This window comes from Saccoglossus kowalevskii, chromosome 13 (assembly GCF_978046115.1).
Source record: "Saccoglossus kowalevskii chromosome 13, keSacKowa6.1, whole genome shotgun sequence".
NCBI lineage: Eukaryota > Metazoa > Hemichordata > Enteropneusta > Harrimaniidae > Saccoglossus > Saccoglossus kowalevskii.
Window position 1 is genome coordinate 11392841 of NC_140653.1, and position 72089 is coordinate 11464929.

General features: G+C 37.0%; 6 protein-coding genes across 7 annotated transcripts; 1 reads left to right on the plus strand and 5 right to left on the minus strand.

Annotated features, from left to right (window-relative positions):
* Positions 1-2865: 2865 nt before the first annotated feature.
* Positions 2866-5958, minus strand: LOC100372078 (putative ammonium transporter 2). Its single transcript, XM_078011079.2, has 6 exons — positions 5276-5958; positions 4973-5044; positions 4808-4867; positions 4442-4518; positions 3757-3969; positions 2866-3623 (listed from the first exon to the last, which is right to left on the minus strand). Exons 1-6 carry the CDS (start codon positions 5956-5958, stop codon positions 2866-2868), a joined length of 1863 nt encoding a protein of 620 aa, XP_077867205.2.
* Positions 5959-10877: 4919 nt separating this feature from the next.
* Positions 10878-14444, minus strand: LOC100371926 (putative ammonium transporter 2). Its single transcript, XM_002736937.1, has 6 exons — positions 13708-14444; positions 13428-13499; positions 13257-13316; positions 12682-12758; positions 12125-12337; positions 10878-11503 (listed from the first exon to the last, which is right to left on the minus strand). The coding sequence occupies exons 1-6, from the start codon at positions 14442-14444 to the stop codon at positions 10878-10880; spliced, it is 1785 nt and encodes a 594-aa protein (XP_002736983.1).
* Positions 14445-17859: 3415 nt separating this feature from the next.
* On the minus strand, positions 17860-23868 carry LOC100371778 (putative ammonium transporter 3). The gene is made up of 6 exons (XM_002736936.2): positions 23147-23868; positions 22925-22996; positions 20049-20108; positions 19835-19911; positions 19223-19435; positions 17860-18643 (listed from the first exon to the last, which is right to left on the minus strand). Exons 1-6 carry the CDS (start codon positions 23866-23868, stop codon positions 18270-18272), a joined length of 1518 nt encoding a protein of 505 aa, XP_002736982.1. The 3' UTR covers positions 17860-18269.
* Positions 23869-29017: 5149 nt separating this feature from the next.
* Positions 29018-38887, minus strand: LOC102802866 (uncharacterized). Of its 2 annotated transcripts, none has more exons than XM_085506923.1 (8): positions 38579-38866; positions 31916-31998; positions 31492-31740; positions 31172-31243; positions 30806-31079; positions 30503-30633; positions 29605-29781; positions 29018-29266 (listed from the first exon to the last, which is right to left on the minus strand). In XM_085506923.1, the coding sequence occupies exons 1-8, from the start codon at positions 38799-38801 to the stop codon at positions 29096-29098; spliced, it is 1380 nt and encodes a 459-aa protein (XP_085363049.1). In that variant the 5' UTR covers positions 38802-38866; the 3' UTR covers positions 29018-29095. The 2 variants fall into 2 exon arrangements, with proteins under 2 accessions (XP_085363049.1, XP_085363050.1); XM_085506924.1 differs by having other exon boundaries at positions 29161-29266; positions 29587-29781; positions 38579-38887.
* On the plus strand, positions 34722-38393 carry LOC146735002 (uncharacterized). The gene is made up of 2 exons (XM_085506922.1): positions 34722-34888; positions 34997-38393. The coding sequence occupies exon 2, from the start codon at positions 35024-35026 to the stop codon at positions 37556-37558; it is 2535 nt and encodes an 844-aa protein (XP_085363048.1). The 5' UTR covers positions 34722-34888; positions 34997-35023; the 3' UTR covers positions 37559-38393.
* A 5857-nt stretch (positions 38888-44744) lies between the features above and the next one.
* LOC102805282 (gonadotropin-releasing hormone II receptor-like) lies at positions 44745-55874 on the minus strand. Its single transcript, XM_085506723.1, has 3 exons — positions 55124-55874; positions 50626-50830; positions 44745-47155 (listed from the first exon to the last, which is right to left on the minus strand). The coding sequence occupies exons 1-3, from the start codon at positions 55754-55756 to the stop codon at positions 46626-46628; spliced, it is 1368 nt and encodes a 455-aa protein (XP_085362849.1). The 5' UTR covers positions 55757-55874; the 3' UTR covers positions 44745-46625.
* Positions 55875-72089: the final 16215 nt, after the last annotated feature.

Consider the following 72089-nt stretch of genomic DNA (forward strand, 5'->3'; position numbering starts at 1 on the left):
CGGTACTAAACAGCTCATTTGCATAACAGCTCATCTATAGTGACAGATAAAGCTACCACGTGAGTGACTCTTTGAAGTTAGCCTTTGTCAATGTAGTAATTCTTATTTTTTACGAGCCCTTGTCCCCATCAGTAATTGATATTCTGTTTATCGAATTGTTCGTTTAGAGTCTAATAATGTAATTTAAATATATAAAAAAATGTAGACAGAGACAGAGACAAGGTGTTAAATGTAATCAGCTATTTCATTCGTCCGTAATTTGTACAAAGATCTTATTTTTTGTAAGCGTATATAGCATTTTCCATATTAAATGTCGTAATTTGTACGCAATTTTTTGTAAATGAAATTTTCATTTTATTTCCTGTGAAAACGTAAAATGCCCTTTTTATTTTCTGTTACCTGTATCAGGTATCCCCATTGCCCACTTTTTTTTATAAAGCGCTCTACAGTCACAACACAGCGCGCGTTCCAATTTAATGTATACAAATATTTTATTTCACTGTATACGTTGCCCACGTCACGTACGCGTGAAACACGGCGCAGCGCTTCACCTTCAAAGCGAACATCAAATTCATGAATGTGTATCAATATATTTTAGGCGCTCAGTCTAATTTGCCCAGACGGTCACCGTTCTTTGATTATAGAAAGTTCACCTGTGTGTGAATATTGAATATGTTTCAGGCTGCTGTCATTAGTAAAATTACTGTTCCATAGACACATTATTTATTTATTGAATGACATAGATGGTATCCAGTCTCTGTTATTTACACATACCGCGGGATATCACCAAGCGTACTAGGGCTAAGAGATAATTAGATATAGTCTATATATATACAACTTTTAAACGGAATAAATCGCGGAGTGACCTATATGTTGGTGCTTTTGGTGAAGACGTCTAGCTGAACTTATCTGTCTGCGGGGATTTTTACCATACACTATTGCAAATAAATATACTATTTCTCACTGAAATACAAATACACTAAGCCAGAATTTAACAGAAATAAAAACAATCCTTTATGTAGTATTTAAATTTGAATAATCAAATAGGATCATTTCACTTGTGAAAGTTTCAAAAACTGAATAGATTTAAAGTTAGCCACAGGTGAATTAGCATTATTGCAAAAGTTATTGACTAAGCGTGCCGCTAGTTTTCATTAAATAATCAATAGTTCGGTTATTTTTAAATTATATTTAATAAAAAAAAAACAGTTTGAAATACAAGCACACCATACATACATATAGTTTCAAAAGGAGATATGATAAGAGTATCACTGCACTGCAAGTTGTAAATTTCAAAAGTACGAATAATTCTAACTCGAAGTACCAACATTAATATTCAAATATAGTATTTATTTATTTATATGACTTATAACTTTATTAGTCCTTGTGAGTGCAAGGTGTCGAATAACTGTTCGAAAATAACGTGACTGTTTTAATACAGAATAAGTATTTAACAAATTACATACAGTTTCAGGGAGCACATACACACATAAGGAAGTACTATACCAGGATATCTGTTTTTCTGCAACATAAGTGAAATAAGTTTTAATTTGAAATATGTTTCAAATTAGATTTTAATATAACCTCAATTATATGTAACTTCATAAATAGGATCATAATTCCAGAAAGTATAATTTCACAGTTGAAAAACACGAAATAAGATACCTGGCAAATATCACAATTCTTTGTGCTATTTGATATTATTCTATGTGCAATTTTGAACGCCAAAAAGGTATTTCAGTTCATCTGAGTCGTGGAATTTACTAGAACCTGACTATAAGTGTGCAGGTGTTATACCACGGCTTTTTGGGAGATTAGAGTAGAGCCATCTCATTTTTCAACTGTGTCCGTCACAATGCAGGAAAGAAAAGATACATATATATATTATTTCGATTAGTCTCTGTTAACAATGTAATAGTTAGACCGTGTTTTCACGTACGACTCTTATATTAAAGACTACAAAGACTACACCACTTGCACTTTTTTTGATTTAGGCTGTCACGTTTCCTCCAGGCCATAGTGTCGCCATTAACTGTACACAGTGTACAATGTTATACCGGTAAAGTTCAGATGTAGCGATGGGTAAGCACGATCTGCAAAACAATATCACATGGCTAGAGTGCTTGTCACGCAAAGTTGTGAGAGTCACTTCTACTAACCAACTCCACGAACACGTTATGTTCGTTGATAAACATTACAATCATTTGAGTAATATCAACGAAATGTCAATAGTTGCATGGGTTTAATAAACGTATATTGTGCGAAGCTGTATCCGTTAGAAGCCCTTTACACAGATTTACACACATTTACTATAAACTGTGCGTATAACGACGCTAGTTGAAGTGACGGTGTTTGTGGTGTTTATGTTCTCATTTTTATTCTAATGATTATATAGATTGAGTCAGAGCCTGCTACACGACATACTCGCACAATGAAAATAAATAAATAAATAAATAAATAAATAAATAAATAAATAAATAAATAAATAAATAAATAAATAAATAAATAAATAAATAAATAAATAAATAAATAAATAAATAAATAAATAAATAAATTAATTAATTAATTAATTAATAAATAGCTCGTTAACTTAGCTAAATGGAAAATTAATCAGACACCCAGTTCAAGAAGTTTCCGAAAGGAAATAGTGGATATGTGAGAAGAGCACTGTATGCAGTGGTATCATTAGTTGTGAATTATATTTATTAACAATATAATATTAACTGTCCCGACACAAGAATATTATTAAGTTATTATATATAAAAAATATCTCCCAACACAGAAACCAACTCGTTCATACAATCATTTAGACTATCTCTTTGTTCATCATCTACCTATGTAACTTGTATATTATATACATAAAATTTAGTTTTCCGTATGCCCGAATGTATCGCCTGGAGTACCAACCACTTCTGTAACACATGCCTTAGTTTCTTGTTCGGTCTTAGTTTCCCCATTATTATCGGGTAGCAACAGGGGAGGTAAAGTAGTAACCGGGATAGCCAAAATGCTGGGGTCGCCCTGCGTCACTTCCGCTGTGTTTACATCTTTGTTTACAAGCGTTAAGCTGTTTCTGGTGGGATGTGATTCCATGGTCGGGTTCTTCGTGACTGTGCTACGGAACGAAACTATCGACGACATATCTTCAATGGGGGTGACTCGGCGAAGACTACTGATAGTTGCAACGCTGAGTTTATGTCTGTCTCTCGTGACAGGGACGAAATCATTATCAATGTGGATGATTTCGCCGTTGGAATAGGTACCTGAGCCGTGGCCCAGTGTACAGACGGAGGCAAACATCTCCCGCGGCATTCGCATAGCAACGGCGTCTGACAACTTTTTCAACTCGTCATTGTAAAAAGCACCGCCGTTAGATTTGACGATTTCAATTAGATCACCCTCAACACTTCGTAACTCGCCAGTGGCTTTGTCGTATGAGCCGTTAAGACTATGCTCCACGAGATCTGCCCCCAATATCTCTTCCTGCAGGGTCATGCGCAAACCCAGAGTCAAGTCAAGTATTTTGAGACAAATATACGACGTTGCGACGGTCCACACTGTAATTACAACTCCCGCGAGAAGCTGGATCCCGAGCATATACAAACCACCACCATAAAACAGCCCTGAATAAAAAAAACGCATTGAAACCGTTACTCGCATGAACGTGAGTGCCCCGTAGTTCCAAAAATGTGTTTGACAAGGACTTTTCGTACTACGCTCGATCATCGAAACAAAAATGACGCTCAGCGCACTTACCGTTGTATCGAGATACGCCTTCTAGTCTGTCAATACGGACGAATAGACCAACAGCAATAAGCGACCAGAGTCCACACATTGCGTGAACAGGTACAACACCCACTGGATCGTCTATCTTCATCTTAGCTATCAATTCGCCACCAAGGCATGATATGATACCACCGATCCCACCAATCAACAACGCTTCCCAGGGACGGGCCAACGCACATATAGCTGAGGTGTTATTAAGAAAAAAAAAGTATCGCGGTTGCAGAATATACAATACTTTTGCTTAGGTTGTTCACAACTAGTGGTCTCTGTAGGCTGAGATACACAGTTCCGTAATTTATTATGTGGTCTCTTACTCTGCCTGGTGGAATTATGCACAAAATACATCTCGCACAGTAAACTATGCTCCATATCTGATTTTGGTCATGATTTATATTGATTTTAAATGCCAGCTCATCACATTTCATTCGAATGTACATCAGCTGAGAATCCTACACCCCTACCACGTGCAAAAACAAACACAAAAGTGCGTGAAAATTAGCAAGCATACGTATTGCAGTTTAAACAAAATAAAAGTTAAAATATAAGGCAACAGTCTCTAAGATGCATGCAATATTTCCTTTTCAACAATTTCCGTATATACTGTTCAAAGTTTCGTGTTACAGATGTTACCGAACATGTAAACATTTCAACTCACCGGTGCCTGATACTAACGACCCAAGCACTCCATTTATTAAATACAGTATATCAAATTTTCTTTTCTTCAGAATATAACTGTAATGAAAACAAGAAAACTGCGCTGGTATAATTTAATTTTATGATTTTCTTACATTATATATTCATTCAAACATTAAGAAAAAAATAACTGGCCAACGTTTTCCAAAGAACGAGTAAGCAGCCCCAATGCTGTCAATTATTTTTTCCACCTTTTATACATAATTAAGCACTTACTTAAAAAATATCCGGCTAGTCGTACATATGTACATTGTACCGAAACCTTCCCAACAATGTTAACAACTCCATGCAAAATTATAACAATAAACTAATTTACTAACTATATTACCTTAAAAATATCCCCACGGTTCCGCCGCCAATGGAACATGTGATAGTTGTTACAGCAGACCTGAAAACAATTATCATTCAATGTCAATATACTGAATGGGAAATTTAAAGGTTCCAGACTTCGATGTAGTGTGTACTAAATCAATAAACTATATTTAAGGTTTACCTTGCCGCCAATTTCCATTTTCCGCCGGTAATTCCATAAGTACTACCACAGTTGAAACCTAACCAGCCCCACCTTTGAACGTGAAATTGAATAATGCATTTAGGCATGAAATACAAGAAAATTGACGTTACGTTCGGAGATTATTGTGCTAACATTATTAACGTGACATTTACGTTAAAGTTCGGATCAGGCGATTTCAAATATTTCCCGTAATTAGCGGGTTTTGTTCGTACTACCGTAATGTATTTATCAAGACAGTCACCTGCTACAGCTAGGTATATGAAATCAACATACTGCACTCACCAGAGCATAAACATGCCAAAAATAGCATTCGTTGGCATACCCATTTTAGGTGGAATCGCCTTTCCCTCAAATCTGCCTGTTCTTGGTTTCAGTACCAACGTCGCTACCAACCCAGTGACTCCACCAGATAGATGCACGCACGCTGCCCCTGCGATATCTACAACCCCTAATTTATTCAGCCACCCCGAAGTCGCCCAGACCCATCGCGTTGGTAACGCGTAAACAAATGTGTTCAAAAATGAAAACAGAATATAACTTTCGAGTTTGGTGCGTTCCGCCATGGCTCCACTGACTATAGTCGTCGCCGTTGTTGCGAACGAAGTGTGGAAAAAGAAACTGGAAAACAGAGTGCCCATCATATTTTCGTCTGTATCGTCTACAAAAAAATAACCTATCCCGATAAACGCATTTGAACCGGCGTCGTTCCCAAAACTTATTCCGTAGCCGAACATCCAATATGACAATCCACCAAATATCACATCAATGGCATTTTTAACCATGATGTTTACTTCGTTCTTTTTTGATACCGAACCAGATTCCAAAAGCCCAAATCCTGATTGCATGGTGAATATAATAAACGCGCTCGTCAAAATCCACGTTGCATCGTCCCACCCTCTTTCGTCTTGGACTTCCTCTATAGTCCCCGTCTCATACGTTGTGATTGAATCAGTTGCGTTCTCCATCCTGATACAAGTCTTCAAAATACGTGCTTCCTTCTTGCGGAACGACGTCAAAAAGCTATGAGTCGTAATTTCTAAACGGAATAAATTCTCAACTTTTCGTCTAGAATTACCAGCTTCTTAAACGTCCGTCGATCATAAATAACGCAAACGATGCTGTAACTGAACTGACAAGAATTCCCCCAGTAAGAATCTCTTGTCTTGAAGCTATATTATAATTTCATTGGCGCTCCTAAGTAATGTACGAGATATTTAAATACATTTAAATTTAACGCATTATACCGAGACGTGCGGTTTATCGCATCGCCAATGACAAACAAGGTAAGCATTATTCAATCACGGATAGAAATAATAGGGACTTGAATTGGGAAGGCTGATTAAACTCACTAGGATCTCAGCTGCATTATTCGTTCCAGCTGGTTGCCGTTGAGGAACACGCGAACATCCTCTTAATTTTTAGAAATTTATATACAAATTTGTTTCATTGAACGGTTACATGTCGTGCTAAGGTTGGAAAATAACAAACGGTATTTGCAGCTTTATTATTCACCGTCGGTAATGTCAATGCTGTAGTGTCGGTTTACTAATATTGTTTGCAAACTAGCATGCTGGTTTCATGTTCAGTTGTCGTTTCGGGTCATATAATCTGAATTTAAACATGATCCCCAAAGTTAATGTTTCTATGGTTACCATTACGCCAGATAGCAGTATAATGGTAGAATAATTAGCTTGCTGTTCCCTGTGACGGCATTATGCTGGTCGTATAACCACTTTGAATCGTAAATGTTATACATATACCCGCTAACAAAGTGAATGTGAAGTGCAAAGAATATTCACAACTAATTCATAGCCACTAAAATCATTTCAGACGATGGCAGTTTGATAATTACATAAATTTTGACTTAACTTGCGTTATTTTAGAATTGAGCCTTGCGATTTTAACCAATTAAATACAATACATGATCGAATTCGTTTACGTGTTTCACAGAAAGTCAAAGTTTGATATGTATGGTTTCAATTTTACTTTTGAAACGTACATCATGTGTATTCCACATGCCAATGCTGAAAGCACGTGGTATCACCTAGATACACACTCAGTGTGATAGCCAATTAATTGAGATCTCATCCCAAACGAAACGAGACGTCACAGTTTCGGAGAATGAGATGTAATCCTACCATTATTTGCTTAGATGTATTAAGATGTCAATTTCAGATATTCAACAAAACACGTGTTCAGTCTACCTTTATAATGATTTGTAATTCAGAGTGTAATCGATGCGGTTGTATGCATTGATCTAATGATGAGTACAGTTTTGCAGCCCGATATCTTCGCCCATATTTCGAGCTCACATTACTGATTGTCGAATGCTTTGATATTACAGAGAATCGTTAGTTTACAACATTAAGTACTCAGTTTCGATTCCAAGAGTATTATTCACATGAAAATATTCTCTTAAATTTACTTATTTTAGCCATGAGACTTGTACTAATGAACTATTGGAAATCTAATCTAACTAGGGACTCGTGGATAATATACGCTTTGTCAACCCGGTGTAGAGTAAGTCACATTGCCGCTATGAATCATAACGTATCAGCGTCAGAGTCATGACCAAAAATGTTTCTTTAGCGAACACAATTGCAAACGTACATTGCAATGGATAATTCCGACTCGAAATACTGCACTCACCAGAGAATGGACATGCCAAGGACGGCATTCGTTAGCATACCAGAGTCAAAATCGGTATGCTCGCTAGATGTTCCTTGGAAATGATTCAGAGTTTTTCTCGTGGCATTTTATCGAGAATACAACAAAGATACACAAACACGAAGCACGCTGAAAATAACTTAGTTGCAATAGATAGTTAATTTGTTTGAAAACAATGAATTCGGTTGGTAGACTATGCGTCAGTCACTCGGGCTTCGCGCACTCGTTTTTTCATTACGCAAAATCTACGTAAACACGTTCATTATCTAATACGTAAATGAGAACTGGTCATACGTGAGTAATTAATCACTGCAAACCATGAATGGTCAGTTTTATGTCATCTATATGTTTTTTTGTTACACACACTATATTAATACCTTTCAGTATATCATGGTAATTATAAACTGGATGTCTCATAAATAAGGTTTCAAACGCCACAATATTGGGTTTTATTCATTATGCTTTGAATTAAAATCAAACGAAGTGATATAACAAATTTTAATTAAATAGATGCAACATATGTTATCTGCTGTTGGAGCAAATGATGCCCAAAATCTAATGGTGAGATAGCAAATATGAAATTCCTTTTTCTTGGTAACACAATATTGAGAACAAATACAGCAAATATTGAATATGTATTCTTTTGAAACTGTAGTTCACTTTACCGAGTATTATTAACGTTTTAAAAGTTTTAAAACTGTTGTAATCCAGCTGTACACTCACACAGCACACACGCGTGAATACAACTCATAATCTATACGTAAAGATTTGAAGCAAGTTTAAAATAGCATATTTGACCAAAAAATATATTTCAAAAAAATCAAAAATATAACTACTGACCGACAATAAATACTCTACAAGTATATTCGCCTCGTGTTACCCAGTAACATAATTGCAGATTCACTCGTGATATATACGCCATGATGTATAGTAATATGACATTCACAGAATCGGAGGAAACAGAAAATTGTAGATATCGCTATGAAAGGAACAAATCAAAGTAGACAAGAGAGAGACATTTTCAGAAGAATGATGTGTTTATAGATAACTACTTTTGAGGAATGTTAGTAAGACGATGTAGCGTGGGCATTCGAAGGAGAAGACAAGGATACGAGATAATTAACGTATATTTATTCATAATAAGACTAACATTCACACATGGTTTTACCATTCAGTCATCAGCCATTGTGTCGAATCGGTGCCAATGTTTTCATCTCGTAGGATATTGTAAAATCGCCGGATATACATTGATATACGCGACTGTCGCACACAAATCAATCCATTAGACATGATTTCATGTGACGTCACATGCTTGCTAAAGGAGTCGAACCCATTGTTGTGCTCAAAGTTAGTACTACAAATAATACCTGAAAATCATTTTGATAAGCATGTCCATTTCAAAAGGAAATATACATATTGTTTTTTTTGTGTAAGATTTCGTTCTTTCATAAAGCGACGTGCAGTAATTCTACAACGATTCCAGTAATTTTGGCTTATAGATAGAACTAAATATCTGCTGCTTATTACTCGGACAAATCGTTTATCTATTTCGATTGACAATGAACACAACGAACACAACGAATGAACTTTTGCCCTTGAGTGAGTTCAGTTTATGATTGAAAACACAATGTAAATATCAGGTTTTCAATCTCACTAAAGGTACTGATGTTGATTAAAATTCAGATTGTTGTATTCTGGTGATATCCACATGCCTGTGGCTGGATATTCCCGTCGAATAAAAATTGTGACTTCTAATTAAGACTGCAGTACGTGTTAAAACAAAGCGTTTTTTTTAGTTAATTACGTTAAATATAATTTTGTATTCAATCAACATATTTCTCAGATCAATAAAATCTCAATTGCTTGACCTTACAAGGAGAAAATTTGAACGAGAGGATCTTGTTATCTCCAACCTTATTCGAGAAACATGGATATGGTTATTTACTGCATGGCATGAACGGCATGGTCTAACAGGGCGGCTGTTTCCGGAGATGTGTTTGATGGACTGTTCAGCAAATTAGTGAAAGTGAATACCTGAGACTACGCTTTAATATACACCCAATGATATAGGTTTATTACCCTTATGTTCAGATAAACTACAGCGCAAATTGAATACGTTTGACAAGAACAGTTGTTTGGTTACTTACTGAAACAATGGCTGAAGCTTATGGAATGCACATCCGATTAAATAAATAAATAGCATCAAACAGGATATTTTCAAACGGGAGACGAATGTGTTATCGCCGGGCGATGACTATCGCGACTTCCTCATTTGGAGTAATCAACCATGTTTTATAAATTTGAAAATTCATTCCCGAATCATTCGCATCAATATTAATTTTACTTATTTTTTATTTCAGTTATATGACTTTCTATACTGCCCTCGCTATTATTTAAGATATAATAATTATAATATTTTATGTAATAAAACATATTTCAACATGTAGAACACACACTTTGACACTTGCTATAATAAAGATCAATGTGAACATTTCATAATACATGTAACTAAAATAATTCCCGACTATGTATTTCAGTGTGTTGATATGTATTCGGATTGGAATATACTAACAGCATATACGAACCGATTACAATAACTAAATGTCCTTTGAAAACAACCTCAATAAAACGCGAGGCGTTGCTGATAAAATATGGCTTATGCGAGATACATAATTGATCAGATTTATTCCTATTATAGAATTGTTTAGAGAACAGAAAGTATAATTTCTGTATTTACACAATGTATACTGTTAAATGCAGGTATTAAGGTCTCAAGATGATACTACTAATATCATAAGTGGTCTACCACTTGTAGATCACAAATAGTGTTTGTAATTAATAATTTGTAATACGGTTTTTAATATCTTAAGTCCAGATCCAATGCCTGGTGTTTAATTGATCATATGTATCATGACACATGTTTACGTGATTGCAGAGTAAATAACATATGCAGTACACAGATCAGTCTTGAGTTTACTAAATTTAAGACGTTCACCCAAGTGGACTTGCTAAGATCACTGCAATATATTTTTAGGACCATGCATGCCGTAGGCGTAGATTCACTTTCACGGACTATTTGTCATGACCAATTATGCGTACGTCAACTTTGGACTCTTAAATAGGGTTCAACTTACGATGCTGAATCGATGGAGACTATTTGAAACACAATTAAATTAATAATAAGTAACAAAGAATATAATAAGTTCTGGCATAAAATTCAATTTATATTAAGTGACCCTTCGGTAGTTTCAGCGAATACCGCAGCGGGTGTACATTCTGTCATATCGTTACTACACACGTATGCATTGTCTACTGCAGAGGAAATAATGCGCGGTGATATTGAGTCACTATCTGCACCAATAGAGGCAGCTACGCTACTGTTATCAGGGTCTCCCGGTTCAACCCCTATTTTTCTAAACTTTCTGCCATGCGGTCCGGTCCATTTATCGAGTTCAGCCGCTTTCCCGAGGACTTCACTTAATTCCAGTGATTTGTTTAACTGCGCTAAAGACGATACAATCTTAGTCGGCAGCTTTGCCGACACCATCTGCGAGACCCTGCGCAGCGCTCTGTAATAGTTCTCGTCAGCGTTTCGTTCTATCTTCTGTATAATGTCACCTTCGGTATCCCGAAGTTCACCAGTAGCTTTGTTGTAGGAGCCGTTTAGTGAATGTTCCACCAAGTCAGCCCCGAGCACTTCCTCAACCAATGGAACCCGGAGTCCGATAGTGAGATCGAGTAATTTCAATAAGATAAAGGAGGTACAAAGAGTCCAGCCGGCTATCACTACAATGCTCAATAGTTGAATGCCCAGCATATACCATCCACCATTGTAAAACAGACCTGGAAAAAATAAATTGTTGAACACACATATACATTGTATATTAAACACTCTTGCAAATCATCTCAGGTTTTCGTCAAAGGTTTGATCTTGATACAATTTTACTATAACGGCTACGAGTCAGCCATCTTAATACAGAATTTAATATGCAAGTACATATATGTATGACGTAGTATATAATGCATATGTAAATATAGAATGCAATCAGAATTAGCATGTCAGAGATACGGAAACGAAACAGCATTTACTGAAGACAAATGAGCGCCATTCAGCCATTTTGAACGAATTTGATCTGTAAAACAAATTGACGTGCGTGCAACAATGTGCACAAATTTGAAAAATGCAAAAATGAGCCATTCTGATGCACCCTGCAATAATGGCCGTCGTTCGATAGTGAAATAAAACAAATGGGCTACAGTAAAACTATTCTACAACAGAAAATTTAACACTCGTGACTGTGTTTTTTGCATACGTGCCACTAGCCTACGTCTACTTGTAATACACGTGCTCGTTTCCAATACTGTGTTTGTGTTTTGTTATTCACTGTCATATCCCTAGTGTAAATGCTTTCGACATAAACAGTCACACATAACCGTAATATTTTTTTCACACTAAGTACTCACCATTGTACAGAGCAATGCCTTCGATATTATCGCGTCTGACAAACAGGCCTACTGACAGCAGAGCCCAGATTGACGCCATTGCATGTACAGGCACAACTCCCACTGGATCGTCAATTCTTAACAAAACCATTAACTCACAGCCGAGACAGGCACAAATTGCTCCAAAACCACCAATGATAAACGCCTGCCATGGCTGGGATAACGCACACATTGCTGAAATACAAACAAAATAAGCTTAGCTTGACTTGTATATACTATTGTATATTTTAATAGTTGTTAATTTTTAAGTACAAAGGCTACACACGTCACGGTACATTTTTGCTAATATTGTCCAAAACATATCATGCATCTACTTCATCAGTATCTTACAAATTACAAATATTAATCATAAATTTACTATTGAAAAACCCACACATTGTATGAGCTCGAGCAATGATGTGACAGATTTAGCGGATTAATCTGAAGTTATAATTTATTGATTTATGAGTGATTAAAATAATAAAGAAATTGACAGAAATGCTCAAAATAATGACACAAATAGTTGATATTAATCTTACCTGTTATTGAAACCAAGGATGCCAGAACTCCGTTGATGAGATAGCAAATATCAAATATTTTTCTCTTAGTAACGAAACTATAGAAGCAAATACATGGATAACCAAGGATGACGTTTGATATGTATAATCTTAAAAACTGTAGTTCAGTTCACTTTCTATTTATTTTTTTCGCCAAAAAAATACGGGAAAAAAATGATGAGCGGGTAATTTACATATCAACATATACGACCCAGAAATTAGAGCCTTAGCAAAGCCTTGTAGACAGATTTGCCACGTGTAAAGGTGAATATAGAAAGATGGCTTATAAACAGATAAGAAATAGAATTTTATACCGCGACTCTTCCCTAACAGTGGTTGACAACAGTTTATTCAGAATGAACTCAAATGTTATTACGTTTTCAGGAAACCTGGTATATGCGCATACATCCATTACTGTGACGTCCATTTTTGTAAATTGCCACAAATAGTCGGGTTTTCGATTTTCTTGCAGAATAATATGCAGTTTTTCTGAGGTGTTGAATACGTGGCGACAGTGTTATTGTATTTGGTCAAGGTCATTTATATAGTCAACATACCTCAAAGATATTCCTACAATACCTCCAGCGATGGACGATGATATTGTTGCCACTGCTGATCTGAATAATTCAGAATGATCACGAAATTAGTTTTCATAATATTGTAAAATTTGGGAAATATTTGTTTTGAAACATTTGCAGCATATGATTAGATTGTGTATATCTACTCACCTTGCAGCTAATTTCCATTTTCCGCCAGTGATGCCGTACGTGCTACCACAATTAAAACCTAACCACCCCCACCTACAACCCCCCCCCCCAAAAAAAAAGCAGATTGATTCATTAATAGTTCCTAAGGTTTAAAATACAATGGCATATTCTGTTGGTGCCACATGTGTACGTCACAACTGGTACACGAATACCCAGAATATGGCACTAAATAAATATATATATTGCCGATAATTCAATGAGCGAGGGATTGGTGGAGATAGACAGGAAACACAAAACCTACCATAGCATAAACATTCCAAACAACGCATTCGTGGGAGACCCCATTGCTGGAATTTTGTTCTTCCCTTCAAATCTTCCGAATCGAGGCTTTAAAATGAGTGTAGCGACGAGACCAGTCGTGCCACCGACCAGATGAACACTTCCAGCACCAGCAATATCGACAACGCCCAACTTTTTCAACCAACCAGTCTTTGCCCATAACCAATGCGCCGGGAAACAATACACCAGCGTGTTCAGGAATGAAAATATCATATAGCTGGTTATCTTCGTGCGCTCGGCCATTGCGCCGCTGACGATCGTTGTTGCTGTCGTGGCGAAAGATGTATGAAACACGAAGCTTGCAAACAAATATCCCATCCCATCATTACTCGAGTCAACGAAGAAGTCGCCCACTCCGACAAACGCATTTGAGCCACTGGATTCCCCAAAACTCAGACCATATCCGAACGCCCAGTAAGAAATCCCTCCGAATATGACATCGACTGCGTTTTTCACCATGATATTGACTTCGTTTTTTCTCGTAACCGACCCGGATTCCAAAAGGCCAAACCCAGATTGCATGGTGAATATAATGAAGGCGCTAGTCAGAATCCACGTGGCATCGTCCCATCCTGTTGACACATTGTGTATGTAGATTTCATGACGCTCAATCTCTTGCTCACTCATATTTAGAATATCAGATAGATTGACGCCACTTGCATTTAAAGTCCCATCTAAACGAACTGTTCTGACAGGCATCTTGTAAAAGAAAACACACTCTACTATATTAACTCTAGGTACGATACATAAAGAATACCGCGTTGTATTTATCGTGTCACGCGTATGGTCATTGACATTCATCTCATTTAAATGTCACTTAAATATGTACAGCTTTCGTGGACGGCGCATACTGTACGATGGGTGTAACTAAAATATACACCTAGTTTATTGTCACCCTAGTGCGCCCAGCGATAAATAATACACATCCAAATATAACATTTACAAACGCATGAACGGACAAAAGCATGATATTCACTGGAGTTAACGACACTGTGTTTACAGATGAATGGTTTTGATTTTACAATGAATTCTAGTAAGTCTGTGTAGCAAGCGCAGCTGGAGAGATTCTACAAGGATATTCGATAAATAATGTTTTATTTGTATCAAATAATACTACAATTCACAAATGTTATTGAATTTTTACCATTCGCTCGTCAAAGCAAACAATCCGACAGGATTTTTATTGAAATAGCTTTTTTTCTACTGCACGTCTTCACATTACGTCATGATGAGAGCGATATTGAAATATCGTTACCATAGTTACTACTGTAAAAGAAAATTTCTCATTTTTTGTGTGCGGTTATTTACGATAACCGTGTGTGTTATTTACGATAACGGGCTAGATCAGCGCAATATTTTTCCCTATACAATATTTCAGGGAACTCATATAGAATTTATTTATTTCATGTTTATGTATTGCTAATCAGATACTGACGTCACGACAAATCTATTGTCTGCTCCCTGAGCTCGTCCCACAATCACAAGGATTACAAATTACGAAATACATTTTAACCTTTCGCGGGAAACTACATTCTGAGAGACTACGACTTTCCAGATATCTCGGTTAGGATTGTGTCGGACTGGTGCCCAAGTTTTCATATCGTTAGATACGAATCAACTGTACATTTGAAAGAATTGTTGACGAATATACGCGATTATGGATCTTGCAACCATCAATCCATGAACCACGATTACACACTTTATTTCAAAGACAATTTCCGTCCCATGAACGTAAAATTACTCAAATATAATGTGCTAGTGTATTTTAGCATAAATAAATAAATAAAAATTACTTCGAGAAGTATTTGTATGTCAAATTGAATGCTGCATTTTGCTTTTTAACTAACGTGTGATCTTTTTTTCGTTCTTACACTGCTTTTTGTAATGTGGTATAGATAGATTGTTGTTAGGGGCTATAATATTTTTTTTTTACATATCATTGTCAACGTATTTTTTTCGTGTATTCTGCTCCACTACACCCTTAATCTCAACGATTCGTCTATTTGCATCAGCACAACATAGCATATGGTCTCGGGCGATTTCGGCGTATATAATTGCAGAAATACTGTAAATGTCAGTTTCTCATTTCACAGGAAATTGATTAAAATACGGATTGCCATATACTGATGATATCTGTATACACAAGGGCTAAAATCTCTCCCTCGCGTAAGAAATTTGAATTCAAACAACGGCGAAACTGTGCAATGTGACAGCAAAGCGGCTGTAGGTCGCTTGACTCTAATGAAGATGAAGTAATAGTGGGCAGAGGTACTCGCCTATTGATGGTATATAATCATATATAATTATTTCGGCTTGTCATATAATTGAGAGTAATCTTTAATATGATTTGTCTTATTTCACAGTAATGATTTATGTAAATTTGTATTTCTGAATAATTTATAGGAGGTAAATGGACGAGCTGTATTATACAATTATTGTTGTAACGATAAAGCACCACCTATAACATTTAACTTGAGTGACAGGGGTCGCCACACTTTAGTTGGTGAAATCAATGAATGGTTAACGTATCATCTGTAGGCAGTAAATTTGCAGATCCTTGCAGATAAAAAGGAGTATAATAACTGAAAATGCACAAAATCGAATACGATTTTCAGACATTCTTTGTTTCAAACTACCATCTGATATCAGTCTACTGATTCCGTTTATATTAATTGTGATAAATTAACAGATTCATTTGAATTCTTCCCATGCATTACCAGGTACCATTCCTTCCTACCTAGTACATTTAATGTTTTACTCCTTGACACCTTCGAGGCCATGATCTCAAAGGTGCCGCTTAACCTAACTATTGTATATCCTTTTTAGTTTCTTTCTCACCAAGTCCGTCAACCGCTCTACCTCAAAAAGGCATCATCAAATCTTTCTCTATCGCAAAGCACATGAATAAATTATAATGAAGGAAAGCTTAGACTCAACATTGATTTGCCACACATGCTACGTTAGCAGTTCTGACGAATAAAAGAATAACATGCAACTGTTTATGTCAATGGATGTTACGCAAAATATGTAGATATTTTTTTGAGGAAAACATACCAAGTATTCTACGAGATTTCCTGCCCTGATTTTCACCTGAGCAAACCAATATTTTTTTTATGTGCAGTAAATTAGGTGCCGCATATGTATTGATATAGTTCTCACAATCATCATTGTTAAAGGGAAAACTCATATTTCTGAAGAAGTATAGTATCCATAGTAACCATGTATGGGTAGAATGTAGCGATCCATTGTATACAGCATTTTTCGACTCAAAGAATACCTTGCTGCACTCACTCGATATATCAGTAACGGCATCAGACATTCACGTGCATGCGCAATGACCTGTGACCTAGTACGAAGAGTTTGTACGAGTTTAACACTGAATGACAACAATTCAAGTTAAAGCGGGGTTTCGTCACCTGCGCATGCGTCAGATGGCCATAGCGTGTCATTGTTCACAAAGAAGCGTCTACCCATGAGCCTTTGCGTTTTTAGCGTGCGTTTTTAGCGTGCGTTGTTATCGACGTTTGGGATTCAATTCCAGCGCGTGCGCAGGTGACGACACCCCCGCTTTAATATCAATGTTGACAATTGTATAAAGGAGGGGCGAGTGTCGTCATTATATTCTAGACTATGGATAATTCGTCGCTGTCGTATGCATGCGAAGATACAAAGCTTTAAGAGATGCGCGAGATACTGGTATCCCATCATCCTTTGTAGATTATTTAAATACGTCATATTGTATAACAATATCATTTGCGATGAGATAAGCCCATGACTAGGCAGTCGATGAAGTAACGTCATTGCGACGCGCGAGGTAACGGGTGACTGCGAAACATCGCATTTTTCATACCGCAGATTTGTGAGGAATACAACTTTATCTGTACATATAGATGTTCACTTTAAAATTATCATATTTTTCAAAATTACGTACTGTTACCTGAACAATGACACGCAATTTTGTAAAAAGTCACGAGATATTTATTATCTATTTTTGTATTCATTCTCACCATACTGTGCCCCTATAACCTGATATATAGACCTATATAGAAGTGTGGGCTGCGCTGTTCTGGGCCGATCACAAATTTCGACAACACAAGAAACACACTCTTTGGGTGAAATTTAAAGAGCTTATAATATAATCCTTGATGTCTATTGAAAAGCAGCAGAAAAGTTAGGAAAAACATGAAAATTGATTGTTATTTGTTCTTAAAACACAAATGAACATAATATGTACATTTGTTTGAGATTCCATATCACTTATTGGTTTTGAAAATACTGTTTGCACATAATACGTTTTATATATACAAGACTGGGTAGCCTAATGCTGCATATGGTGCGTTGAACTTTTTAATGTGTTTATAAATATACAATAACAATCGTGGTGCTGAAAATAAATATATGCTTAACACATTAATTAAAACATACTCGGTTATGGACATGTCTGACATTTACACATGCTCCGTTACGACATCAAGTGACTGGAAAATTAATTTATCGTATCTGTGTACATTTCAACGTGAATGCTCAGGGCTTTGCAGTTACGTTCACATTTGTAATTGACTGCGTGTTTAACATCTCAAACGGGAGGCCCATTGTGACCGTTCGCGACAGTTTGCGTAGATTGCTATTGTACATTCGACCACCGTCCGTTTTTACAACTTCCAAGATACGACCATCGGCACCTGACAATTCGCTTGTCTTCTTGTCGTATGACCCATTTATAGAATGCTCCACCAAATCTAACCCTAATAGTTCCTCGTGCAAAGGAATTCTCAGTCCGAAGGTGATGTCGAGGAGTTTTAGAAACACGAATGCCATAACCATCGTCCATGTTAAAATCGTGAGCACTGCGACAGTTTGCACACCAAACATGTACCACCCTCCTCCGTATAAGAGTCCTGTACCAAAAAAATAATATATATTTAATAAACATAACGTTATTCCAGACATGTTACGATATGTGTCTTCACGGACAAATATGTCTGATGAGCCATAATTTATTACAAGATGCAATTACGGTGAGTTTTACTTTACTTCCCTAATACACAGGTCCACAGTACTGTACATTTGATGGGTGCCTCGAATTTTAAGCATTTAACACACTGACACAACATAAAGTTATTCGCTGCCTGAATATGTTTAATATATATCAAAATTCACACAACAAGCGAGATTCGAACTCGAGATCAAAGCTAAAACACCTTTGCTACTGTAGCAAATAGCAAAAATAGCTAGCGCCTTCAAACACATGTTTCCATATGACCCACAAGACTACGCGGTTGCAGTTTTTGTACAAAAGACAAAGAATATGCAAAGATTTGATAAATATGTAAACGAAGGTGGTGCCGTAAATGATGTAGGGTGAGCTTGCAAATACTATATCCAAATATACTTGACAACACTTTTATACATTTTCTATTCTTGTTCTTCAGCTCATCGCCTCAGTTTTAGAATGAGTATCACTTAAATAATCTTACCGTTGTAACGTGATATGTTCTCAATTGTATCTTCTCGGATAAATAATCCAACTGCGAGTAGACCCCACATCGACGGCAGAGCATGAACTGGTATCACACCAACCGGGTCATCTATTTTCAATTTCACCATTAGATCGATGCTCAAACAGGAGATGACACTACCAATACTACCGATTACGATCCCTTCCCATGGATGTATCAGAGCACACATTGCTGTGGACAGGATTATAATATACGACAGTGACGTAATTAGATGTATATAAATCGATTTTGTGTTGACAAATGGTCGTACGTTAATTACAAATAAACCTGATTTCGTGGAGATTTGCGTTATTCTAAATGACAATCGACTAGGATACTAAAAGCGCGGTGGTCGTCGCGCAGCGCGTATTCTAAGTTCATGTAAATAAACAATGTATTTTACACGCGTTGCATGCTTCGCTATGAGTCCCATATCGAAAAGGACGCGGCACGACGACTGCCGCCCTTAAATAGATCCGCGTCACGGACGCGCTTTGTCGCTAGGATGCGCACTTTATCAGGAAAACTCTTTTATTGCTGACAATTTAATAGCATGGAATGAAATTTGATTGTGTTCTCTAGACCACGCACCTGTTATTGACACTAACGAACCAAGAATGCCATTTATCAAGTAGTTCACGTCTAACTTTCTCTTTTTCGTAGTATAACTGTAAAAAATATTGTCTGTGTTATCAGAAAACGATGATATATTATTGACAGTGTGAGCTATAACAAAAAGAAAAGTATTAGGAATTTGCGCAAATTGGCCCTGGAATTTCGAAACCATGAATATATACGTACATACCTCAAGAAGATACCAACAGAGCCTCCTGATACAGATGACACAATGGTGTTAACAGCTGACCTATAATCACACAGACATAAACGCAATGAGTTATTAAAATTTAAAACAAAAACAAAACAAAAAAATCACAAAAAATATCGGAAAATCGTGGATGACAATGAACCAACACAGCTTGCTGTGATCAGTATTTAATATGTAATATATGTTATAAAATGCATTGCAAACAAGACATTACATAACAATACATGTAATTGGTTTATAATATCTGCGCCATTAAATGCGTATGGTTTAAAGTTTCCATTTGAAGAAAAGTGCGTGGTACAATCTCCATATCAATTCAAGTAAGTGATTTACAATCTCAATTCTTTACAATGTCCACGTGATCACAAGTATGTGTTTAACAACCTTCACATGAATACACGTGTGTGGTTTACAAGCGTGTGGTTAACAATCGCCATATAAAGACGTGTGTGTGTGTTGCAGTCTTTATATGAATACAAGTGTGTGATTTACAATCTCCATATAAACATCTCTACATAATTACAAATCTGTGGTTCAGTCTCCATGTATGTACAAGTAATGTTCACATGAATGTAAGTGTGGTTTATAATATCCATATGAATACACGTTTGTTGTTTACAACCTTCTTGAAAAAAAAATATTGTTTACAACGTCCACGTGAATACACGTGTGTCGTTTACAGTATCTATATGTGTGATTTACAATCTTCATGTTGATACAAGTGCAATTTTTACAATGCCCTGGTCATCACAAGTTCGTGGTCTCCATATAAATGCACATGTCTGTGTTACAGTCTTTATATGATTACAAGTGTGGGATTTACAATCACCATGTGAAAGCAAGTGCGTGATTTTTTAATCTCCTTACGAATACATGTTTGTGATATACAATCTCCATATGAATGCAAGTTTGTAATATCAATTTCCATATGAATGCAAGTTTGTCACACACAATTTCAAGATTCACACGAATGCACGTATGTGATATACAATCTCCATATGAATACAAGTTTGTGATATACAATCTCCATATGAATGCAAGTTTGTCATATACAATTTCCATATGAATGCAAGTTTGTAATATCAATTTCCATATGAATGCAAGTTTGTCACACACAATTGCAAGATTCACACGAATGCACGTATGTGATATACAATCTCCATATGAATGCAAGTTTGTGATATACAATCTCCATATGAATGCAAGTTTGTCATATACAATTTCCATATGAATGCAAGTTTGTCACATACAATTGCAAGCTTCATACGAATGCAAGTTTGTGATATACAATTTCCATATGAATGCAGGTTTGTGATATACAATCTCCATATGAAGGCAAGTTTGTGATTTACAATCTCCATATGAATACAGGTATGTGATTTACAATATCCATATGAATGCAGGTATGTGATTTCCAATCTCCATATGAATGCAAGTTTGTGATATACAATCTCCACATGAATGCAAGTTTGTCATATACAATTTCCATATGAATGCAAGTTTGTCACATACAATTGCAAGCTTCATACGAATGCAAGTTTGTGATATACAATTTCCATATGAATGCAGGTTTGTGATATACAATCTCCATATGAATGCAAGTTTGTCATATACAATTTCCATATGAATGCAAGTTTGTCACATACAATTGCAAGCTTCATACGAATGCAAGTTTGTGATTTACAATCTCCATATGAATGCAGGTATGTGATTTACAATCTCCATATGAATACAGGTATGTGATTTACAATCTTCATATGAATGCAAGTTTGTGATTTACAATATCGATATGAATGCAGGTATGTGATTTACAATCTCCATATGAATGCAGGTTTGTGATTTACAATCTCCATATGAATATAGGTATGTGATTTACAATCTCCATATGAATGCAAGTTTGTGATTTACAATCTCTATATGAATGCAGGTATGTGATTTACAATCTCCATATGAATACATGTATGTGATTTACAATCTCCATATGAATACAGGTATGTGATTTACAATCTCTATATGAATACAGGTATGTGATTTACAATCTCCATATGAATGCAAGTTTGTGATTTACAATCTCCATATGAATGCAAGTTTGTGATTTACAATCTCTATATGAATACAGGTATGTGATTTACAATCTCCGTATGAATACAGGTATGTGATTTGCAATCTCCATATGAATACAGGTGTGTGATTTACAATCTCCATATGAATACAGGTATGTGATTTACAATTTCCATATGAATACAGGTATGTGATTTACAATCTCCATATGAATACAGGTGTGTGATTTACAATCTCCATATGAATACAGGTATGTGATTTACAATCTCCATATGATTACAAGTATTGTTAACATTGTCCACATAAATACACGTGCATTGTTTACAATCTCAGTACGAATACAAGTGCGTGGTTTGATATCCCCATATACATACAAGTGCGTTGTTCAATATCTTCACACAAATGCATGATTTGATATCTTCATATCAATACATATACGTTGTTCGATTTCTTTATATAAATTCAAGTGCGTGGTATGATATTTGTTTAGATTTAATATATGAATCTAATCTCTTAATTTATTATCTAGCAGCGCGTACGTGAATGTGAGGTTTTCACTACATATGAACACAGCTGTGTGTGGTTTCACAATTTGGTAATTGCACAAGTACGGAGTTTGTATGAAGTGCATAATATAATATTGTCATGTGAATGCATGTGTGTGGTGTACACTCTTCATATTAATACAACTGGGTGGTTTAAAATATACCTATAAATACGAATATAACATTGTGAATATCTTTTGTTTTTATGCAGAAAAATACAGTATTTTTACGCATGCGCAAAAGACTTACCTTGCTGCTAGTTTCCACTTGCCACCCGTTATTCCGTATGTGCTTCCGCAATTGAATCCCAGCCAGCCCCACCTATTGTATGTGGAAAATATACAGGCAAAAAATATTACTATGCAAGTTGTATTACGCTCTTGGACCCTGCGGTTTGACCAGTTGCACAATGTCCACGCACACTGTTATAATCATTGCAAAATACAATTATTCAAATTACAATTTTCTTACCACAACATGAACATGCCAAATAAAGCGTTCGTAGGCGATCCCATAGCAGTCAGCTCCTTGCTTTCTTCAAACCTCCCAGATCTCGGTTTTAGCATCAAGGTCGCCATGAGGCCAGTTACCCCGCCGATAAGGTGAATACCTCCAGCACCAGCAACGTCTACCACACCCAGACCTTTCAGCCACCCATTATCTGCCCACAGCCAGTGCGCCGGCACGCAATATATGAACGTGTTGAGGAAAGAAAATAGGATGTACGTTTCTAGTTTAGTTCTTTCCGCCATTGCTCCGCTTACAATGGTAGTAGTTGTGGTTGCAAATGACATGTGGAAAAAGAAACTTGAGAATACCTCACCCATGTCATCACTTTCAGAATTCACGAAAAAATTTCCTATTCCGATAAACGGGTTAGACCAAGTGCTCGTACCAAAACTGAGACCGAAGCCAAACGCCCAGTAGGACAGCCCGCCGAATAAAACATCGATAGCGTTTTTCACCATAATGTTGACTTCATTCTTTCTCGACACTGAACCCGATTCTAAAAGGCCAAACCCAGATTGCATGGTGAATATGATGAATGCACTGGTTAAGATCCATGTTGCATCGTCCCATCCCTGTCCAGCGAAGTCATGCCTATATATCGCTCGTGCGAGAGTAACATTATCGTTGTCGATCGTCGATGTGTCGTTTGTCTCCGCTTCCTCAGTAAGTGTGACATTCGCCATTTTGAAACATACACATGCGCGTCCGCAGTTTTTCAAAAAACTGTCGACGGGAAACAAAATTCTGTCAATGAATCGATTGTTGAATGGCATGATGAATACAAATTCGCTGAGATAAAAAGAAAAATACACAGAATATCCCAATAAAGCAATAACATGTGAGAGACAATATCACAAAACTAATTCGCAAATCTTACCGATAACAGAAATAACCTCTCCCATTTACGACGATGCCAATTAATTATAAGTGGACAGTAAGCCGGAAAAATCATGCTTCACTGCAATAACTGAACTCGATTGAAATTATCAAATTCAGTTGTTGCTAGGAGACCGTTAACCTATACATTAAGTGTTGAATTTTGTGTTATTATGGTAGACAGTGGATCACGTTTAATTCTTTCTGTGAGGCATGAACTTGCGAGTGTTTATATACGAAATTGGAATATTACGTCACCACAAAACAACAAATCTCATGTACATATCTTTTATTGTGATGGTACAAACTGAATGTGTACAAATGACTGGTTGATTGTTTAGTTGAGAACGTTAAACATGTACACAACTGTGTTCTTTAGAGCGATAATAATAAGTAACTACTACTTCTACAAGAGGTCTATTTAAGCCTGTTACGTTACATGTAGTTGAAAACTATCGTGGCGTGTTGAAGAATCGTCCATAAGACATGTACTAGTACATGCCCTAAAGCAAAATGTAATATATTCTGAACATTAAAGTGATGTTTAATTGTGTTTGAAAATGGGGAAATGTTGTATTCAACAACAGCTAATTTCTTATACTTCCAATTATATCGCGTTATACCTTACCAAGTCATACTGACGTCATCAATAACGAATAAACCTTTTTTTTTTAAATAAAAACTTAACAATGCCCGTCATATAATGTACTTCAATACATTCACAAATACAGATTATGTAAATTCATGAACAATAGTTGTTACTGATGTCAATTATATGCAAATCGACTTGGCTATTCGGAAATTATACTGCTATTAGACTAAGTTTATAGTAACATTGGTTCATTGAAAAGGCTTACCAAGCAACGGATTTGCTAAACTGTAATGTTATAATTGACTATTGAATTGACTGCGATGATTTAAGGTATGAATAGTGCACATTTCCCTTGCGGGTTGAGAATCATATAATGGCCTTTATTGTCCGTCAAAATCGCTATATATTCATGATTGTGGGTGGTGTCATCTGACAGGTCGCTTCTTAGCACAAAATAGACATATTCAAGACATACGATTCAAAGACAAACCGATGTACCGTTTGTATGTCAATTTCCCCCTCTTATTTGTTGATTACGTGCCCTAAACGTTTCTGCATCAGCTGGTTATTTAGCCGAAGCTATTCCTCGTATCAATATTTAATTTAGTAGTTCTTAAAGATTACAAGCAAGCAGTTTAACTGTTAACCGAACGTTTCTCAGAGTATGTCAACGGCTGCCAAGGACGCACGCATCAACAAATCGGAACTGTATTTGGCAGGAACTTGTGAAAAGTACATGATTTTGAAGGTATCAAAAACGTTAGTATAGCGAAGTTCAATGTTTATGCTCACCTTTATGTTGGCCTCTAGTTTCCAGAACGAATGAGAATTAATAGTCACAAAATGGACATAGAAGTCCACCGAAAGTATCTACAAATCAAAGCAACAATGATAGTACGTATTTTCTATAGTAACACATTCTTTACAATTACGTGGTAATACAATACCCTGGTTTAAACACAGTATTTTTTTTGAGGAAATACGCTAACATACAAACATGCCTATTAAAAGACGCGCGCCTGGCGTTGCGTAATGGGGCGTACGTCATTTAATTGGGTCGTTTAGTATGGCGCCATAACGTGTACGTATATTCAGAGTGTATGTCCTTAATGTGCCTGTTACCCATATCTTGAAATCATAGTAAACTGTTTTGTAAAACCAGTACCGAGACGTATGCCATGCAGTGTAATAAAGGATTATTAACATAACTATTAGGAAGTAGATCTTCCAGAAAAGACAAAACTGGCTTAACCTGGACTCTGATCACAATCTGAGCTTTACTTTCAACTGAAAATTGGAAAATAATTCCACTTGTGTGGAGACAAAGCGTGTTCGGTTCGGTCTTCGCTCGTACAACGAACGCAATACATCTACGATTCCACGTTTGTGTCCATACCCAGGGGGGGACTGCAAACAAGAATTTATACGTGATTCGACAGATATACTGACAAATGCATTTTTCAAAGCATCGTATTGTTTTCGAATATCTGCCCATGGTGCCTTCTTATATTGTCGGCATAATCAATTCTTCATCTGTCAAAATCTCAGCTGGATTGGTTGCGAGCTGGATTGGTTGCGAGCTGTATTTCTAAGCAACGCACAGGCAAAGTAATTCTTTTATAAATGTCAGTATTCCAGAAGGACTAACCAGTGATGTGCGTACGAGGTTATTCAATGATATCTCAATTGAAAATTATTTTCTATGGCGAGAGATTATCATGCGATTCACTGAATAAAATCGGTATCATCTATTCAAATATGCGTGGTTGGTTGTTCTCGGTATACGAGCTGGAAACTCAGTTCCGGAATTGAATAATAGAGCAAGTAGAAAGGGCCTTTACTGTTATGAATGTAATCGCTACATTGCTTTTTACTTTTCCGTTAAGAGAAAATGCCAACTGCGGTTGCAGGTCCCCTCCCCAGTTTACTTTACAATAACCTGCAACGTACGAGTTTTGCACCGATGTTGATACTCTCCTGAACAATGTAACAAGACTGCACCTATATGTACAATATATCAATGTGCTTATCTAAATTGAGTTTGTACTGTTTTCACCGGGTCTCGGCGTTCCACAGCAGCTCGCGCAGAGCCCATAAAGAAAGTATAGTGGCGAGAGGGATTTGCATGACATCATCTCATTTACATAAGTTAATATTCATAAGGAATGAAAAACTAGTCTTCAGTAAACTGTGCCAAAATGCTGTAGGCAACATGGTAATTATAAATTGACCGATTCTATCATTACGAGCTGAAAAATCGAAAAACTGATGGGAGCGTTTCGAGACGTTTTTGATCAGGCTTTAGTAAATTGTTGAAAGACACCACAGGTTCTATTTCTTTAACGCAATCATAGCAAGTTACAAATTCATAGAGACTACAGAGAAACGTTTATCCCACTCGAGTACCATTGCTCAAAATGATTCCAATAACTTTAACCAGTGATACGTTACCTAATTAGTGTGCATCACCGTGTGTGCATGCGCAGTTTGAAAATAGAACAATTTTAAACGCAATAAAATTACGCCTCGTATGCTTGTGGCGTCAAACTGGTCGTCGGTTGAATAGTTTTGCAATGACATTTTTTAGAGGCTGTATATTTCTACATTTCGTTGAGAATTATTCTGTAAAGAAATCGAAACGTTCCATTCAGATCGGAAAACGCCCTCTCGTGCAAACCCCACTCTTGTAAATTATGTGAAGAATGAAACGTGTCAGAAACACGTGCACGCTAACAAAACTAGTAAAATGCAAATTGAATTGTATGCGACGATCAACACCCCACCCAATTGTCACGTAATGTGTACCGGATAAAGCCAACTACGAGAACTTTTTCTGGGATACAAAGTACAAAAATGCGTTATAGGATTTTACAATAGATTTTGTATTGGCTATGGTTTTTAAAGAAGCTCTTGCTTTTTGAGACACTGCGAGTCCTGCACAAAATTCGTAGTGTGAAGGAAGGAGCATGTATGGATTGAGAATTGGTAATCATTGGGCATGGTTTGCCTCGCTCAGTATAAATTAAAACTAGTGTTGTACAAGCATTGAACACCTTTTGGAAACGACTATATGCGATGACGTTTTCGATATCGTATATGCAATCAATGTACATGTACGTAAACGATATTTCTTGCGAGAACTTCTGGAAGACACTAATCATACAAGCCGAACATTCCCTTGAAAAACTCAATCTACGTCGTCTGTGCAAGTTTTTTTTTTTTTAAACTTAGAAGCCACAAGACCATTTGTTTAATACAACACAGCTTCAATGGCAACACATTAGTTAGAATCGAGGGCTCCATTTGCTTACATGGCAAAATGAAAATTTACCGTTCAAGTATATTTCATTCGATTATTGGCATAATTTGCTCATAAATAAATTGGTGCAAATTGTCAACAGTACAATCCAAATGCCCAACAATACACCTCGCCAAGATTTGAGCGCCATACTTTGAATGCAATCACACGATACAACATGGCTTGCAAGAGTCACTTCAAAATTAATTAACCTCAAAATATTTCTATTTGCGAAATATTCATCGAATCTGTAAAACTAACTAAAATACAGTAGTGTTACTTATTGAGAGAGCCGAAATAATTACTACACCCAACGAGTCGCCGAGAATAACACATTATGCAAATTACTAGTACATCATTTCACCGACGGCCACGGAGAAATGTAGGCTGGCACAGTGTGGGCGATTATTAAAAAATGGCGAAATGGAGGTTTTAACGCAAAATCATCTGGACTGGACGTTTTTGCCGCGCCCTTGCTGCAAACAAGACCAGTCTGTGGTGGTTTCGCGTTCACCTCCACCTTTTACGAAACTATTTTTTTCATTTTTTTTTAACTGAAAACAAATCGCCACAGCTGGGCCAGTCTAGGGGCAATGTAACGTTTGCAGTATTCGACTGGCGGTAGTACAATTCGATAATCTCGCTTAGAATACGCGTCTAAATATACATGTAAATTACGTTCGGCCACAGTTATTTACAAGATTCGGACTACAAGTGTGGCCGTTACTCTTTAACCGGCAGAGTTATTTGCGCGATTCAACAGTTAATTTAAAACTACAGCATCTAAAGTTCTAATCTATACAAATATGAACTTGAAACGCGTTCAGATTACTGTTCCGTAACCACCAGTTTAATCGAAAAACTCTTGGACGTTTACAGCTCCGATATGACTGCATTCCAAATCCCTGAATTGTGACTGATACAGTTCATCGAAACAGTTTAGTTATGATTTGAACATTAATTGACCGGCTAATGTCATAGTGACAGCTAAACCATGGGGCATTTACACATTCAACCAAACCAGACATATTTGAACAAGCTGAAACAGTAAAAATGGACAAAAATACTCATTGGTAGAAACTAATTTAATTATTCAATCGATTTTCATAGAAGAAAACAAATATAATTTCGATGTGCGATTTATTTACAAATGCGAAGGACGGCATGACCACTGTGGGCGCAGATTTATGACGGGCGAATGTGCAATGCTTTTGGTTGCTGTAACCTGGATCCTATCGGGGGCCATCAGGTGGAGAGTTGGTAAAATTTCTGGTGATGCCGACAAAATCTTTGACTTGTTATGTGTGCAGCCGTCCTAAAAAAATAAAGAAATAAATTTGACAGGGATACACATGACGTTAAATCAAAATGAAAGGTAACGCAGGAAAAGCCCACGGATGGCAATCTTAAGTGCTATTGTGTGTACAAGAATCCCCATTATAAGGCATGTCACCGCACTGAGAATTTCTAAATTACAAAGTCCTGGAAAAAACTGTGGATGATGGAGTTTTCGATATCGTATATGCAATCAATGTTATACAGCTTTGTAAAAAAAAATGTAAATTTGTCTAGGTACGTCAAGGCGATATATTCAGCGAGAGCGAGGAGACCCTAATATCAGCCAAAGGCACTCACTTGAATAACTCAATCTACCTCGTTTGTGGTCACTTTTACTCGCCGACTTTTACCAATTGTTTCACCTTCCAGGATTTCGTCTCTGTCTTTGCAGAGAGCCTCCAATTCAGCGGCGGCCTCAACTTTAGCAGTTTCGTCGTCGTCCTTATTTTCGTGCGATGAATAATCGTCACTGCCAGAGTCGGTATTTGACGGCTATAATGCAAAAAACGTAATTAGTCCTTGTAGACCTTGTGTGGGGGGGGGGGGATGGTGGCAGCTTCGAGCTACAATACTACTACGAGTTTTCCCGAAAGCGCGCACTCGTTCTTTTGTATGGCGAATACAATGCGATCAATACTGGAATCAGACAATATATAAAGGTCTGGATCCATAAAATTAATAATTAAACAGACAATAAGCATTCTATGAATTAGCGGAATAGCGGAAATGCACGTCTCCATAAAATGTACACATGATCGAAACCACGCCCACTTAAAGCTAGGTTGCCCAGTGGAACTATGTTTATAGTTCCATGGGTTGCCGAAATGTATTCATACATGACCAAATGCGGAATGGCAGAAATGCGATTTTTGATTGGCTCGTGCATGTCCTGATGCGACACTGATGCGGACATCAGACTCACACCAGCGTGCGTGCATGCATACCAAACCAGAAGACCACGTTCTCAGACTGCGACCGAATAGGGACAATGAAGAGCCCGAGTGCAGCCTATTTACATGATTGTGGTTCTTACAACATCTTGTACGAACACAACTGGGTTACTGCAATACAATAGGACACGGGGAATTAACTTCGACTTATCGGTAATTAATAGTTTTAATCGACAGCCTTGGCAACCAAGGACGCATTTATTAATAGTCAAATTCAAAAGAATATGAACTCTCATGTGCCTTGAAATACGCAGATTACTTACGACGTAATCCTCATCCTGACTAGACCTGTAATCTTCAAGATCGAAGTCGCTGCTGTCAGTGTCCGTCAACGTCTCGTCGAGTTTTCGCTTCTTGTCGGCATCATGGGGAAACATAGGAGAGTCATCTTTTGCTGAAAGACGTACGAAGACAATTTATGAAAACAAGTTGTCCCGTAATAATGTATTACGTCGATAGTGCTACAGTAAAAAAATGTTTGTTTTTTGCGACATTGAACTGTTCCCCATCCAAGCAAATCAAAGTGACTGATAATTTACAAGTTTGCTACAATTCATTTTACATACCGGACGGGGAAGCTACGAGATATCGCCTAATATCGCCGTCGCTGCCACTGCGTTTTGTCTCAATGCCGAAGAGGTGCAACGCCTTGGATGGCAAAGCGAAATGTCTCGTGAAATGCTCGACAAAGGAAACTGGCGTCAATCTTTTTCGTGGAGTTTTCTTCATTCGGTTGGATATAGTTTTGGGAGAACACGCCCCAGACTTCCTTGATCTTCTCCGTCTACTTCTACGAGACGATAGCAGTAGAAAGTTGTATACTTTGCGAAGGACATCGGTCTGTAACGGGAAATGTTTAAATATATTTTTGGAGGGGGGGGCCGAACACTTGTGTATGCTTTGAAAACTCATCGTTCGAACTTTGTACTTACCCACAACTGCAATGGGGCAGCAATCAGCATTCCGGCAAATCTAAACGGCGCCCCCACAATCTGAAGGTACCCCTGAATTCGAGCAATAAAGAAAAACAATCGTACGTTCAAATTCAAGTCTATGGTTAGTGATAGTTTGTTTGCGAAAACAGATTTTAAAAATAACAAAAATTGTATGCATGTATAAAATAATTTTCTGTTCATTTGAATACTTTCGCTAAGTAAACTTAGTTTCGAACATTTCATCTATTGTGGAAAAACTGCGTGCACATTTTACAAGTTACGATAATGACATTAGCTCCACTTTACATTCGTCTCACCTTCACTTTGACCTCTTCGGTCTGTGTACCCTTGATGGTAGTCGTCAACTCGCCCCCTTGTGCAGCTACCTTCTCAGTCGTCTCGCATTTAGATTTTTCCTCCGGCAACAAGTAATCAAGGACCCTTTCAGATGCATCGATGGTACTTTCCAGACTTCGTAGCAACAGTCGACCGGGTGTGGTTTTCAATATTCTTTCTCCTGTTGAACAAACCGCTCTTTTCAAGGACTGTTTGCTTTTCGCAATAATCTGAAAGAAAGTGTAACGTGCTATCACAGCTGCATTGATTCAAATTTAATTGACTGATTGGTTAACGCATTCCGTCATGCGCGGAGTTTTGATAAAGAACACGATTGTGGGAATTACCAATTAATTTCCGTATTTGAATAATTTACATCTACGTTACCTCTGCGGCTCAGCTTACCTTCTGTGGTTGTTGCCTAATAATTGGATACTGATCTTCCACTTTAAGAAGTGCCTTGGATGCATATGCATCAGCTGTACATACTGTGGTGGGGAAACTCATTTGATTTAGTAAAAACTAAATTGTGAAAGTATTTGCATTCAACGGTCAGCCAGTTTTAGCCGAAACTTTCCAAACATTAGAACATTTCCGATACATTTACGTAATTATGTTTACACGTGAAGACGTCTGTCACGAAGAAAATTCCATCAAACCGAGAATTGCTAGGAGTTGATTGGCTGAATATTATAGTCAAAGCGTAACAAAAGAAAACGCTATTAAAAATCTGCAAGTAAATTATAACTTTATAAATAAAACATTTTGCAGGAATACTCACTGACGAACACTTGCAAAACAAGATAAGAGCTTATCGCTAAGTTGTCAGAACAAGGGAGTTACTTCCCAATATACCCCACCCCTTACATCAACTCTAAACCAAACCCTCCACTCCACTCCACTCAATTGAGGGTAGAGGTAGAATTAAATTTAGGATTAGAAGTTGGGGTAAATTGGAAAGTCTCTATCCTAAACTTCAAACTCGACGATTCAGGAGAACAAAACACATTTAGAAATTTATACCAGCATTATTACAGTTACTTTGTTTTCTAACACAGTTCAACTTCGCATGCAGTTTCAATAAATTTAAGGCATGGCAACAAACGTATACAATTGATATGTGAACTGTACCGTTGAGGGCAGTATATACAGTAACAGCAAGCGTATACGGGCAGGAATTAGAGCATTATTCTGTATCCAGGCGCACTGTAATGCACAATTCAGCTGTCTTGTGTTATTGTGCGTCTCACCTTGGACGATAATTAAGCAAAGACGGAAATCAGTGGTAACTTTTACACGTAATTCATCCATTTACACCTTTATTTTGGGTTAAATATAGACTCCTAAATCAAGCCAGGCTGAAAATTTTCACTCTTTCCAGATTCACATTGTTACGTGTGAATTATTGAGCAGCGACAACAACTGACATTGATTCGATACATTTAAACACGTTTCCAAAGAACAAGACACGGCCGGCAATCATACAGTCTAGAGTTAGCTCGGTAATGCTTCGTGCCTGACAAACCTACGGCCAGAGTATGTACACATTTTGAACGACACAACATATATAAATACCTCAACTTTAATAAATTGTGGTACAGTCCTCAAACGACCCTAATCCGCGAAACGAAAAACTAGCTTATTCATTCATAGTTGATACATATTGTTAGATTATGTGCGAATTTAGTGCTTGCGTTTACGGACTGGAAGGTTTACCATTCTCTGTGCAAGTGACTAGATTACGCTGAATTGATCGTTGTATCATGATTTATATTTCAGTCAGTTTGACAGTGGTTGTCATGACATATACTGATAAAGGTTAATGACAAGACCAGATGGCGAGCTGGTCGAAATCAACCAAAAACATCTTATGACTCTGCAGTTTTTAAGATACAAGACAGTAGCTGTAATTCTAAACCAATGTTGTTTGCGAGTTTAAAAAAGGTAGTATCTTGGTGGAATGTTAGTGCGAGATTATTACCCCATCAATATTAGTTAGTGTTGACAATGTATAGAAATGTTTTCTCTAGACAGCTTGACGAGTAATTAATTGATTATGATGTGTAAAACTTTCATGTGATTGGTTGTTTGTTTGAAGGCAAGGCCTTGGAGTCTCTTATACTGATTGTAATTGGTTAAGGGGTGACAAGAAATAAAGATGGATTTAATGCTGTCTCGGGTGAAAAACCAGGGACTTGGCAGAGAATCGTTTTGGGAACATGAACGAAGCTTGTGTGTGTCTTTTGTCAGCCTAGCGTGGAAACGACCGAATCCCGGTTACCTAAGTGAAAGGTTTTTAACCATCAAAAATGCCTATCACACGTGGTGGATAACCCTTGGGCATTGTGTTCAACACAAAAATCATCCTGTGAAGAAAAGTGAAATGACGAAGAGGTGTCTTTCTTGTGAACCGAACTAACAGCTCCATGGCAGAGACGACTCAGAAACCGCGCTCGACGACTAACACCGTTACCAGTATGGCACCGATGTACAACGCTGAAGAGATAAAGATTTCAGAACCCCTTCGGAAGGACCAGTACCGGATAGGACTGTATAATTAAGAATTGAGCGACATTAAAGACAAGAAGATGACAAAGAACGACCCGGACTAACGCGACGACAAGAGAAGAAGACGCTATATAGACTTTGAATTAGAACTTTAGCTATCTGTGTATTGCTTAGAGAACTGCTCGCTGGACACTGTAACTGACACTGTGTAACTCAATAAGGACGTTGAACTCTTTTCCAGAACCCTAACCCTATTGCTCAGTAATGTAATGTATTGCTTGCTTTTCTATCTTTTTTTTACCGTTTTTTTTGTGGTATTGAATTGTATGTATGCCCAGAGACACAGAGATGAATAGTAAGAATAGCGGATATTTTGGTATCGAAAAGATTATTAAGGGTAGGCTGAGGAACGGTAGAAAAGAGTATCTTATTAAATGGGTGGGGTACCCAAAAGATCAAAATTCTTGGGAATGTTATGAGAATTTAAACGAACAGGCGAGATTATTTTTAGAAGACCATCCGATACCCCTTATGGGATCGACAAGAGCGAATAAAAGAAGGCGGGAAAAGTTGATTAATGGTTTAGAAGTATATTAAAAAGAGATTAGTGTGTGACAAGACGAGTGTTATTTAGGCCCTGGGACGCACATCATTCATTACTAACGACAATAATTAACGAATTCATTCATACGAGACAATTTCTCAAGGAGCGTGGAAAGAATCCATGATAAAGCCTAAGTTTAAATTACATGGAAGTGTTATGTCCGCACTATAGCTACGTACGGGTTTGGTGTTGGGGGTCACACTTTCATGAAGACGCCGGGCGGTGACGCCAGGGACAATTTGATGAGAACATAGGAAACGCTTTAGGTGGGTACTTAATTCTACCATTCGACCACGCAAATTGAGAATTGGCCACGAATTTTTCATTTATCATGTGTCATACCCCTTTCTTTTCATTTCATTACTAATTTATAGTGCGTCTCCCGAGAAATTGATGTCAAGATGAGAATAGCGTTGATATTTATTAGTGTATTACTGGTCGTACGATGGAAACCGTCTGTGCAGATGAGAGATTATGTTCTGCGCCCCAATTATGGAGTATTGTTTGAACGGGTAGCAAACATCGATAACAGCCTAACGTACTGGCATCATACGTTCGCAATACCTTATTTAGATATTCCTATGATGAGTGTGAATGAGTCATTATGTTCGAACGAAACAGTTCACCTCATTCCGAAGTTTTGTGAGGAATACGGGGAAACTTTGAAGTTAGTCGAACAACAGAATAAGTTCTATATGTATCATATTTCGAGAGATGAACGAGCGATTCGTGTGTTATTTCCAAAGATGGAGAAAAGGAATTTGGGAAATGAACGGCAGAAGAGGGGATTATTAGACTTTGTAGGGAAGGTATCGAAATCTTTATTCGGAACGGCCACGTCGAACGACGTAAATATTTTGAGACGGCATGTAGCGGCATTGGAAAGTTCCACCGAGGTTATGACAGATCAAATTGTTGCGTACGAAGATGATTTAAATTCATATGTTTTCACAACGAATAAAAGAATAGGGAATGCTCTGAATGGGATTAAGGAAAATCATGAGGCCATTTATTCGATCGTATCTGATTTATCGCAATGGAGAAAGCGCTTGAACAGAATGGAACTAAATCAAGAGGCGTTAGAAAAAGAATTAAATTATGAACGGCGATCCACACATTTAATGTTTCGATATGCTATTCAACGCCTACAAGCGTTACAGTTACTTGAAAGGGAGACACAACGTAGGGTGAGTTCGATTGACGTGTTATTACAAGAAAGGTTACCTTTGCAGTTGATAGGACCGAGAGTGTTAGGGGATGCTTTAAGGGCAGTGCGAAAGAAACTACGAAAGAAATATCCTAATTTTGATATAGCATACACGAATTTGAATTATTATTACCATAATGCGAGAGTGACATTTCGGCGTACAGACAATAATGTGTACATAAAGGTTGGAATTCCCATTACTATAAAAAACGACATATTCGAAGTGTATAAAGTGATAGTCATGCCTATGCCCCTCCCTTATGATTTAGGTGATAAACCTCAGCATTTCGACAATAATACAGCAAAGAACGGGCGCACGAAGGTAACGTCAGTTGCAGAGTATTTTGGGGTTAATGAAGATGAAACTTACTACGTTGAAATGAGTGCAGACCAAATTTCGTCTTGTACTGGTCTGACAGTAAAAGATTGTCCCTCTGTGATTACCATGATAAATATGCGTAAGTCGTCGTGTACGAAGGCCTTGTTCTATGATAATAAAGAGGAAATTCGTAACACATGTAAAACAGATTTAATACTCAACCCAGTATACGACCCTAAGATTCTCGAAATCGGACAGGGGAATATTTTGGTAAATAGCAATGATACTAAATGGTTAATAGCATGCGGGGATAAAAGCCCTGAGCCTATTGAAGGTTGTACAATGTGTATAATTAAATTGCCCTGTGGATGCGCTATAAAATCCGACAATCTCTATGTATCGCCATTGTTAACCAGTTGCACAGAAGACGAGGCCCCCACGTTTCTGCATCCGGTAAATTTGCCATTCTTAATACCCTTTTATGACCCAGATGATTTGACAGAAATTACGGGGGAATCGATGTATGAAAACCCGTGGCGAGTACAACTCACTAACATCACCATTAACAGAGGGAATTTCGAGGAAATTGTACGTTCTGATGCACGTTTGGTGGTAGATTTAAACAGAACGGCAGATTTATTAAAAAAAAATAAACCAATTTATTATTCAAAAGTAGACAAATTATTTAGCGACATTACGGATGAAACCCCTGCCTTACCGTTTTTGGAAGTCAAAACTATTACTATAATTGAAACCATTCTGGCTATTATAAGCACAGGGTCACTGATTTTGTCAGTATATACAGTTTGTAAGGTGAGAACTTTGAGCATATTGATTGCAACCCTTCCCAGGGCCCGGGCTAAAACGTTATATTTGCCAGTAGACGAGTTAATTACGGACCACCCCTTGCGAGATTTGAAGAGTTCCATGATCCAACTTCGAAATGAAACGTTAATTCTGATTTTAATGTGTTCAGGATTCTTATTAATATTGGCGGTTATTCGATTGTGCAAGTGTTATCGTAATCGCTCTATAATGTATCGTGCACCTAAATTGCCCCGTACTAAGTTAATTTTAGAGATATCCAATGACAAGCTGTATGTCTTGGTAAATGTTATGACCCTGTACGTGTCTCCGAGCCATTTGGCCTTTGCAAAGCGACCCGTGATCGAGAATTTAACAGTTGAACGTGGTATAATGTCGTCCGTGTTGAATATCGAATGGGGTGATTTAAAATACAAATTTCATGGTGTAGAACGTGTAATTTCTTTGCCCAAAGCCGTTAAGATACCAAAGTGGAAAGATAGTAAGTGCATGGCTGTGGAAGGGGTAGGGAATCATTATAGATTATTGGTAGGTCTATCTGAAGTATATACCGAGATTCCCAGGGATATTATTAGTATGCAGTAGATAGGGAACCCAATACTGAATAATTGGGATAGCAAGTGAAGTGCTGGCACCTCTCCTTGATAGAGTAGGATATTCGAAAATATAACCAATGTATTTAACCTCATAATCTTTTTATTTAAATATATATAACTATTGTATTGTAGAATCATAACAGTAGTGTTTAAAGTTATAGCTTTTTATTTGAAATTATAATTACCATATGTAATCATTGTATTTACTCATTTGAAACTATGTATTTTGTTATATTAGAGTGTATTTTACTTGCTTAACAATTGTTGATGTATTTGACGTGTGAAATATAAATGTGATGACATCCTTGGTATTGGAACGGTATGTTCGGAGAACATGCAGAATGTAAAACAGGGGGTTGTATCATGATTTATATTTCAGTCAGTTTGACAGTGGTTGTCATGACATATACTGATAAAGGTTAATGACAAGACCAGATGGCGAGCTGGTCGAAATCAACCAAAAACATCTTATGACTCTGCAGTTTTTAAGATACAAGACAGTAGCTGTAATTCTAAACCAATGTTGTTTGCGAGTTTAAAAAAGGTAGTATCTTGGTGGAATGTTAGTGCGAGATTATTACCCCATCAATATTAGTTAGTGTTGACAATGTATAGAAATGTTTTCTCTAGACAGCTTGACGAGTAATTAATTGATTATGATGTGTAAAACTTTCATGTGATTGGTTGTTTGTTTGAAGGCAAGGCCTTGGAGTCTCTTATACTGATTGTAATTGGTTAAGGGGTGACAAGAAATAAAGATGGATTTAATGCTGTCTCGGGTGAAAAACCAGGGACTTGGCAGAGAATCGTTTTGGGAACATGAACGAAGCTTGTGTGTGTCTTTTGTCAGCCTAGCGTGGAAACGACCGAATCCCGGTTACCTAAGTGAAAGGTTTTTAACCATCAAAAATGCCTATCACAGTTGTGTAAAGAACGCTACCATGCCATGTGGTAATTTGCTATCGCTAGTTTATACAATATACAAGTATAACAAGTAATTGCAACTTACCTACGTCCAGTTTATTCAGCACTGGTCTGGATATATTAGCTGCCGCGCGACAGCCGTTTTCTAACAAGGTAGTGGCAAATCGAAATATACCACTTGTGCTCTGGGATGAACGGTAGAAATCATTAGCGGCTGCAAACGTGGTTTCAACTACCGGTAATTGAACCAATTGCGCCACGAAACAGTAACTCTTCTCTGATTGTTGTAAGTCGCTGGACATTTCCATTCTTCTTGCTTTAACCTCGCTGCACGGCTGGTGACTGACTGGTGGATGTCAGAGTTCCATACGGGGTTTTAACTTTACTCCGTATCTCACCTGGCATTGTTTTAACGTAGCGTAAATGGTAAATACTTATGCATGAATACAAACACTAGAACGAATATCTTTTCGTCATTTCTTATGCAAATTAAGATGTTGAAGTCAAATACACCTGTCATAAATACAGAACTGTCCACTGATTGGTTCAAGTTGAGCTTGACTATGTTCGTGAGGAATCTTCTGACAAATCGACGGTCGTTATTTGTCGAATTCAAGCTGCGCTAAATAAAACTGGAACCGTACAATCGCGTCTGTGTTCATTTATTCCCAAGTGTGTTTATAGGGTTGTCACATTCAGGCCAAGCCTGCATTTAAAACCATTTGGTGAAGCCAGTGCGATATGTTACAGATACCTACGTTTGAAATTTGAAATGAAAGGGTCATGGGTCAATGCGAAGGTACTTACAAAACTGTGCCTGATTGGCTACCAAACCTTAACACCTAACAGACAGACCAATCAGAGAGCCGCCTGTTTGTTGATATCAAATTATACTTCAACTCTGACTATAACAGTTAAGTGTAAAATAATACCATAATGGAAAACACATTTCTGCTTGATTATTTAGTCCTGAAAATGTTATGCTTATTGGTAGTACTTCCTATGAAGAGTCAACCAGTGGATGGTCAAGCATATGTTGGTGTTTTGTAATTTTAATTAGTATTTTTTTTTTTTTTTTTTCAATTTTCCCTTAACATTTTTTCATTTTATTTAGCATTATTTTTGAAAATAGATGACAATTTTGAAGTTTTCACAAAGTTGGCTATTCTTAATATAGTATCTAAAACATAAAGATATTACGCCCTAATAGTCAGTGCAGTCAAGTCGAAACAGAATACGCGCACAATATCTGTCCCGGACGTTGGTGGCGCTATCGGTTCCAGTTCAATTTAGTAATGAAATTTCCCCTAAGACAACAATGTAACAACTTGAAAAGCAAGGTCTTCTAGACACGGGGAAATTTTTCCAAAATCAAATATAAAAGAGAAATGAAAATAGTGGTTCGTTATTCAATAAATCAAATAGCGAATACATCTTCATAGTTATTTACACAGAGCGCTATTTTTGTTGTTGAAAAAGTTGTTACAACCCCTCTCACCAATGTAATACTTGGTTTCAAAATTGTCAAACTTAGTTTTTAAAAAAAAAAATGCTTCCATGTTTGCATATGCAACCCATACGTCACTTCCTGGTATATATTATCGGAGTATATTCAGCCCAAAAAATTGTTGCAACTAGTATCCAATTTGCAAACGTATAGAGTAATATGAACTTTATAAAATGCATTTAGGTCTAATAATGAAATTAGCTTAAAAGTCACGTGGGTTTATATACTAAAATAAGTCTTACAACCATATAGATAGTATTATGGTGTCAAACGATATATCCCGTTTTTGCGAAATGACCCCACGCACTACGTATGCACGTGTCACATATCGACCAATGACAACGAGTCGTTGCATCATGCCCGGCACGGGTATAATCACTGTACGCTGTACGCCTATCAACCAAAAATACACATCAGTTTGCCAAAAGCTATTTTTTTTTTTAACTGTATAACATTTTTTCCCATGTAATAAATATAATTTACCTGGTAATATGTATGTCACAACGGTGTACGACCTTCAGTTGTCGGTAATTATGTAAATAATAAATATTTGTAATATTAATTCATGCGATATTTCCCTCTAAATTTATTCTGACCTTCACTGTTCGTATATGTCAAAGATATAATATAATATGATATAATATTCACTAAGCTAATTTAAACAAAACGAATGCAAATATTATCTCATCTCGGCCTATATACATATTTAATATGAGTTCATATTTTTTTTTTTACCAGAACCTTTTTACGTTCTTCTGCCGTGAGCCGGCAGTCACGGCAAAATACATTGGGGATAGAGTACATTGTAATTCAGACTTTCGATGCAGATACAGGTTAAAAATGGCATGCGTATGTGGGAATGGCACAGCAGCTTGTCCGGCGGGCAAATCCATTTCCCCCGACAATAACCATTTCACGTGTTGTAGCTTAGTGTATAGTTGTCGTTCGTATGGGACTTAACGCGGTACATTTTACATGTGTTGATGGCTGATTAATGCAACCCGAAAGTACACATTTTAAGACTTTCTTTTGGAAACTTAATGTTGAATGGCGCCCTCGTTAGTTTCACTGTGGAAAAGATATTGACAACTGTGGTCAGACTTACCTCGTTCTATAGTCCGTACATGCATAACGATATTAGATAAACAAGTACATTGTATTCGCAAAATAACTAAATCTAAAATTCGAGATGGCACTATAGTGATCGTTTAATTCGCTGCATACTTACCCTGTGACGAGGAGACCACTAATTCTTTGTTGGCAACTAGTAATTCAGATACGAGAATAATTAGCAATCTCTTCATTGAATATATTATTATTCTTTCGCCATAATATCCAAATAGGACATTAATTATCTAGATTAATAGATATATTACACTTCATTGATTCAATCATTTCGACTCTCAGTCCCGCGGCTCCTCGGAGTACTTGAATCATGTTGACATGACAAGGACCGCCTATCATCGGAACCAGATAATAGACGAATGGTATGCTAAGTTCACATAAGTGAATAAAATCTCCCAGTACTCATCGCATTCGCATTATGTATTGATTTGTTCATTTCATGAAAGAATTGGTCGGCGACGCAAGGGAAAAACGAGTATGTAAGTGACTTCGTGTCCTGTGTAGACAGTTTAGTTTATTATATTATATATTTAGCATGGCCAACAATTGTCAGTTTGCTAGTTTGCGTCGAAGACATAAATGAATGAAAATATGCACAAAAGGCATAAATATATGGCCAACCAGAACGTCCCTTATCTGTTGGTGTAATATACGGATTACAAAAGGGCCACTAAAAACGCAAGAGTATGAGATAAGTTTATTTTACGTTTTATTTTAGTTGCCAGACGTAACATACACCGTGACCGGCGTTAAAGTACTGTCCTATCTTTCATGGTGATAGGCGCTACAGATACACTTATGTTGTAACAAGGGTTACTAGTACTTTGCTTACGTCATACTCGTGAAGTTGACAACGATTTGACTCGTGGAGAGATTCCTATCTGACACGATTCTTATCGGTCAGTGATCGGGTGTTGAAGGCAGGTTCCATCCATCTACCGCAAACATCAAAATACCGACAAAGGAACCGACACGGCTAATACGAGGTGGGTTTTCAGATTAGCGTGTTTGGCACATGTATATTCCTTGATTTAACTACCTCGGCTGTTTCAGAAAGCACGCTTTTCCAATCAAAGCCGTTAAGATATTGTTAACCTCACAATTAGTCCGCCATCATCTATGACGTCATTGTCTTGCTTCAGCAAACTTTGGCGGAATACATTTGCACAACCGCGTCTCCCAGAGTGGGGGAAACAAGAAGTAACTGGGAAGATTAAAATTTCGAGCAAAATCTTTCAAAATCGAAATACATTTTATTGCATATGTTGCAACTGCTTGTGGCGAGTTTTTAAATTTGTGTTTGTACATGGCATGTATGTATTTTTCTCATACTCAAATCTGTAGCTGTTCAATAGGTTCGCAATTTCATTCTGCGCGGAACGTGACACGTGACATGTGACATTCACTCTAATGCTGCTGTACACTACTACGTCACTGACGTACTTTAACAGACGGGTAATTTTCAGGAGCTTATTTTCAACAGATTTGTTTGTTCTCATCTTTTTCTCGAAAAGTTGACGTAAATATAATTTTAGCAGTTCAATAATTGACATATACTGGACGAGAACCTACAATTTTAAATATTGTTGTTTAATATGAATATAAAGAACCATGATTTGTAACGGCATGAAAGCTCGCATCTGAATTTTCGCTCAGTGCAAAATGAAATTCTCTAATACGCATGCGCACTAGTCATTTTCATTCGACGAACACTACCACTACTGTCTTGCAAACTTTTTAGTTTATGATAGATCGTAATCGGATTTGGTCTTCAATATCAAACAACAATATTAAAAATAAGTTTCCCCCCATTTTGCTTCTCTAAATTCTGAACAGACAGAAAGAACAGAAATATTTTTTTTATATTCGTAATTTATCGCGTAACTAAAATACATGAGAAGATTAACGTTCATATTAACATCATATGCGTCACGTTGGTACCATGGCAACCGATTGCCGTGTTTGTTGACCTTTGATCTATTAGACGATTTTTCAAATTCCAGCCGGTAATCTGTTTCCGTTATTACAATATGCTGTAAAACTATTCCGAGTTTCGTAGCAGACAACCGTCTGTATGGTGGACCTTTCCTCGGAGGTTCCTTTCTACGTTAATTGTGATCAATGATTCGGGCGAGTGCCTTGTTCTAAACATGATTACGATAAATACATAGCGTCGACTGATATGTGTATGCAGCTGTGGTATTTGATACCGTTATTCAAGTTTACCAGACAGATTTAGTCTGACTATCGTATTTCCAAATTAGATACCAACGCATATGAGTTCCAACTAAATAAACTTGAACGTCAACGCCGGCAGCTACTCAGTTTTGACTAATTCAGAGAGAGAAACTTATTATGGACGCAAATACAGCTGACCAGTCTCCAACTATTTCAATGCTAGCTTACATGTGTACTAACTTAACTAACCTTTAGGTTCCACTCTCGAGGCTGGGTGAGACAAGCCGCCGAAAATGTACAATTTTAAACCGCCTGAATTTCAGACAATTATATTTCTACGCCAGTTAAAAAAGCAGGAACAAAAAGCACATTACATTGTCTGGGGCGCCTAGGAATCAGTTAGTTGGCTGTGGATATTTCACCTCAAAATTGACGTCCGGTCTAAGCAACGTGCAATCCACCGATAAAGGACCCACACACATTCCATCATTCTATAAATATTACAAATACTAGACTATTCAGCCATCTCATTCCCGGTAATCCCAAACCATTAACGTCGTACATAATCGAAAGCAACAGGAAGTCATGAGAACAAAAAACATCCCTAATCTGAAGCACATCAGGTGCTTTATCCCAAAACGTATCATCTTAATTGAAATAATCTCATAGTATAACAGGTAATATGCATGTAATTTAAATTTAGTGTTTAGTTTCAAAAGCCACGTCAGTTTGACTGATCATGCCCAGTTCCGCCATAATATTATAAACTGGCCATTGTATATTATACAGTGAAACGAATCAGGGGCCGTACTGCAATATTTTCTCATTAACATTAAAATGATCATGGATATGCATATTAAATTAACAAGATTTAAATTGTTTTATCGGGGTTCCAAATTGCATTAACACTTTGCAAATCTGTCATCTACTATTTCCTGCCCAATATTTACACCAGAAAGTGACTGGATCATTCTGAATGAGTAATGAGAAAATATGCAAATTGGGGAATTTAGCGGGCCTTAGTGTTCCCTAGTACTCACAAAACAACTTTATTTTATGTTTTTGTGTTTTTTTCAACATATTCACAAACTGTGAATGTAACATTAATGAGCACTGGGCGCTGCGCAACGCGTGTTCTAATTTCATGTAAACAAACATGACTGTATTTTGCACGCTTTGTGTACGTCGATCGCTACGAGTCCTGTAACGAACAGGACGCGGCGCGACGATAAATGCGCTTTAATTAGAAATATGCAATGTCTGAGCCAGTAACGCTAAATGTCCATATTCTTGTGAGTGAGGTGGCAGTTGACAATGACTTCAAATTCATACAGCCATTTCAGAATAAAAGTCAATATGGCCAGTCGTACTCGCATTTCCCGATTACACGCATAAATTTCTCTTATAGAGACATATTTCTTACAAAATGACTAAAAGTAAATATCTATGAGACATTTATTTTACAACATATAAGAAATACAAGTTTAACTACAAATGCTCTTCGACAAAACAAAAATAAGTATTGTTTTCTCTCTACATACATATAATTTTACATATATAATATTGATTTAGTCAAAAATGTAAGTGCAAAATGGTATGATCCACTAATGAAATGTAAGAGTTCCATAGAAATAATGAATATAGCTATACAAAATCGTAATTAAAAATTTGATATCAATTATTATGAACAATGGTAAACTCAACAAAGAAATGACCTCCTCTCTAATTTGAGGGCCCGACTTATATTCAGGCATGGAAGCTACTAACGGCTAGTACCTTCCATGATTCAGGTGCGTTGAAAAATTGAAACAATAGCTGTTGGGATTCGTACCTCATTATATTATTTTGGTTATGGCGGCAATCCGTTACTATTCAAATCACGAGAGCAAATTGACCGCTGTGAATTGCCAGTTGATGCATTTAAACAACTTATCGATGGAAAATCAAATTTAGATTTTTTTCTATGACGTCACAGAAGCGCTTTGCCACAAGAGGGCGTGACTGTTTGGGAGGATATATCATTTTTAACTGTGTTCTAGCAAACACAATTAGTTACTGATACATAACATTGTAATTTGCTAGACGGCTGACATGTCCGCCTAATACAGAAGCGTAACAGTACCATATCATAATAAAAATAAATAAAAATCACGTTTTTTTGTCGTTATAACGAGTTTTTTCTCGTTCTAAAGAGTTTATTTTTCTCTCGCTATAGCAAATTGTTTTCTGGTTATAATGAGTTTATTTTTATGAGTTATTTTATTTGTCGTTGTTTCGAAATATATCGATAATTTTGTCCATTTCATTCTGACTGAATATTGCATGTATTTGTCGGCAAGTGCAACAGTTAATATTTACTATGGGGATGTCAATCAAAATTATTACTTTATATTGTACTGTGCTATATTCCACCATTTTATACCCATGTCGGCACCAAAAATACGTTCGGCTAAAAAAATTTTTTTTAAATATTATTTCATACAATGTTGTGTACCGAACTTGTTGTATGTATTGTGTATGTGCATTTTACAGTAGAATGTACATATATAAACAATTGTTTACTAAGTGCACTTATATTCACAGGGACTGCGAACTGTGTAAACTCAAGGTATACAACGTGTTATAGTCCCATACACTGTAATACCCGTTCAAACTTTGACAGGCTGTCTCGCCAAGGATTTATCTACATTCTACGATACAGCCGCATTTCCAGTGCATCAATGCACCTCGCAACTTGCAACTCAACTTGCAACTATTTATTCTGCGTGGGCATGTTTTACTTAGTTTCTTCATAACATCTAGAAATGTTTTAGTTCTTGTTAGTTTCAAGCCATATAACTGAACATCCACCAGCTGTTCACCATGCATATTCCGTATGGCGCCTTGTAATTGTGTTGTTCCGCATAGTAACTATCTTTTCATATATGCCTAGCTATATACTAGTAATACGATTGTTATAAAAATCGCGTATGGCGTAGGGATAATGTTATATGTCTTGAGTTTTTTACACAAAGTGAGCAAAAACACACCCCGGATAAATGATGAGACCACAGCGCGTCAATACGCAATAGTGAACGTTAAGCGCGCCCCAATGTCATTCCTTCTTACCAAGATTCCCTTCTCCAACTTCTATTGCAGATAAAAAGGTGTGACGAATGAAAGAGTAAAAAACAAATATATATATATATATACATTTTTTTTCATTTTTAAGGAAATTTTAACATTTTGAATTGACGGCGATTCAGTAATAACACTGTCATATATGTATTCTTGTAGTTTGATATTGAAATATCCCATTCAGTTGTCTTCCACATGACATTTCTCACACATCCGAAGAATCATTTTCCTCTTTCGTACTCGCAGGATAATATACAATCTGTTTATTTGCTTTGTTTTGTCGTATCACATTCGGGGCCATGCGAACTCCGTCTTTCACCTGCCAAGGTGTCGCCCTCACCGTTGTCGTTAAGGTCCGCGAAGTCGCCGGACATCGAGATCCGTTGCTTGAGTATCCGGTCCTGTCGGGAGAATTGTCCGTAAGGCAACAACAACATTTGCGGAATTCTCGCGAGAAATTAATCGAGAATATGCCGTAAACAATGGGATCTACGCATGCGTTCGACAACGCGCAGACAAATAGGATGTCTTGTACAAACTTTGATATGAAGTCCCAGGCCTGCTCGTTAAAGTGAAGCATCGTCGTGATCGTAGCATAGGGAGTCCAGCAGGCAATGAAAGCCATTATTATCATCGTACTTAATTTTACTGTTTTAATTTTAGCCTTCGATATAGTATTAACGCCGGTTCGACGCAAGGCGACACCACCACCGCTTTTCTTCTTTGATTTGCTATCTGTAGAATAAACAGAAAAAAACCAAGACTCGAATGAATTACATAATTTTATAAATTTATATTGGATATTCTATTTCAAATTACTGACTGCTTATGGCGTTCTCTTTGTATTTTTTTTTTCAGAATACAAACCAATTTATCAAAGAAATCACGATGCACTTCACTTAGTGGTATTACTTATGCCCTAAGGGTATTGAACTTTGATATTTCCACCATGTAGTATTTCATTATAATTTTGTTTTTAATTTATTTCTATTTGGGGTTTTAAATAGATAAGGGTCCACACTTTGGACTAAATAGGATAGGTAATATAATGAGCTGTGGTTTAATATTTATATTTAAATGTCAGTGAGTTTCTTATAGTGTGGCATTGAAATACATACATACATTTTGAAAAAAAAAACAAGTGTAAAAAGTAGGTTCTGGATATATGTGTACGTAAAAAAGATTTTCCTCGATTTCAAATGGTCAATCTTAAAATTTCAAAAAGTTGCTCACCACTTATACAACTTCTAAATTGTGATAATATGAGGTTATTACGAGAATGCCTCAAAGTATGCACGAAGACAGTACAGCTGGAGTATGCGCGGCGTACTGTCTGAGTGCATACTTTGAGGTATTCTCGTAATAACCTTATTATTATACATCTTTTCATTCTAAGGATACACCATGGGAATGCCGAAATGTTTAGAACAGAATCAGCAAACGTTTTTGTGTTGAATCCGGTCAAACTCTGGTGGCAGACATGCTTGTTTTTATTATTGGAAGACGCTTACGCGCGTAATCATTCAACATTTGGAATTATGGTAAAATGAAAATACCCCGTAAAATACCGTAAAATTACGGCACGCTGTAACTTATGGCGTTGAGATGATAGATGTATAATATAGATGATGTATATATAGATGTATAATAAGGTAGGATGAACATATACTAATGAAATCCCATGAATTCGTCGCCACCATCATGACATCCGTGACGAAAGCATGCGTTCACACGCCTTTGATGGTATCCGTGGTTTAGATAGCTATTTATCGTAATTCAGAGGTCGTCCTCTCTCGAATTCAATCACATACGTAGCCGGAATAAATTTCTGGATGTCAATCGATTTACTTCACTTGGTTGAGCAACTGCAGATTTTTTTTTAATCTATTCATTCGATAGCAATGTTCTGTTCACGTACACGTTATCTATTTAAGTTGAAGTTACCACGAGAACTTCATTGTCTGTTCAACTTTGCTAAATTATATATAATGTAATAATTGGGACGTCCGTATGACGGATTAACGGAAACATTAACCACATATATTAACTCTGTGCACATCATTTGCAGTTGTTATTCTACGTTTTTGGTAATGTTCGTACTTTACGAGGGTCGCTTCAAGTTAGGCGGAATAATGACATTAATTCCCACGAGGCATTGGAGCTAATTGGGCTTCCACGAGACATATTGCAATTGTACTCATTAATATTATCCGTCTTCTTTTTTCTTCTTCTTCTATTTTTGTGAGCTCTGTAATTAGCAAGCTATATTATCTACCACGTCTGTAGTTTGTTTGGTGATGTGCCGGAGGGGTGCAGCTAACAGTAGCATACGTAGTTCGGTGTCATATTTTGTACTTGAATTTCAGCTATGCTGTTTTTTCTAGTTATCTCCGCTACATTTAATTGGCTGTAATTTTTGTAATCCTTGTGCCGTACATATCATTAATATTTCCATGGAATTGTAGTTCACATGATAGTTTCGAACTTAATTTTAAATCATTGGATGAAAGATCAAATAACAAATCCCTTATATACTGTCCGAGCCACGGGGTTGTTATTTAAATCATATGTACCCCGGTGAAGGTTTGTCATATTTTGAAAGGTTTTTGCTCCAAAAAAATATGCAAATCCAAAGGTCCTATGTCATGGATCGGTTCACCATATATTTGTATAAGCCGAATGTCATAGAAAGCAATTTTTTTAAGTGCTTCTAAGAGTTGAAATCGTTGAATGAAAGTTCATTTTAATGCGAACTCCTAGATCTAAGGTTGGGCTGCTAACTAATTTTTGTCCTGTGATTGATTAAATTATCAGGGTGTAAGTGTGATTCATACAATCATGTTATCTTGAAAGCAATATATCAGGTAGGGTCCATATCCATGGATTAACCTTTGTGAATATGTAAATTAGGCACTAATTTCTCATTGGTAAAGCATATGGCTATGGATGGGAACGCCTATAGGAACCATGATGCTTAAAATAGCTTAACATAAATCTTCGAGTAGCATGGGTCGCTGACTAGTTGGGCAAGATTGAGTGACCTATGACCTCGTTAATATGCATGGTGCTTAATGTTTAGAAGGGCGTGTCTCTCGGAACTAACCAAACACAACTAACCAGAAAACATTTTTCAGGGTGGGGGTATAATCAGATCCGATAATGGAACACATGTTTTCTATATATGTATGAAGCCTAGCAACACATAGAAACAATGTAAAAACCATATATCCTACAAACTGTATTCATTTTGTTGACAACTCGTGCATGCAATATCATAGTTCAGTATCTGATTGCTACAAGTCGATCATTACTGCGTGTAGCTACATTTATGCGGGTTTACTTTAAAATCACACCTGCGTATACTATTCAGCCGGTCATCAACAATGACACTTTCTGACGTTCTATATAATTAGCATAAATTAGCATGTGGTCGCATGAGCTTACGGACGGCACATGCGACATTTGTGCTGCTAAACATTGATTTTCCCATAATCCAATGCGCTCTTCTAATGGCAATCACAAGTATTAGGTTTGACCTGGGCGCGACTTGCTCTGATTACCACCGGTGACTCCTTCTATACCTTGCAATCACCTAAAAAAATACCTAATTAAAGCTTGGTAACGTCTCGGTTTTTACTCGTTGATTTGCGTAATAGTCAAAGTCACCATTGTTGTTTACATGAAACCAATATATCTGTCGCATGCGTGGCGCTACGACTACCGCCCTTTAAGGACAAACACGGTGTAAATTGATATGCAGATCGGGAAAAAATATTTTTTCTGTGTCTTGGAAATCAAATGTTCGTGATATGTAGCGTTCCTCTCAAAATCTTCGTTCTGTGATATTATACTAACCAATCGCTCGCATCCATCGGCCGTACGAACAATTGATAACGGACGAAACCTCTTTCAATAAATCCTGTAATAGAAATTTCCATTGTGTCGTGCCCTCTTGCGACAAATCGCATCTATGACGTCAAATTGAGGATCGGTAGAAAGGCGTATAAATTACGTTCAAATAGACAATCATCTTTTGTCGAGTAGTTGTTCAGTATTGCTTAGATTAGGAAAACATCATTTTTATTGACTACAGACCAAAACCATATTAATGATATGAATGGCGTTCCTCACACTATCCCGCCAGAGATGAGCTTTGTCACAAGATGACGACACTTATTGGAAATTTGAAGACATTATATACTCACTAGTATAGTCTCTGGATCGCTTGGATATCTGGTAAAAGATTGTCGAATACGATACAATGATGATCACAAGTGGCACGAAGTATAGCATAACGATGACGAATTCCCCATAAAGCGGCTCTAAAATTTGATAAGGAAATGCGCCATACGTGACACACTGGGTGAATGAACGGTCTGCAGGCGGCGATAACACCCGGAATATAAACATCTGAAATGTAACACGATAATGGTCTTTATTAAAACGAAATAATAAGTTTGAATATTGTCGTTGCTAGAATTATTCAAATAGATAACGCCAAGAAAAAGACGTGACCACATTGTTAGAACTAAATCTATTGGAGACATACAAGTCTTGTGCACTATTACAGGGAGTTAATGTATTAAGGGAATGGTTAAACTTAAAATATGTGCCCCGATGTACGCATTGATTTGTACGATTCGGCTATGTTTTTCATCGCAATAAACCTAAACTATATTCAAATGAAGGGCATAACATGGCAGGGTATTGTAAGGAATAGTGAGACATAGCATGGTGTGGTAATGAATAGTGGGGCATGACAAGGTATTGTATGGCATAGTAAGACATGACAGGATATGGTAAGGCACAGTAAACATGGCAGGATATGGTACGAAATAGTGTGACATATCAGGATATTGTAAAGCATAGAGAGACAAGGCAGGTTATGGTAAGGCATAGTAAGTCATTGTTGGGTATGGTAAGGCATAGTAAGACGTGGCAAGGTATGGTAAGGCATACTAAGACATGGCAGGGTATGGCAAGGCATGGTAAGTCATTGCAGCGAATGGTAAGGCATAGTTAGACATGGTAGGGTATGGTAAGGCATAGTAAGTCATGGTAGGGTATGGTAAGGCATAGTAAGAGATGGTAGGGTAAGGTAAGGCATAGTAAAACATGACAGGATATACTTGGATATGTCAAGGTATGGTACGGCTTAGTAAGACATGGCAGGGTAAGGTAAGGCTTAGTAAGACATGGCAGGATATGGTAAGGCATAGTACGTTATGGCAGGGTAAGGTATTGCTTAGTAAGACATGGCAGGGTATGGTAAGATATGGCATGGTATGGTAAGGTATGGCAGGGTATAGTAAGGCATAGTATGACATGACAGGGTAAGGTAAGGCTTAGTTAAACATGACAGGGTAAGGCATAGTATGGCATGGCAGGTAAGGTAAGGCATAGTATGACATGGCAGGGTATGGTAAGATAAGGCATGGTATGGTATGGTAAGACATAGACATAGTAAGACATGGCAGAGTACGGTAAGGCATAGTATGACATGGCAGGGTATTGTAAGATATGGCATGGTATGGTAAGACATAGTTAGACAAAGTAAGACATGGCAAGGTATGGTAAGATATGGCAGGGTATGGAAGGCTTAGTAAGATATGGCATGGTATGGTAAGGCTTAGTAAGACATGGCAGGGTAAAGTGAGGCTTAGTAAGACATGGCAGGGTATGGTAAGGCATAGTGTGACATGGCAGGGTATGGTAAGGCATAGTAAGTCATGGTAGGGTGTGGTAAGGCATAGTAAGAGATGATAGGGTATGGTAAGGCATAATAAGACATTACAGTATATGCTTGGATATGTCAAGGTATGGTAAGGCATGGTAAAACATGGCAGAATATGGTAAGGCATAGTATGACACGACAGTATATGCTTGGATATGTCAAGGTATGGTAAGGCTTAGTAAGACATGGCAGGGTAAGGTAAGGCATAGTAAAACATGGCAGGGTAAGGTAAGGCTTAGTTAGACATGAAAGGTTATGTTAAGGCATTGTAAGTCATGGCAGCGAATGGGAAGGCATAGTTAGACATAGTAGGGTATGGTAAGACATAGTAAGTCATGGTAGGGTGCGGTAAGGCATAGTAAGAGATGGTAGGGTATGGTAAGGCATAATAAGACATTACAGTATATGCTTGGATATGTCAAGGTATGGTAAGGCTTAGTAAGACATGACAGAGTATGGTAAGGCATAGTATGACATGGCAGGGTATGGTAAGCTATGACATGGTATGGTAAGACATAGTAAGGTATGGTAAGATATGGCAGGATATGATAAGGCATAGTATGACATGACAGTATATGCTTGGATATGTCAAGGTATGGTAAGGCATAGTAAGACATGCCAGGGTATGGTAAGGCATAGTAAAACATGGTAGGGTAAGGTAAGGCTTAGTAGGTCATGGCAGGGTATGGTAAGGCATAGTAAAACATGGCAGGGTAAGGTAAGGTAAGGCTTAGTAAGACATGACAGGGTATGGTAAGGCTAGTAAAACATGGCAGGGTATGGCAAGGCATTGTAAGTCATTGCAGCGAATGGGAAGGCATAGTTAGACATAGTATGGTATGGTAAGGCATAGTAAGTCATGGTAGGGTGTGGTAAGGCATAGTAAGAGATGGTAGGGTATGGTAAGCTATGGCATGGTATGGTAAGACATAGTAAGATATGCTTGGATATGTCAAGGTATGGTAAGGTTTAGTAAGGCATGACAGGGTATGGTAAGGCATAGTATGACATGGCAGGGTATGGTAAGCTATGGCATGGTATGGTAAGACATAGTAAGGTATGGTAAGATATGGCAGGGTATGGTAAGGCATAGTATGACATGACAGTATATGCTTGGATATGTCAAGGTATGGTAAGGTTTAGTAAGGCATGACAGGGTATGGTAAGGCATAGTATGACATGGCAGGGTATGGTAAGCTATGGCATGGTATGGTAAGACATAGTAAGGTATGGTAAGATATGGCAGGGTATGGTAAGGCATAGTATGACATGACAGTATATGCTTGGATATGTCAAGGTATGGTAAGGTTTAGTAAGGCATGACAGGGTATGGTAAGGCATAGTATGACATGGCAGGGTATGGTAAGCTATGGCATGGTATGGTAAGACATAGTAAGGTATGGTAAGATATGGCAGGGTATGGTAAGGCATAGTGAGATATGGCAGGTCAAGGTTAGACATGGCAGGGTATGGTATTGGATATAGTACATATTGGTAGGGTGTGATAAGTCATCGTAAGATATGATAGGGTCTAGTAGGGCTTAGTGGAATATGACAAGGTGTGTTAAGGTATACTAAGTCATCTACACAGAGATCGATACGTTACAGTAATGTCGAAACTGTTTGCAGAGAACGTGAACTAGTGCGATCGTTTACAACTAGACAATGGTCTTTATAACGAGGTGATGAAATATTACAAAGAAATTGATTCGATTCACGCACATTGACAACGACTCCCATGGGAGAACATATCGATCGGCACCGCCAGTTTATAGCATACGTAGATATGACGTATACTGTCGTGTTCATGCCAACGGCAAAGAACTTATCTCATTCTGATTATTAAACTATGACCAACAAATCAATCATATTTCATAACGACAATTAATTTATTAGAGTCTCCTAGTTTATTTAATTGCGAACTATGCATCCAAGACATAAATGCGCTTGTACAATAAATATACGGCCATTTCCGAAAATACATTTGAAATATTCAACCATTTATGTCCGCGAAAATCATATCAGATTCAAATAATACTAAGATTGAGTTTAGATTTTTGTTGGCAGTCTTCACTGTTATTTATGATATCTCTTATTGCATAATGCTATCTTAATGGCGGAATTCTCAAGCGTCGATTTTCCCGTGTCTCGACCAAACATTAGGTGCATATAGCAAGGGCAATGTACTATGTAGCATGATATACTACACTGGAGTGTTTTAACGTCTTGAGACATTTCTATTATCAGTAGTCGTCTATTTTGTGGTGCATTGGTATTACCGAATTCCTCCTTTTTGTACACCTTGATCCCGTGTTTCCCGAGTAATTAAAATGAAATTGCATCCGAGAGGCAGTTTAATACCAAGAGTGGCGCTAAGCTTAATGTTACCTTCATCGGCATGTAGCAGATCATACGGTTGATTAGAAAGACGATATATGCTGCTGATGAAGGCGTACTGATATTCAGATTGTCACCTGCAGCAGCAGCTCAGAAGAGGTGAATTATTCCGTCGGTGGCAAAGAATGTTATGAGGAACTTTTAATATAGACACTAAAGCATATCAAACATTCTCGCCAATTTTCCACCGCCTAGAGTAAGATCTCAAGCGCGGGCGCGAAATGATTCGTATAATCTGAAGAACAGGGACTGGGATAAGGAGTAATCAAAATCCTATTTTGAAATGCATAGCATGGAACGTAAGGACATTACAGTGATACGGATATATGCGATTGTTTCGCTATTAAGGACATTTAAATTTATTGATCAGTGACGAGTTTGTAATTGCTTCAAATTCGTACTGCCGATGTACAAAGACACCGCTTTTATATTAGAACGCTTGCGCAGAAATCGATCTGAGAAGTGAATGGTCATATGTGACTCACGTGCGTTTACTCGTTATTTTAAAGGCACTCAGCTTATTGTCTCGCGTGCTTGGGGTTTTGTCCGTTGGTAACAAAATAACAGCTTACCTGGGGTAGACTACAGAGTCCGGCGATTGCCCAAGACATCCATAACATAACTTTCCCTCTTTTATCGGCATTAGATACGCTCAAAGGATGTACGATCGCCCAGTATCTATCCAAACTCATACTAACTAGAATATTGGACGATAAATATAAAGGGAAAACTTTCAAGAAAGATAGAAGTTTACACATGGCATCTCCAGCGTACCACTTGACCGTGATCTGCCATATGGCCTCCGTAGGCATTACGAGTATAGCTACGAGCAAATCGGCGATAGCAAGGTGCATGATGAAAGTCTTCACGCGAGTTCGTCGATTGCGATTCCGGAACATTGTAATGAAAATTGTCAAGTTACCGGCCACGGCAATTACGAAGAATATTCCGTATAAAATGACACGGACCCGTGCAGCGTTGTCAAATCCTGGCCGATGGAATGTATCAGTGCAGTTCTCGCATGTCAAGTTGTTAGCGTTCGCGCCTGGTGACATGTTCGAGTATACTTTGAACAGAACGGAATCTAATGATACAGTCGTTAGTGCCGTTCCATATAATTCCGTGTTTGCGACGAGAGCATTGTATACACTGCCGCTGTCATTTGGGACCGCTACTTCGACGGCTACAGCTGTCGACGACTCCATGTCAGTTGAAAAAAAGAGCGTATAGGTAGCCGATTGTGTTCGCTAATATATAAATGACCTCTCTCACACTAGTAATTCGCAGTAGTGAAAAGTAACCAATCCTGAGAGAAATCACCGTCCAGATAACGATTTATAATAACCCGTGTATCCCTCGATCATAGTCACAACACCTAAAAAGATAATAATTGAAAAATTAGTAAATGTATTTAACTCAAAACTCAAACTTGCCGATAAACGCAGTTATAACAGCAAGCACGTACATATATACGTCAGAGTCTAACGACAGGTTAATATAATTAGTGAGTAGACTATTTGATCATTTTTTTTCTAGACGTTGTACGTATGCAGTTTAATGATCACATTCGCATTTTTAAATCATTATTTCTGGAAAAGCTGATACACAAAGATGACATCTATAGTATTCATAAATTCAGAAAACGTATCAGAGTATGATCATTTTATTTCAATCAAATTGCTAATATATTTTTAGTTCAAAATCACTTTTTATCCGATTGTGTGCAAAAATACACTTTTAGTATATTCCAAGTCTTCAACGATTGGTTTACTGTACACCAACCAACACTCTATTGAATACGAAATATATAAAATTGAGAACAATTACACACGTATCGTTGATCGCACAGGTAGCTGAGCCATGTAGTGTTACGCGACTGAGAACACGCATCAGTATTTTTTGATAATTGAACCATTTTGGAAAACAGAGCGCTTGTTTATTATTTAAACAGTAGACATCGGGCGTACCAGATGTACTAGTATTAAGTTTGAGCAGTAGAGTTGGAGTACTTGAGGCAATTGAAGATTAGGTTTTCACACAAATTTGAAACCATTGCTCGGTGAGTGAGGTGAAGGGGATTTGCCGTACTCCATCCCCTGTAGTACTGATTCACGTACAGCGCACTCTGCACATTTATTTTCGTGATGTGCGCAATATGATGGGATCGTGACCCACGCATTAACCGACGGCAAACTTTGAAATATCGAATAGCAGCGTATGACTGTGTATTAAGTTGATTACGATATTCTGAAACGATTAAAAAGCCCCCAGCAAGACATACATATTTATATCGATGTGATAGCAGTGTATAAGTGCTACAAATATTCAACGATACACGTTGTTAGTAATATAACATTCGTTGAGTTGCCATTAGTTATAATCCTAAACTGATTTTCAGAATGTACTAACTCCAAAAACTAAAAATATTAATATTATTAATAATATTTTATACATTTGGTATGGTATTTACAACGTCAAAGTGGTCATCCGGCTAAGTATGGCTTTCAAAACTTTTCAAAAATGCCATCAAACAGTCTAAGAACACTAAAAAATGGGACACGGGGTACACAAATAATAAAATAAACACTACGTAATAACATATTGTATGGTTTGACCCGGCAAAAGTACATGGCGTTATAACAAGGAATGTATTTAATAGGTACAATATGCATTTAACACAGATATGATCGATCAAAGCTCGTATAATATATTAAGATATATGAGTGCTTAGTTCCATGGATTGTTGTGTCAGGGTAATACAGGTACGTCTAATTAAAACTAACGCATAATAAATGCATAAGCTAACGACCCCGCCGCAATTAATACGACCCGTATGTTTAGAGGCTCGAGGCGTAAGCCTGTTTGGAATTGTGAACATTGGAACTTAGAATGCACAGAATGTAATGCTTAAAGCGGGGTAGTCGACACCCGCACATGCGTCAGGTGGCCATAGCGTGTCAATGTTTACAAACAAGCGTCTACCCATGAGCCTTTGCGTTCTAGCGTGTGTTTGAGAAATGCATATAATTTCGCACACACGCTTCGAAACACCCAATCTCAATTCTCGGCTTTATGCTCCGCTGTGTATCACTGATTTAAAAAAATGTATTGTATTGTGTTCATTTAACGTATGTCAATATACGGGCTATCCAGTTGCTAGACAACCGTGAGCGAGACAGTCAACAGAAATATGCAGTTCTGTGTCGAGTTCATAATACATTGGCTTTAAGGAATCTTCCCATTGTGAATATTTAATGATGTACTAATTTGAGAGATGGTTCTGATATGTCAATCCGTTAAATGTCGCCCTTTAATCAAGGAACTCGATTAAACAAAATATAGACGTATTAAATGAACGTAACTGTGATTTATTGCACGTTTGTGTGCTCTTAAATTGATAAAAAAAAAAAAACTTCGTCAAATATGGCCGCTGAAATATCGCAGACAGCGTGATGGCCACGAGACTTGTTTGTGATTCTTCCAATAGTGTTTTATTCGGTTTCATCATCGTGTGCACGCAGGCTGTTTCCCTATCCCATGTATCCAATGTATTTAGAGAAAATGTGGAGCATAGTCGAAAGGGAATAAAACACTATTTGAGAGACAGTCACAAGTCTCGTGGTCATTTACGTCTAATGTATATTCTGCTATTGAGTTAAGCCTGGCAAAAAATATCGATTGATTATGTTGATTTGAACGTCTATATGATTTGAATCTAACTATAATCCGTACCAATTGGGATATCACCCCCACAAACAACCACCATCAAAATCAAGTTAATATAATGACATGACCTATGTACAATAAAACCACTTAAAAATGCCAGGAGAATTGAGAACTAATACTCATTCATTCAATTACTATTCGATCCCCTATCGCAAAATCAAAGTGAAAGTATTCTGAAAAGTAGCATAGTCTGAAATAACAAGGGACTGCGCATTGTTAAATATATAATTGTGTTAATGGTTGTGCATTGCGGATTGCAGTTAAGCGTAGACATCCTTTTTTTGGCCCTGTTGACGGTTACAGTTAAGGGGTTGACAAACAGATTCGTTTTTTACACACAAATGTTTGTGCGCTTTTTGTACACAGGTTTTTGTTGGATGATTTCCCCCGTAAGTTTATATTAAATCATTGTTTCCATGCAGATTTGTTTCCAAATCTATCTCGAATTCAAATAGTCAACTCCCAATAGGCTGTGACTACAAGTGCGCATTACACATTTCCAGCAGCAGTTTCTTATTCAGGTCTGGATGATTAAAAGATAAAACGAAATTCAAGATAGTAATGACGCATTGGAATATATTACCGTCACTTCATCGTGTTACGGTCTACTGGCGGTGATCGATGTTCTGCGATTTCCATCCACGATATAGTGTTGGAAATAAGAAATCAGTGCATTGGCAAAAAAAAAAAAAATTTCATTAAGTATGTGTCCTTCAGCTTATAACGTAACCACGTCTCCACTCGTTTCTTCACTGTGCATCGAGTTATAAATACGTAATCACTGCCCCGCCAACTATTGCACGGTTTTTATGAATTCGCGGATGATTAATAATGAGAACCCAGAGCTGTCTCGCTTCACGGAAACTGTCTTTGCGGATATTAAAATGAGTTTGCTTTAATGTATGTATATTGTGCAAGCTATTTAATGCTCCTTTTCAGTGCCTTGGACGCTAATTCTGTTCGGATTAAAGCTCCCGGATAGGGTCAGGTCTCTTGAAATACGATTTGAAATGCATCTCGTATTTCTCCGCTAATTAGAAAAAATAAACATCAATCTGTATCATATTCCATGACAATTTGTGTATACTGTTCTGTGTGGAGTCTGTTATCGATTAAAAGTGTATTCACAGTTAACCTCGGCACTCGTATGAAGCCATATTCTTTGGTAGACAAGGCACTAATTTATAATTAACTGTAGAATTATTAAAAACTAAGTAATTTTTACATAGAACATTACGAACGCAATTATCTCCCTGGCTATTATTACACATGACATGACGATCTAAACTCTCAATGTACACGTGAATAGCGATTCAAAGTTTGAATCTGTATGTTTTACTTATGTAAATATGTAAGTAAGCTATAATATAAAAATGAGATTGTGCTTCAACGTCGGGCGTAAACGCAATAATGCTTAGATATAAATGCTAGTACAAGGTAACCAGGTCAATATTTCAAATGTAAACGGCATATGGTTTCCACAAATGATAGGAAAAAACTAAACATCGGAAAGGGAAATCATCCCAGGGTAGTTCACATTAATTAACTGGAAAGGGTTACTTATAACAGCTTAGATAGTTCAGTCTCATTGAAATACAAAAGAATATTATTTATAAACATGTAATTAACTAGAACTGCATGTATTTAACGTAAATTATAATAATAATTAACGCTGAGATATTAACCTACAGGCTCAATCTGATTATCAGTTAACGAGCTAAAAATAAGCCTTTTTTTATGTTTTTATGAAAAAACACCATAAAAGCAATATATTAATGTTATGATTTTGAAATAAAGAATATGCCAATGGCCTGTGGCTCAGTGATTTTTAACAGATATTAAGCAATCAAAATTTATCAATCCCATCAAAACAAATTGTATTGTAAATACTAATAGCCATATTAGAACCCCCCCCAACACACACACAAATACACATACCCGCACATGCTATACCGCATATGTGTTACAAATGCACTAAATTAATTATAAACAACATATATTAGATATACCATGCTGAACGCGTTAATATACGCAGACAATACACTATATAACTTTGTTTTATTATGTATTGAGGGTACATTTCTAGCAAGACTGTATGTGTGCAACATTAGTTGTATTTAACAATCAGCTGACGTAATCTTAAACTACGTCATACAACTTACTAGTGACTGTGACATCCATATTTCTATCACACATATATGTACCACGATCTAACAGAGCTCTACAGAAGGCATCAGGGAATTTCTACCATCATAAGTCGAAAGGCGGTGTCATGTTTTTCGCAAATCACGATCTACGTGTTAAGATAAATTTGTCTTGTCAAAGTCTAATACCGCATCAATAATGATTAAAGAAATCTCATTGAAAGCGACACTGCAAAAACACTTGACAACAAATATCGGTATTGGATATCGTGATTACGCGAGGTGACTGCTTAGACCGGGATACAAACCGGCCTGTACACGCACTTCACAATAATTCTTTTTTCAATTGAGATAAGGCCACGCAGTTGCTTTGAAGCTTAGAAATTATCACAGCCTGAATTGTACTTTCCACACTCATTTTGAATCTAGCCTCAGGTACATGTGTATGTTTTCTTTACGTGCTCTTAAGCATATAATATGACGAGAGGCGCGAAGCCGTAAACGTGCTAATCCGACGTGGTGATATAGTCTACCCAATCACTCTCATCCCATCCACATTTCCGCTCATTAAATAAATTGTCAACGAATTATAATAATACACATCAATAAAATGCCGACTTATGTGCATTGATAAACCTGTATAATAACAACCTTTACTGGAATTCAAGAAGTATTTGAATATTTCCTGTTCTTAATTTCAGTCTCCCGATAAAATGTGTAGAATGTCTTGTTTTATTTTTGCCCAACTATTTACGTGGAACTTTGCGATCAGAGTATTTATACAAGACGTTTATTCCCGGTTACTCTTTGGGTTCTTCAACATGAATGTGTACCTGGGTTTGATCAGTGTATGAATAAGTGCGTGGGTAGGGAGGACCCTTGATTCGCCATAACGTACAGCGCTAAGTTAATGGCTACCGGTCTAGGATTTAAATAAATTCCAAGTAAGAATGACTGATATTTAATTTTTTTAATTTCAAGAATAAAAATGACCTCAGAATTTAGCTTGTCGGCCCGCATATCATGATGGAGATCGTAATTAGAGTGAATTACGCTCAAACATAAACGCTAAAACTTTCTAATATAATAAGTAATATATACTCGATTTCTGACTGATTGTCGGTAATTGCACTGATTTGATTGGATAATGTGTTCGCTGATTGCACTGAGTTTAAAATAATGTCCCGCCATGATCAAATTGGAGACTGCGATTGATTGTTAGTTATGGAGTAAGCCTCTCCCATATAGCGGGATAGTTCATTTCTATAGAAGCTTACAACAAAATGTACGTTTGGACAAAGCACGCAATTGACACACTCACTGTGCAGAATTTAGCAGGTTATCCTATGAGTCAACCAGTCTCGGTCGGACAATGTTACCTGTAGATTCCACAAGGCCATATGCAGTTGTGGATGAATATTGGATTGTATTTCCCCATAGAGTGAGCGTAAGGTTTGATTTGAACGGGGCATGGACATAGTTTTGTTCGCAGTCAGGCTGTAATGTTTCGTCAATAGAAAAAAAATGAAAACGTAATGAATTAGCATTTTTTTTTAAACCAGAAAAGATAACAATGTATATATTGACGATCAGATGCATCGATAATATATATATGATGTTTAACATAGTACACCCGATATAAATTAATCCATACAACGTTCGATGTTATTCATTCCGAAAATTGCTTACAGCGATTATGTATTAATGAATTGCTGGCATGGCTTCCCTAGATATAGCTCTGACATGACTGCACTGACACAATAGTCACATTAATGTATCACGAATTAATGTTCGACCCGCAAAACCTAGAGAAATCAGATTCACAGTTTCAATACTGACGTCATGCACCAAACAATAATTTAGAAAACAGGACGTCGCAAATCCTAATCTTGCTCTCAAAAGCGAACCATATGCTGCTGTAAGCCGACTGCGCTAATGTAGTTTACTTACAAATGACTGGAGTAATATATTATTTCTGATATTCCGATTCGCAAAACAACATTATAATGCACTATATTGTAATTTAGCTTAGATTGAAAGCAAATAAATTCGTGATTGATAAAGCTAATACTACAATTGGTGCCATGTAACCTGCCCCTACGCCACGGATTGAGATACGATTGACGTCGATGCATTGAAAGCTGTGCTGGATACAACTAATAGTGTTATTATACTGTGCATATTCTAATCAGCGACAGACAAACACAGAGGAAAATGATGACAGTGTTTCAATCAAACAGTTATACGTCGCTGTTCGTCCATATTCCGTATGAACACCACGGACGCTCCGTTGCCGTATATACTATGGGGTATTAAAGTGGTCTAATCAAGCGATTAAAACCAAACACCATGTAGTCGGTATCCCCGTATGGTGTCCGTATACTGACACGTTGCTAATTGGACGCTAAAGCTGTTATTCATACACATATGTAATGAAGAAAGAGCAATTGTTGTTTACAGGGAGTCAAACAAGCTCTGGCAAATCTCCCTCTGTGATGCAGCCTGGGGCAATAATCTTACACCCTACTATGTCATATAAGTTGCACCACTTGGGTAAACGCTGTAGACGCAGTACGCTACCGTATCTGCGACGTTTAAAATTTCACTTCATACATGTTTTAAACCCGCTATCCATCCCGGAACAAGTTGAGTAACTGAATAAATGAAACAAAACTGAAACAAAAAGCGAAGAAATACACAATACGGATAATACTCATCAATGTCATAGTGCCATTAGTTTCGTCAAAAATAATCAATTGAACACCCATATTTAAAAAAACACACAAATAGAATGCGTAAATAATTTGTTCGCAATGTCAATGGAGACAAATGCTGTTATTCATATGAAATTGGATGAAGCGCCCTCAACGCAGAAGGCAGTTCGATGGGTCGATATAGTATATAACATTGTTTGACGTTTCTAAAGTGGTGACAAATTATCAGTGATCGCACGGGTAACTTCATTAAATCAATCAATTCCACTGTACGGATGTCTAGCTTACTATTGAGGAATACGTACAAAGAGGCATCTTGTGTTTGATGGCGGAATGACATCGTGTGTTCGAGGTAATGTTTTGCATTATCAAACAGTAAAAGAATAAAAATTGCAATCATTTAAAAATAGTAGGACGTTTTTTTAATAGACATTTCAACAACATGCAAGCCTAGTGTAAGGAGTAATTTTTGTTATCATTATTTTAGTAGGTATACGATCTGACATAGAGACACACTAGTTTGCAGATCGCACGCAGACGCTGCGCAGTTGTTATTTCCGGGTACACCATGGCGCTGAGCGCATTAGTTGGTACGCGCGCGTCAATTCGAACGCGAAATTCACGAACACTGCCCATATACTAAGCGAATATCTATATGGCAACCGTACATGCTCACTTGCTGAATTGTAATATTGTTGACAGTCTGAAAATATTGTCACAGTATCTGCTAAAAAATTACAAGCTTTTTGATACAAACAATTACCGTAATTTGAGCAGGGCTCGTTATCTGTAAAAAAGAAAATCGTGAAATTGTATGTATGCATCATCACCGAATAATGGTCGGACTACTTTAGAAACTATAGTCATTGTTGAATCGTGATGACATTCACAACAACAACATAATACGTGATGTGAGTACAGTTATTACAAATAAAGACAACATTGTTTTCTTGATTAATTTTATTGTATACAAAAGTCTACTTTACTCCTATTATTATACATCCAGATAAATTAGTTTAGTGAAAATATAGGAATGATTAGATGTCTTACATTTTGAAATGTAACAATCCCCTCTATGAATTTTAATTGATTCCATTCCATCAACTACAGCGTAAGGAATTCATCCGTATAAATAAGACATACGCCCAGTAAACAAAGGATGTAAGTATTCCCCTCCCAGGCGGGTTACCCTAATTATTTACGCTATTTTTTTGCTAATAAAAATGCTGTCAATTACGCAGCGAAGGTTTAATTTCCGTTGCTGCTTATCACGAGTTATACAACGAAGTCGAGAGATTGGCAAATATAAATGTACCTAAAAGAAATACGCATATCAAATGTCTCAGTTCCATTTAGGTTTTCTAATGTACAAATTAGTCTTTTAGTTTACCTCTACTTTCCCTCAACAATACTTTTACAATTTCTAGTTATCAACTGCCACGGAGATATATGCATGTTATTGTCAATAAAACGCTGGTCTGTGTCACTCCATGGGGGAATCGTGACAAAGGTACAATACATTGAAAACACTTAGAAGTTGAGTAGTAACAAATCGAGTCTTAGGGTCGCTGCATTTAAGACCAGGTCTCCGTTGTGAGAAATATACAATCAATGAACATATACACTGGTATATACCGATGTGTAATAAACAATGGGCATACGTAAAAACAACGCACAAATGCAGCCTTGCGACCGAATATACGTTTCCGTATTTCATATGAAGAATATTAGCACAAATAAACAACGAAAACCGATTACTTGCCAGCCGAATGTCACGTCCTTCGCGGTAGTTGCGTACCCGCACACAGAATATAATAAAATAGCTCAATGAAGGTACTGGGCTTTCACGAGAAACGTACAACTCGTTCCTTGCTTACGTACGTAGCGACAGTGTCGCCTCGAATCACGTGATGTGCCCCTGTACAGTGGGCGGAGCCGACTCAGTCCGCAAGAAAAAAAATCGGCTGGTTGCGCGAACGGATAACTTTATCCAATCGTAGTCATTTGTCGTCAGTTATTGACAGTATCCATATACAACCACGCAGTCGCCATCGCTGATGATATTAAGGCAGATCTATAATCTCCGGTGCCCGATCAGTCAATAAATTCCGTATTGTTGTTCGTGAAGTGAAATGATATTAACAATATGCCAAAGTATACAAGAAAGCGAAGTACGTTAACCCCAGGCTCACCAGTATCGTAATAATATCACAAAAAGCAAAAACAAAACGTATATTTATATATGTTCGACCGGATTAATGAAACCACGTGTTCATGTATCAACAATGTAATACATTTCAGCTTAGTTTACTAGGTGCCCGTACACCTCCCAACAGTTTATCAATGGCGCTACATCGGCAATACTTGAAAATAATCCTTTGTCCGCAATCAATATTTATGAATGTTAAACTTACTCATAATGATTTTTGATAAATTTAATGAAAAATAATAATCCCTAAAGAACACCTGTCACACGCGTGATGAATAACTATAACTGGAATTCCTTCAGTAATCCTATTTTCTACTATAAACAACGTCAGCTGCTCGCTACAAAACACATATCGTTACATCCTATGCGGGCACCAGTTAAAAATATCCTTGTTCACACAATTCGGGGGTTACTATCCAAATGTATGAAACGTTTTTTAGGGGATATTCACATCAATGTTACATAATCGAAAAACTATTTTTTAACTTCCCGATCACTGACATCAACTGATTTTGGATATACCTAGATATCACGAATGTTAACCGTCATAAAGTTCAATGTGTTATTAACAGCGATAAAACAAGTATACCTGTCAATATTAAACATGATGATATTTTTTCTAGTTATGTACCAGTGTTAATTACAAACGTATTATCGAATAAAACAGAAATTAGACACCCTCATTTTTTTTCAGAATTTAAAACGATACCTTTGTTTCAATACAATACGTGGCCATCTTGTACTCATACATCATATGTCCATATTGGGAATCGACACAGTGTAGTTTATTTATAGTCGTTAAAGAATATAACAAATGTCAGTGTCATTTATCTTCGGAAAATCAGATTGACAATATCCCTCTACCATGTTAACAGTGACATCTATATACGCAGCGGCGACAGTCTGACTGCATGATTGAACTGCGCACGTGTAGAGATGCGATGAACTTAATGCAGGCAGGATATCAGAAAGATAAAAAACATCTTCATTAGCAGCTCTCATAATAAAATATTATACCCATTATTGGAGCATAATCTCTCATAAGACGGAGCTAGAGCAAGTATGCCCTAGGTGAAAATGCCATTTGTAGTGAGCCGCGTAGTCTGTGTAAATTATGGCTTTGTAGTCAGTGTGTACGGTGTTACGAACGACACTGTAAATTAGTGAGCAGTCGTGAAGCGTTCATAAATACGAATTGACACAAGTTTTTCATGATGTGCTTTCAAGTTTTTCATTTGGTGCGGGACTTTCGACAGAGGGGTTATACAACTTTTTTTTGAATGTGGGTGTATAATGATATAAAACAGTAACAAATAACGAAATAAAAAAAAAAACAGTAGGACTTTTATCTTTTTTGCTTCTGTGTGTGTTTAGAAGTAAGCGAGTACGCTTTCAAATGCCAGTCATTCTGTGCGTTACGTTTCTTGTAAAGCACGCTTCACGCATTATATATATATAATATACGGTGATAGAGGAATTAATACACAACTACATGAGTATTGAAACTCGACAGCACTGTTTCAAGCTGATGAGTGAGGTACTTGTACCTTACGAAACAGTGCTGTCGAGTTTCAATACTCATGTAGTTGTGTATTAATTCCTCTATCACCGTATTCACCCGCTCTACATATATTTTGTATTGAGCACTTTTGTTTTGGAATAATCGACTATTGTATCTACACTATATATATAAAGTGCAAAATATGCACAGTCAATTATATATATATATATATATATATATATATATATATATATATATATATATATATATATATATATATATATATATATATAATTGACTGTGCATATTTTGCACTTTTTATTTAATAACATGAATAACAGTTGAACGAGTTCATTAGTGATCTATAATAATACATAAAATGTTGAAACCGCGATAAGTCACGCGGTACGCTCGTTGAAATTTGCCGAATTGTCGAAATTTGTGTAAATAATGTGCCATGATAACACAGATGTTGTTACACAATTAAACGCACAATTAGTATACATCCCGATTCATATAAACATGTGAGTGGACTCAATCAACTATTGAGTAAAGCTCCGGTCTTTCAAAAGATTATTGTTGTGCCTGGGCGTAAGTCGATACAGTACTTACTCATCGAATTGACACCCATTTATCTTACATAATAGAATAATGATTTTGATAAAAAAAAATGAATATGTGAGCAAATTAAAATTGATGAAAACGAAGTAAAGAGCTCGCGAGTAGCTGCATTAATTACTGCCCGGCAACGGACACTTATGTATATACATTGGTTTGCGTCAAAAGATAACGATCATACTATATAAGCGCACTAATATCTCTGCTAGACACATTATTACACCGCAATGAATCATATGTTATGACGCAAACGCATCCAATTAAAACAAAAACACGAAGGATGAAACTGAATCACTTTGTCACACGTGCAGTAATATTTCAGAGGTGCAATCATTGGAAACAACCATCTCACGTGGTCTATTGAGAACACGTTCCCCCTTTGCCACGTTTGCGATTACTCGTGATCGTGTAAAGGATTATAAACTAAAAATGAGTCTTGAGTTGTGTCAGGTAAACGGTGAGCATAGACCGTATATAATCGTGACTGGTTTCACAGAAGGACGTTTCTTATTACAGGAGTGTTTAATTGTCTTATCTAAGCAATAATTCTCGTCAGGTAACCATTAATTTCATTTTCTATGTGCGCCGTTCTGATTAGAACAATATTAACTAAAAACCTTCGTATTTAGATTAATTTTGGTTTTAATCAAAATACGACCTCATCCAGGGGTTACCATAATTATAGGTTTATATTGGTCGATGCATGTTCATAAGCACTCTATATGTTATCATTATTATATGTTGTTCATTTGAATAGAACTTGGTGAGGGTCACAAGGGTCAAGGAAATTAATGGACTACTCTACATGAATAGGAAGAAGCTGTACAAAAAAAAAAAAAAACTTCTCAGGGAACAAAATTTAATGCGTCACTTGGTAACCTAGCAACAAATTCATTGGCGTGCAATTATTAGCCCGTAACCGTCTTGCTATTCGGAAAACACACAGCAATCAGCAATGGCGAAGTCTTCACAGACGTTACACCTGCTACTGGGATGATTCTAGTGTATCAACTAGCTCTAATATGTGTCTGAACAATCTCCACGGGGACGATAACCAGTTGCGTTCTCTAATAGCGATTAAGTCGCCCATGTTCTATTAGTAATAACCCATACGTGGTCGGGTAAAATAAACAGCCAAGTTGATGTACATACGTTCGTGGTATGCTCAAACACATCATCAGACGGGGGGGGGGGTGCAATATACGTGAATGCAGCCACTGATAAGGAAAGACAGGAAATGTTATGCATGATTGTAACTCGTGGTGATTACGTTGTGTAGTATCGAAATGTAAAGACAAAGTTATTGTTAGTGTCCTTCATTAATAAAAAAAGAACGCTCCACTGTCATGGCCTTTGGGAACTGAATGTGTGTAAATTTATTGATGCAAGAATAGATTCATTTGAAGTTTACAGCGTAAGCCATTACATTCCCGATCGAATTGTGTAGATATGGGACGACATAAAATGAGCTCACCTGTTCACGAGTACTGTATATCGTTCATGTACAAATTATTGGAAATGGCCGCTGGAATCTAAATTACAAAGTTAGAACACAATGGGAGTTATCTTGATGCATATTGAAAATTTAAATTTGACATTACAATAGTCGTTTTCATTTCAGTGTATACAATATGAAAGGTATATTAATACGACATCTGTTCCGGTTTGTTATTTACAATAGAACTGTATGTTTAATGAATGATCAGCCTAAATATATATACACGGCTGTCTTATGGTCTTATAGATTGGTAGGTAGCCCATGGCGGACATCCCAAATACGAGGCAAGTGCTTTGTAGATATGACCTGTGTATCGCTAAAACTCTGCACGAATAAAGAAGGCTAGTAAAAACGGTGACGGTTACCGCGTTTAAAAAGGGCATTAAAATAAAAATTGCACCTTTAGTCGGTATGGCAAATAAACTGGTCGTAAAGTGGTGCTTTATGACACCCATCTAGCATTGTTGCTTGAACACCTTGGTAAGGGTAACATCGAGCTTGCTCAATGAAGATAACCATCTGATGAGTAATCTAGACGTTTGCAGAATAGCTAATAACGTATTACTGCAGTCGTTCACATATATTAAGCTTTTACGAAGTAGCCAAATTTTCCAATAAATGAGCTCAGTTTATATACAGTGTCATGTCGTAGCGTGGACAGTGTAGTGTAGCGTACGTAGCGTAGCATGGTGTAGTGTAATGCATATGTCAATTGAAAGGAAATGACGCATACTATATGATTTGAGCAGAGAGTACGGATATCGGATACGTGTTGTTTCCTACTGGGTGTCAATATCTAATTACGATAAACTGTATGCTCCTACCTTAGTACAAAGTACTCACGTTACATAATGTTAATTGCTTGAACCGCATTTAAATCCTTGCGATTATGGCAAATATATCAAAATCCGGATTTAATTTACTGTATCTTAGTTTCGACTATGATATATTATCTTATTTCTTCTCTCACAAATTATGAAAGCATAGACAAAGAAATATAGTTGGTTAATTGCTTCTTTTGCCAGGAGGACCGACATTTGACATTCATGTAAATATCGTTAATTATGCGCAAATTGCTGTGCAATTTAAAGGTAAGACAAAGCATATGATTTGTGGGCAGTGTTTTGTTATTCCGAAAACCAGTTGTAATGACTGTTGGTTGACTTTGAAAATTAGCTGGCAATTAGGTAGTAATCACGATAACGACCCACTGGACCTGTCTAATTATCCAACATTGATATAATATAATTCTTTTCTATTTTTGCTTTAATTATAAATTATTTTTAGTTTAAAACCAATAGTTGCTTATATCATTTGTAAGTTATACGCTTGGTTTTTACCAATACATTTTATGTAAATAAAATAAAATCTAAAAGCGTATATGCGAGAATGCACAATATAATGTAGATATTGTTTCTCAATTTACAATCTTCAAGTTATATACCACATAAAATTATATACCACTTTGGTTGTTGTTACGTCAGGATGAATTATAAGGCATAACAAACAGCATGATATAGCGAGTAACTTAACGTCTTTCGAAACAAGCAACTCACAATCTCGGACTATAGTCATACTCTCCGAAAAGGTACTTAAACTGAGTATTATTGCTCGACTATTATGCAAACAACAATGTTGCGACATAACCAACCCATTCATGAAATTCACTACATATATGACAAAACGGCGACAACGGTTAATACTGTTTCTCTATGTAGTTTTTTTGTGAGTTTTTGACTGATAATGACATTTTCGACAGAAACATAAGTTACTAAAAAAAGACGGAGATAATGTAGCGACACATTCAATTCAGGTGTATGAAAATGAATATTACCGCGAATTATTGTCTATGCATGCTTTCAATGTATGCTAAGTATTGCAAACGATGGTTCATTACGGGCTCGCAAAAAACTAGATACATTTGTAGATTTATTCAGTAACTCTTTACGAAGTAAAACGCACCCCCCCCCCTGGAGGGGACGTAACACTGATGATTTGAATTGTATGGCCTCACTAATGACGTGATTGTGCTTCAGTTATATCCCCACCAGTACACCTCGGTAATTTAATAATTTAATTCTATTTCGAATGCAAATTTGAACTTTATGTGTTTTTTTTAATTAACACCTTATGTAAACGAGAGCCGAGCCTAAATCCGAGTTTATCCTGCTGACAATCTATTATTCGGCATACACTAAATACATTGGCGATATATATATATATATATATATATATATATATATATATATATATATATATATATATATATATATATATATATATATATATATATATATATATATATATATATATATATATATATATATATATATATATATATATACATGTATATATATATATATATATATATATATATATATATATATATATATATATATTGCAAAGAAGGGTGTTCATACTACTGTTATATGTGTCATTATATAATCAAAAATCATAATGACTATAGCGTTCCTAATACCGCAAACGCTGGATATTTTGAGTTCTTCAAAATATTAATAAGCCTTTCAACTGCAACAACTTATTCGTGAGATGCCATTATTAAGATTAAATTATTCAACGTTCGACGTATGTGATGTGGCGTTTCTCGAGATGTGTACATTTCAAACCCTTGCTATGCGCTACTCCTCTAACGCCTAGATACCGTGCTAGTGATATCTCATCACCCGCAATTCACACTTATCACGCGTTCTTTTTCTGATGATTAACAATGCTTCACGTTGACGTCATCTGCATATAGCCAATTAAATTCACGGCCGTCAGGTATGAATGTAAATAGACTGTAATGACATCGTAGCGAGGCGCTTGTGTCGTCCAGTAAAACGCCACATAAGTTATATGTCATGTCGCCGGTTGGATAATATGAAATGCTAGAGCACACGATGACGTTGGAGCAATCGTGTTTTCCCACATGCATACCACAAACAATAACATAAATCATAGTCATGCGGAATGGTTGATCCATGATCGTCAGATGGTTGATCATATCTTACTTGAATTTCAGAATGATCGTAGCCACAGTAATTTTGTTGTATCTACGTGCATCTGTCGCTTGGCAACACGGCTTATCTCACTAATGAGCATAACATATCAATTATAATCTTGCTTTT

Bases quoted from the DNA above. Each gene is read 5' to 3' on its own strand.
- LOC102802866 (XM_085506923.1), bottom strand. From the start codon at position 38,801: ATGGAAATGTCCAGCGACTTACAACAATCAGAGAAGAGTTACTGTTTC. The intron at 30,634-30,805 runs GTATGTAAAATG...TACGTCTTTCAG, and splicing joins TCTCGTAGCTTCCCCGTCCG to CAAAAGATGACTCTCCTATG. The intron at 29,782-30,502 runs GTAAGTAATCTG...TTTGCATTATAG, and splicing joins GTCAGGATGAGGATTACGTC to CCGTCAAATACCGACTCTGG.
- LOC100371778 (XM_002736936.2), bottom strand. From the start codon at position 23,868: ATGGCGAATGTCACACTTACTGAGGAAGCGGAGACAAACGACACATCG. The intron at 22,997-23,146 runs GTAAGAAAATTG...CACATACAATAG, and splicing joins TTTGGCATGTTCATGTTGTG to GTGGGGCTGGCTGGGATTCA. The intron at 19,436-19,834 runs GTGCGTGGTCTA...TCCTGTCCACAG, and splicing joins TTCGTTAGTGTCAATAACAG to CAATGTGTGCTCTGATACAT.
- LOC146735002 (XM_085506922.1), top strand. From the start codon at position 35,024: ATGAGAATAGCGTTGATATTTATTAGTGTATTACTGGTCGTACGATGG.
- LOC100371926 (XM_002736937.1), bottom strand. From the start codon at position 14,444: ATGCCTGTCAGAACAGTTCGTTTAGATGGGACTTTAAATGCAAGTGGC. The intron at 12,338-12,681 runs GTAAGATTAATA...TTTGTATTTCAG, and splicing joins ATCCTTGGTTTCAATAACAG to CAATGTGTGCGTTATCCCAG. The intron at 11,504-12,124 runs GTGAGTACTTAG...TATTTTTTCCAG, and splicing joins AGGCATTGCTCTGTACAATG to GTCTGTTTTACAATGGTGGA.
- LOC102805282 (XM_085506723.1), bottom strand. From the start codon at position 55,756: ATGGAGTCGTCGACAGCTGTAGCCGTCGAAGTAGCGGTCCCAAATGAC. The intron at 50,831-55,123 runs GTAAGCTGTTAT...GTTACATTTCAG, and splicing joins GACTCTGTAGTCTACCCCAG to ATGTTTATATTCCGGGTGTT. The intron at 47,156-50,625 runs GTGAGTATATAA...TTTATTCTACAG, and splicing joins GCGATCCAGAGACTATACTA to ATAGCAAATCAAAGAAGAAA.
- LOC100372078 (XM_078011079.2), bottom strand. From the start codon at position 5,958: ATGGAGAACGCAACTGATTCAATCACAACGTATGAGACGGGGACTATA. The intron at 4,868-4,972 runs GTAAACCTTAAA...AATTGTTTTCAG, and splicing joins AAATGGAAATTGGCGGCAAG to GTCTGCTGTAACAACTATCA. The intron at 4,519-4,807 runs GTAATATAGTTA...TTTTCATTACAG, and splicing joins ACCGTGGGGATATTTTTAAG to TTATATTCTGAAGAAAAGAA.